Below are 72,089 nucleotides of genomic sequence, written 5' to 3' on the forward strand. Positions count from 1 at the left end.
TGCCTAAGGAATGCAGGGGGGCAGGGGGCTGGGACCTGGGCCATCAATGGCCTTTTGTGAAGGGGTCCAAGATCTGGGGTGCTCCCCGAGAGAGCTGAGTTTTCAGAGAAGACGAGCTCTAGAAAAATCTTTATCGCTTGAGGAAAAACGTAAAGATACCTTTCTTTCTTTTTACTCTGATTTTGTGTTTGTCGAGGGGCAGGGATGGGATGGGGCAGGTGGGACCGGTCTCAGAAGGACTCTGCAAAACTCCTCTGCAGACCTACTGGACTCAAGCACTTTCCATGTCTCCTGCTCTAAACAAGTATTATTATTATTATTATTATTACTGTCTATCCGAACTGGTTTGGGTTTTGTTGGAGAGTTTTTGGTGCTTGGAAGAAGACTGCTTTCGCTGTTGATACCATCCTCTCCTTCCTTGGCTGTTCCCATCACGAGGGGAGAGCTCTCGGCAGCCTGCAGGGCTCCAGGTGGTATTGTTTGAATGTAGAGGCAGAAGTTGACTGGAATCTTGGGGCTGTAGCCTTGGAAAAGTATTTCCAAAGAATAACTTCCCTGAGCTTCGTTTCCCCCATCTTTCCAGTGGGGATGATAATAATAACAGCTAGCTTCCAAGGCGTTTGCGAAGAACAAATGCGATGATGCTTGCAGCAAACTGAGCAACGTGTCTGAGTCGAGTCGGCCCCCAAAAATGTCGCTTGAGAGCGTGATGGTCGCCAGACAAGTAAAAGGCAGCTTGACCTCTCACGGTTTGTGTCGCTGATTTCTGAGCTTGGGACAGCACCAGTGCCTCTGCTTCTGTCACAGTTTTCTGCCTTTAGGAACGTGGGCAGCCCCCTGCCCCAATCAGAAGCAAAACTAAGGGTGGTGATAAAAGGAAGCCTTGCTCCCTGTCAGCCCGATCTTCCAAAAGTGGTGCTTTTCCAGCACATTTTAAGCTGACTTGAGATTGGTTATACTTACGAGGAAAAGATACAGGACGAAGCCGTGGGACCTACGTCAAAGAACACAATCACGGCAGTCGGGGGGGGGGGGCGCTTTCCTTGGTGTTTATCCCTCACCTACTCGTGCTGTGGGCCTTGCCCCCTGCCCCGCAGGCTCCCGCTGTTCTGGAACAGGCCTGGCCCTCTGCCTCCGGGCACTGGGCTCTCAGGCTGCCCTTTCCTCCCCAGGCTCTTCCTAAGGTTGGGTCATGCTTTATTTGGAACCTAGGGCTATGTAAGCCCTTCTCCCATGGTCGTAGGAAATGGGGATAAAATGAGGCAAAGGTGCTTAACGTTCTAATAAAAGTCAAGGAAACAGAACCTGTCCATAAGGGGTGCCTTTTTCTAGGTTTCTAAGTATGGTGATAGATTGTGCCGTATCTCCCCCATTCTCACCTGTTCTTCCCCTCACCTTCCCATGAGGTAGGCCTCACAGCACCTGTTAAACAGGAGGTTAGGCTCTGAGTGTATTCTGCAGCTATGCAATAAAGTTTCCATTTAGTATGTTTAATTTTTTTTTTTTGGCCTTTTTTTTTTGCCTTTTCTAGGGCCGCTCCTGCAGCATATGGAGGTTCTCAGGCTAGGGGTTGAATCGGAGCTGCAGCCGCCGGCCTATGCCAGAGCCACAGCAATGCCAGATCCGAGCTGTGTCTGCGACCTACACCACAGCTCACGGCAATGCCGGATCCTTGACCCACTGAGCGAGGCCAGGGATCGAACCCGCAACCTCATGGTTCCTAGTCGGATTCGTTAACCGTGATGGGAAGCCGTGATGGGAACCCCGTAATTTTTGTCTTCTCTATTCTGAACTATTGATTCCCCTATGAGGACACAGTGCAGGTTTTTAATCTGGTGAGTGTTCTGTTTTCTGAATACCTCCCCAAACTGGCTGTGTCATTAGAAAAAGCTGGAGGCAAAGGTTGTCAATTCAAGGGTTTGCCCTTGAGGATAATTGGATGGGTCTGGGCTAGGCCCATTTTTATCCCATCGTGGGAGATTCTGATGGAGTCAGATCACAGACCTGTGTGTAAGAACTGCTCTGTCAGTGATACACACACACACACAAGCCCACACTCCTGATTTCCAGCAGACAATAAGTCCCTCCATGGGATCAGAAGCTCAGGGCCTTCCTTTTCCACAGGAGACAGCTCTCAAGAAGATTTTTTTCTGTTTTAGGGCTGCACCTGCTGCATATGGGAGTTCCCAGGCTAGAGGTTCAATCAGAACTATAGCTCCCAGCCTACACCACAGCCACAGCAACATGGGATCTGAGGCGCATCTGCAACCTACACCACAGCTCATGGCAATGCCGCATCCTTAACCCACTGAGTGAGGGTGGGGATGGAACTCGCGTCCTTATGGATACATAGTTGAGTTCGTTACCTCTGAGCCACCACAAGAACTCCCGAGAAGATTTGGAATAAGAAGGCAAGTCTAGTCAAATTCCCAGGGATGAAACTTAACAGTGACTGATTGCTCATCATCTGTTATTTGAATGTTACGATACAGATGAACAAGAACTTGGGAGAAGACCGCTCTAGAACTTCCCTATAGCAGCCAGTGCCCCGTAGACCATAGCGTAGGCTGCTGGGCCCCGAGAAGGGCACTTATTGGTTAATAGGTATGCACTGAGCTTATAAAAGGTTTTATTAAATGGCAAAATCCTAAACATTATACAGGGTCCTATTTTGTTGTCCATATGCTGACTAAATTCCCAGATGACTTTAATGAACAAATGGCAGCCCATTAAAATTACAATAGTTTTGCAAAGAAAATAGCTCCCCAGAGAAGGGGAAGAAAACCACCAGGCTGCTACTGTGTTGACAGTCGTCCCAGGAGCTCCCTCCTCTTGCCCAAAGCTCACCCTTGGAAGAAAATCTGCTGTTCTGGAAAATCTTCACTCCCGCCTGGCCCGTCCTCCTGTGTCTGCGAGACACTGTTTGCTCTTGCTAATCAGTTCACAGCCTGGCTGACCTTGAAGCGATGGAGAAAATACTGATGTGTGTGCATTTTGCTTAATCAAGAAGACGTTTATTGTTAACCACTGGGAGAGAAGGGAGTTGTTTTTCCTGTCGGTATAGAGACCTCCGCTCGCTTTCTGAGAGGTGAGGCTGTAAAGGCAACGAGCACGTCCTGCTACGAAGTTATCAAACCGCAACCTCTTGTTTCTGTTAGACGTCACCAGAATGTCTGCTTTGCCCCAGAAAGCGCACCACCACGCAGACCAAAGGGGCAGTTTCTGACCTCCTCTCTTTTTGCCCCCGTATTTTCTGGGTGCCCATATGATGTGCTGACACGCCTGGGACCTGGGTCTCACTGACCTCCGTGCTTGTTCTTTAGGGATGGTGTCTCGAAGATTTCTTTGTAGTGCACGTCACCAGGCAAGCATCCTCCGTCCTATGATGTAGGAGGAGTTTTTGATAACACCTGCGATGATAAGCCTTCTGTTTCAGCCCCCACGTGTGATGTGTGCTAAATACAGCCCTCTAGAACCCTTGCCACATTACTGGTCTCTAAGGGGGCCTCAGCCTTCAGTTGACAAATTATGAAAGGCAACAGCACGAAAAAGATATTTATTATCCTAAATGGCCTTATAGTACGCTGTACTGTAGCATGTATCCGTGCTATCCAGCAGACCTTTCCGCGATGATGGGAGCATTTGCTATCTGTGCTACCTGTGGTGACTGAGCCCTTGAAATGTGGCTAGTATCACGGAGAAAATGAATTTTAATTTAATTTTTTAGAACTTGTTTCTAGAAAAGCTTACGCTTTACAGCAAAATTGAGAGGAAGTTACAGAGGTTTCCTGTACACCTGCTGCCCCGACTCGCGCACGGCCTCCCCATCATCACATCCCCTTCCAGAGCAGCACACTTGTTACAGCTGGTGAACCTCCACTGACCATAGCTGACATTAGGGTTCACGCCTGGTGGTGTACATTCTGCAGGTGTGGACAAGTGTATCATCAGTGTCCATCATGATAGTATCCTGCAGAGTATTTTCACTGCTCTAAGATTCCTCTGTGCGCTGCCTTCTCATCTCGCTTCCCCTGCCTACCACCCACTCGCCACAACCTCTGGCAGCCCCTTGTCTCTTTATTGCCTCCACACTCTTGCCTTTTCTAGAATCTCATAGAGTTGGAACCATACAGTTTGTAGCCTTTTCAGATCGGGTTCTTCCACTTAGTAAGAATCATTTAAGTTTCCTCCATGTCTTTTCATGGCTTGAGAGCTTAGTTCTTTTTACTGCTGAATCATATTCCACTGTCTGGATGTACCATAGTTCATCCATTTACCTTCTAAAGGAATTTGGTTGCTTCCAAATTTAGCTAATTACGAATAAAGCTTCCATCAACATCTATGTGCAGGTTTTTGCATAGACGTAAACTTTCAAATCCTTTGGGCCAAAATTAAGAAGCAAGATTGCTAGATCGTATGGCAATCTCATTTAATCTTAATGAATTACAATTGAAATTGAAATAGCCAGGAGCAGCTAGTGGCTACTGTATCAGGTAACCTGGTATACATGTTAAAGCTTTTTCCAGAAAGAATCTGAAGCAAAGTAGGATAAAATTGTAAAACTTTAAGAGAGGAAAAAAAGGATAAAGAAAAGCAAGAGTAAGGTAATGTGGAGCCAAGAATACAAGTTCGAAATATACACCAGAGAAACCTACCTCCGTAATGGACTGGCCTCGACTTGGGCTCCCTGTTTTCCAACAGAGGAACAGAGAGAAACCTTGTCAATTACCCAAACACGGATGTCCAACCCCCCAACGAGCCATTTGTTTAGGACAAGTACAATGCAGTTCTGAGATTAAGAATTCTTCCCAAGCATTCTTATTTCAACCGTGTGGTTTTCCTGCTTAAAACCCTCCAGTGGCTTCCTACTGTCTTTACTATAAATTCAAAATTCTTTTTTTTTTTTCCCCCGGGCCCCCCTGTGGCACATGGAAATTCCCGGGCCAGGAACTGAATCTGAGCCACAGCTGTGGCCTACACCACAGCTGTAGCAAAGCCAGATCCTTAACCCACCTTGCCACAGTGGGAACTCCAAACTTCACAATTCTCACCATGGGTGTCGGTCAGATTTCTTGGCTGCAAGCCAAAGACGTGAACTCTGGATGATTTAAGCATCAAAGAAAGTCACTGGAGGATATGGGGTTGGGAAGCATGGAAACCATAGGGAGGTTGCAGGAGCAGGCTCAGAAAGCAGTCAGGATCAAGGAAGGCCAGGTGGAGCCAGGACCACAGCCAACAGCTCACCAGCAGCCACGTGGTGGGGACTTGGCAGGACATTCCAGGCCACCGTGTGCATGACCACTTCCCCAGCCTCCCTCCCATGAGACGCTGGACTCTGCCCGGAAACTGTGGCCTTTATTGCCTCTGGGAACCTATTCTGAGACAATGCCAGCATCACCTGAACTCCAGGTGGATTCCCCAGGATTCGTGCTTCTTTGCATCACTCCCTGTTTACAGACTGGGGCTTGTTCATCTGACTGGCTGAGTGCAGGTCATGCACCAGCATCCTAGCAGCAAGGGAGGTGGGGTAAGCAAGTCTCTCAGTTTCAAGTTTTACCGTTTGCTATCATATGTCTCTCTCACTAAACTTCCTTTTTTTATTATTATTATTACTCAATGAATTTATTGCATTTGTAGTTATACAATGATCATCACAACACAACCCAATTTTATAGGATTTCCATCCCACAACCCCAGCGCATCCCCCCCACCTTCTGAACTGTCTCTTTTGGAAACCGTAAGTTTTTCAAAGTCTGTGTAAACTTCCTCCTGGAACCACTGGTGTCGTTCTTTTCAGGCTAAGGAAACGCCGCCAATGGCTCTGGAACATTGTGTTTTGGGGACTGTTTTGCAGTCTGATGGGGAGATCACATCACTGAGACCAACTGTGATAAAATATAGTGGCCCAGTTAAGTGTCAGAAACAAGGGGCAGGGAAAGAAGTCACTTTTTCTTCAATCCCGCATCACTCTTCACGTTGAGATTCTCAGGAAGGAAGGCTGGCAGGTTGGTACCGAAATTGACACCAGAGGCAAGCGGTTGTGGGGACCTCACCACTGAGCGCTTGAAGGATCTTAAGGATCAGTAGGTAAATTAGGGTAGAAATTCAGGGGTTCTGAGTCTAACACGGGCTCTCAGCCTGTAATATGTGTGGAGACACTGGAGTAGAGAATGGGTGTCCTGGGATAGACGGCCCACCCTGGAGATTCACTGCAGGGGCTACAAGCTCGTGGCCCCGAGGTCTGAAGTGCCGAGGGAGTGAGGAGGGCTGTGCCAACATGCAGAGCCATAGTCGGTCTTCTTGACCTTGCAGAGCTTTTCGAGGGTCCCAGATATAAACTCTGGCTAACCTAGCTAACTGTGGAATGTCTTGATGGGCCCAGATGGGCAACACGTTCTTGGATGGTTTCCTAGAATAGAAGAAGCACATCAAGGAGAAGGCACATGAGTTTGCTCTGTCGCTGTGATATCACAAGGTGACAGACTATGTTTGACAGGTGGCCAAGTGAGCACAGCATTCCACGAGCCACAAATGAAAACTGGTCTTGTGACTATGTGGTCATGGATGTTATTTCCTGTATATCTTGGAAGTGGTTAAGGTGAATGTTTTTTTTGGAGTGGGTTTTTTGTTTTTTTAGGGCCACACCTGCGGCATATGGACGTTCCCAGGCTAGGGGTTGAATTGGAGCTACAGCTGCCAGCCTATACCACAGCCACAGCGACATAAGATCCAGAATGTGTCTGACCTACACCACGGCTCATGGCAATGCCAGATCCCCAACCCACTGAGTGAGGCCAGGGATCAAACCCTCATCCTCATGGATCCTAGTTGGGTTCATTACCATTGAGCCACAACAGGAACTCCTGGCTATGGTAATTTAAAGGGAACACTTGTACACGGAGGGATGTATGTTTTTGATCCAAAGAAGGCTGGGCAAGGATGAGGAAGCTGGGTCTGTGTGTAAGTCTGCTGCTGTCTGAGGAACGCCTTCACGCTCTGGATGCCAACATTCTCTGCTTCTAAGACCACCCCCTCCACCCACCCTTCGTCTGGGTGACGTAGATCATGAGACAGATTCAGGAGAGTGACGCCAGGAACTGAAAAGCTGTCCTTCTTATGAGTGAAATCAGCTTTCTAAAGTGTAGGTAGGAGAAAATGATTTTTCCCCTCGGAGGTAACTCAACACAAAACAGAGGCAGAGTGCAGGATCCGGTGTCCATTCCGCACGAGTTCTGCTCCTAATCCTTTGCGAGGTACCGTCCGTGCAGGACACAGGGATGTGCTGGGGACACAAAACGAATACCGTAGAGACACCGGGAGCCCACAGGTCTTCCTTATAAGTAATTAACCCCAGGTCTGCATAAAGTGCTTTCAGGATTCAGAGGCGGGGTACCTGGCTGAACCCGGGGAAGTAGGAGCGGGTGAGTGAACCCGAGGGCAGAGGGAGGTGGGATGCAAGGTCCAAGACTTTAAGAAGAGTTGAGAGTTAAGACCCAGGCAGAGGGAGAGGGCTTCTAAACAGAAAGAAGAGCACCTCAAAGTGAAAGAAATCAGAGCAGCTCCAAGGCCTGGGCGGGGAAATGCGAAGCTGGGGAGGATGGAGAAGGAGGCGATGGCATCAACCGCCAAACTTTCTGAAGAAACAACCATGGCAGCGACACGTGGGGCCTCAGTCTGGTTGGAGATTTGCAAGACAACCATCCTGACAACAAACGTACTTAGAAGGGGCCGAAACACGGTGCGTGTCACACGCTTCAAGCTCATTCACACGCACGTTGGGGGAAACGGAGACTTAAATTCAAGCAATAGTGTTAATATTCTCCATCAAATGTGGGACCAGGCCAGAGAGCATTTTCTAGCATACATTTTCCCCCTTGGATTTTATCCCGTAGGATGTATAAAGCTTCGGGCTGACTGCTGAGCCACATTCTTTAAACCATAAGCAACTGACATTTTCGTCTTGCAGAAGCGGAGTATGTGTGGCTCCAATCTGAGGGGAAAGGAAGTTATTTTTATTCAGCGGCGTACCTTTGTTGGGGAGATTATAAAGCACGCTTCCAACATTAAGACGTTGCGTCCTCTTTGTATGGACAAATGTGCTCAATGGGCCCTTGTGTAAATCGGCTTTCTCGCCTGAGATGGCAAAGAAGCACTGACGTGCGAATTGAACGTAATAGGTTTGGAGACACACCCCAGCCACGTCCCTCGTGGTCTTCTAAAGACTGGCTGTCCCAGGTCCTGTCCTCTTTAACACGCTCCCAGTTATCTGGCCTCATTCGGGAATCCAGCAAGTGTTTAGGAGGCTCAGCACCAGACCACGGGCCAGTGAGCAAAGAGACAGAAACAGGTCTCTGCTCTCACAAAGCTCCAGTTCTGGTCGGAGGGTTTGACAAGAGCCAAACCAAGCGGGAGAATGTAAGACGGTGGTGTCATGCCAGGAAGGCCATCTGACAGGGCCATGGAACAGAGATTCACCCTGTGGGGAAGGGTCAGGGAAGGTGTCTGAGGAGTGACAACGGGTAGACTTGAATGCGAAGAGGTAGCCATGCAAAGATTCAGGGGGAGGGAAGAGCAAGGGGTTGTGGAAGGAATGGGATTGGCAGGGTCACCAAGTGCTGTGGGAGGACTCAGGCACTGCAGGGTTCTGAGGGTTCTGAAATCAGCCTGTCTTGCTTTGAGCCAGCTCAACCCCATGCTCCATGACTTTGTGAATGTTACTGAACCTCTCTAAACTTATTTTTTTCTCTATAAAATGGGGATGCTTTTATGAGATAAAGCTAGTAGAATGCCTAAGAGTGAGCTTAAGGAAATGTCGATCTTCTTTAATTATTCAACAAAGTTTTTATTGAGCAGCTACTACTGGTGCAGTTGCTATGGAAACCACTATGGAGGTTCCTCAAAAAATTAAAAACAGAACTACCATAGGATTCATCGATTCTACATCTGGATACAGATCCAAAGGAAAAGAACTCACTGTCTTGAAAAGACAATCTGCACCTCAGTGTTTCTTATAGCATTACTTACATTAGTCAAGCCTGGAAGCAGCCTGGATGCTCATCCATGGATGAATGGATCAAGAACACATATATAATGGAATGCTATCCAGCCATAAAAAGGAAGGAAATCTAGCCATTTGTGACAACATGGATGGACCCTGCAGGCATTATACTGAGTGAAATAAGTCAGACAGAGAAAGACAAATACCATAGGATTTCATTTAGAGGAAGTGGAATTGAAAAAAAACGGAACTCAGAGAAACAGAGAACAGACTGATTTGTCTGAGGTGGGGTTGAGGTGGGATGGGAAGTGGGTGAAGGTGGTAAAAAGGTAAAAACTTGCCTTATAAATTAACTAAGTCCTGGGGCTGTAATGCACAGCACGGTGACTCTATAGGTAACAATCCCGTACTATTATATGAAGGTTGCTCGGAGCAGATCTTCAAAGTTCTTGCCACAAGAAAAAGTTGTATAGTTATGTGATGTGGTAGATGTTAATTAAACTTACTGTGGTGATAATTTCATAACCATATATCAAAATCATTATGTTGTATATCCTGTACTAATATATGTCAATTAAGTCTCAATAAAACCAGAAATAGTGACAAACTTTAATTAAATATTTGTTTTGATCCTGGGTAGGCTTACTGTAAAGTGAGACTATATTAATTAGCCTGTCTGCAAAAAAACAAGATTCTAGAAGGGACAGTGTATGTGAAAATGAAGTTCAAGTAAATGGGAGGGGGGGCATAAAGCAAGGACTTGCAAAATTGTAGCCTAGAAGAGTGAGCAGCGCTTACTCGAGTTAACAGCATATGTTTAACTTAGGCACATGGAGGGAAAAAATAGTAATTAGTTTAACCATCTTTTTGGAGCATCTACTATTTCTAGGAATTATGCTGCTGGGTGTCTTCTGCTGCTGTCACCTTGTTTTAACGTTTGGGGAAAGATTGCCCCCTTTAGGCTGTGACCTTAGGATTGATAGGAGATATATACACAAGGGAGAGCTCTTCATTGCCACATCACAGATGGTACTTGTGACTAAATGCTGGGTTATTGTACTTCAAAACATTTATTTTCCCAACAAAGACTATTGCCTTCCTGTCCTATGTTAAGCACTACTTTAGGTACCAGAGGCAGAGAAGGAATAAACAAAGTCCTGGAGCTCATGGATTTTACAGTTTCTTGGCAAAGAGTTATCAATGACTGGCTTGATAGAGATTTCAACAAATAATCCTGAAAAGACGTAAGAAGTTCTTTTGTAACCTTTCTCTGGTACAAAGAACAGCGGGTGTTTGGAAGAAAGATTCTTCTTGGGCACTAAAGTTTTTTCCACTTTAAATCTGGAATCCTATTTTCAACAGGTGGATTGTATAGGAAATTGGAATGGCCAGAAGCCATTGGCTCATTTTCTCAACCTAGAAGAAATCCAGAGGAAGCACATTGTATATATGGAAGGAGCCTGTGTGTTGGAGTCAGAGATACCTGAGTGTGAAGGCTGCTCTTAAACCTTAGTTTCCTCCTCTGCAAAGTGGCGTAATATCTACCTGCATTTTTGTGCAAATAGAGAGAACATGAAGTTTCTAGCAGAGTACCTGATATTGGCACGCAGTGAATGCCATCTTCTAGCCCTCTCCTTCCCTACTGGCATCTCCCCCGCTTCCAAACACACATATGTGCTCAAAACAGCAAATCCCAGTAATAAGTCTGGCTCACAATGGGGATCAATGATAAAAATTTTTGTTGAGGCTACAGATTTTTTTTTTTTCTTTTTAGGGACACACCTGTGGCATATGGAAGTTCCCAGGATAGGGGTCAAACCAGAGATACAGCTGCCAGCCTAGGACACAGCCACAGAAACACGGCAGGATCCAAGCCATGTCTGCGACCTACACCACTGCTCACAGCAAAGCTGGATCCTTAACCCCGCTGGCAGGCAGTGCAGGCTATCGTCTCATTCACTCTTGGCCAATGGCAGTGTGCTGTCTCCTGAAATAAATGCAAATCAAGTATCTCTTTAGGCCCTGAACAAACAACACGTTGGATAAGTATGACGACCCAAAAACTCACAGGATGAGTTTTTCTCTAGGACACAAATGGGTAGAAAGTCAAAGAGAAAGAGGCTATTTAAGAAAAAATCACATTTTGGTTTGTTGAACAGAGAATGTTGAAAATTTGAGTAGCATTATGCTTCAAAAATCATCCCAAGAGTATATAATATGCTTTACATATACATATTTAGCCAACGAATACTTATTAACACCCAGTATTTTCAGGCCAATATTTTCTGACTTTCTATTCTAGGATCCTAGACCTCCATGTCATTGTGTATCTTGCATATTCATCCCTACTATTCTGAAAGTGTAGCTGAAATTCCTCTAACTACCAAAAAAGTCAGCGTATGAACAGAAGATGTGGGCACTTTTTTGGATTAAACTTTGAAATTTAATTAGTAAGTCTCAGGAGAGTGCAGTTGATATTATTGTCAACATAAGACAATAGGAGATCCAGAAGGACCTTGGCCAAATTTGTTCTAATTGCAGAATAGAGAGAAGAAGGCTTAGGCTTTGCCAGAGTCAACTGTTCCAAAATCCTTCAGGAAAAAAACCAGAATTCGTTCTGAACACTAATTTTGTGTGTGTGTATATATATAAAATTTATGCATATATTTCAGTTTGTAAAAATCATGTTTTAAAAAATTGCATCTATAGATTTATGTCATTAAGCTTCACTTTGCTTCATTCGATGCTCTGATTTGCATCTTACTCAGACTCTAAAGTGACAGGCAATCTTTAGAGGTTTTTCTCCATCAGCTCCTCTTCCATCTCTATATCTTACCCTTATTAGTTCCAAACCCAGAGACATCACAAGAAAATAAAATAACAGCTTGATATCTCATTAATATAGATGCAAAAATCCTCAACAAGATATAAGCAAATTGCATCCAACAAAATACAAAAAAGGTAATAATACATCAGGACCAAGTGAGGTTTATCCCAAGAATACAAGCCTGGTGGATCATTCAAATCAATGGATATAATTCACCAAATTAACAGAAGTGTGGTTCTTCTCTATGGATGCAGAAAAAACATTTGGCGAATTTAATAATCATTCAAGATAAGAAGTCCTAGCAAATTAGGAATAGAAAGAAAATTCCTCAACCTGACATGGGGCATCATGAAAAATCTATAGGTAACATTATACTTGATCGTGAGAGACTGAAAACGTTTCCCTAGAGACTGGGAGCAAACAAGGATCTGCTCTCATGAGTCTTAGTAAAATTGAAAGAAAAGACGTATATATTGGAAAAGAAGAAAGAAATCTCTCTGTTTGGAGACAACATGATTGCCTATGTAGACAATCCTGAAGAACCTGCAAACTTGCTCCTAGAAGAAGAAAGTGAGTTTAGCAAGGTTTCAGGACACGAGATCAATATATAAAGCCGATTCTATTCCTATACACTAGCAATGAGCAACTGCAGTTCATGAGAATCTGGTTTCTCTCCATGAAAGAAAGGGACTCATATTAGAGTGAATCTGGTGATGCTGAACTGGAGACAGAGATACGGACTCACATTTATTTATTTAATTAATTGACTAATCCATTAACTGATTAATTTTCTATGGCCGCACATGCAGCATATGGATGTTCCTGGGTCAGGGGCTTTATCCGAGCCACAGCTACGACCTACACCACAGCTGCAGCAACACCAAATCTTTTAACCCATTGCGCCGGGGGCTGGGGATCAAACCTGTGCCTGGAAAGAAAGAAAGGGAGAGGGGGCATAGCTAAATGATACAAGAGCCAACTTGAAGGAATTCCCAATGTCTGCAGCTGGAAAATTTGAGCAGCAAAATGAATAATGGCAGCATTGGATTATAACCCAAATGATAAAATAAATATCCATGAATTTACACTGATATAAATTCATGACTAAATCAATACAAAACATGATGGAAAAGGGAAAACAATCTTCCCCAGTGAAGACTTCCAATCACTAAAGGTAGAAGAAATGAGAAAAAAATCACGGTTAGAATACTATAGTAATAATTGTTGCAGACAAGATCCACTAAAAATAGTGGATGAAAGTTTAAAGAGAAATTTACATAGCCTCAAAGTAGTTTCCTCAAAATGTTTGTTTATTACTGTGGTGTTTTTAACATGTGTCTGCAAATTCTTCTTCTTCTTCTTTTTTTTTTTAAGGCCGCACCCACGGTATATGGAGATTCCCAGGCTAGGGGTCGAATCGGAGCTACACCTGCTGGCCTACGCCGCAGCCACAGCCACTCTATATTCGAGCCGTGTCTGTGACCTACACTACAGCTCATGGCAATGCCAGAGCCTTAACCCACTGAGACCAGGCATTGAACCTACAACCTCATGGTTCCTAGTTGGATTCGTTTCTGTTGCACCACGATGGGAATTTCTGCAAATTCTTTGATACTTCTCCCTCCAGGAACTGGAAATTTTCCTCTCCTTGAATGCACTTTGGACTTAATAAGTTGCTTCTAATGTAAAGGGAAAATTAGTAGTGCTTCCCTGAAGACACCTGACCAACACTTCCTTAAACAAGTGATCCAGATTAACACCCCCACCAGGAGAGCATGACGATGTCTTATCCACAAAACGCTGCAAAGAGCACATCACCTCTGTGGCTCTCCCTCCACAAACCTGTAACTCTGCCTAATCCTGAGAAAACATCGGACAAACTGATGGACATTCTACAAAACATCTGACCAGCTCTGCTCAAGTATGTCAAGGAAAGACTGAGGGGCCCATCCTAGACCAGAGAAGACAACCAAAGGCAATGTGATGCCCTGGATGGGATCCTGGAACAGAAAGGGGATAGTAGCAAAGAGCAGAGGAGTCCTTACTGACTTTATTAAGTCAGTACTATGCTTCGTAGCATCTCGCAAAGGCTGATATCTTGATTTTGACCATCGTACCGTGGTTGTGCAAGATACTGACATTAGGGGAAGCTGAGTGAAGAGCATACGGGAACGCCACTGTCTTTTCTACTTTTCCCAAAGTCCAAAATTATTTTGAAATAGAAAAGTTAAAAAAAAAAGAATAAAGCATTAAAAAAGAACCACAACAAAAGAATAAAGAACAGTGGGGGCTGAGAGTGAGCTAAACTCTAACCCATTAGGACAGGAAGTTAGTAGTTATTGTCTAAAATTAATAAATTAAGGCCTAGCGTTTTAAGCATTATATCTAGTGATACATGAATAACTACTTGAAGAAAAGGCTGAAAGAGTGAAAAGTGGTTGCTTCTGGGGCCCAGGACTGGGATGGAGGAGCAGTGGACCTGTGGGCCTTATTAAAAAAAACTTACCAAAAAAACCCTTGCAAAAACTGTACAAAGATTTCTCTGAATGTTAACATCTTACATAACCATTTTTAAAAATTTACTTATTTTTTTGCTTTTCAGGGCTGCACCCACAGCATATGGAAGTTCCCAGGCTAGGGATCTAAACGGAGTTGTAGCTGCCAGCCTGTGCCAGAGCCACAGCCATGCAGGATCTGAGCTGTGTCTGCGACCTACACCATGGCTCACGGCAACATGGGATCCTTAACCCACTGAGCAAGGCCAGGTATCAAACCTGCATCCTCGTGGATGCCAGTCAGATTTGTTAACCACTGAACCACGATAGGAACTCTTCATAACCACGGTACAATGATTGAAAACTAGAAAATTGACATTAATAGGCCATTACTAACCAAGTTACAGATAAACTGTTAACTACTATTAATTCATCTACAAACATCCTTTTTGTTTCCCTCATGCCCTTCATCTGGTCCAGGCGCCCATCTGCGATCACAGGGCATTTGTTACCATCTCTGCTTACCCTTCTCTAGTTTGTAATTCTTCCTCAGTCTTTCTCTGTCTTTCATCACTTTGGAAAAGTACTGGCAGGTTATTTTGTAGAATACTTCTGGATGTGAGTTTCTCTGAATTTGGGTTTGTCTGATGTTTTACGCTTTTCTGACTGTGTACACATTGCTCTTGACTTAAAATTTAAAAATGCGTAATTCAAAAAAATGTTTTCTCAGGGGACATCATACTTGCAGTCTTTTCCGAAGATAAACACACTCCTCTGCAGGAATTGATTTTGTTTGTTTGTTTGTTTTGCTTTTTAGGGCCACACCTGCAGCATATGGACGTTCCCAGCCCAGGGGTCGAATTAGAGCTGCAGCTGCCTGCCTACACCGCAGCCACAGCCATGCCAGGTCTGAGCCGCATCTGTGACCTACACCACAGCTCATGGCAATGCTGTATCCTTAACCCACTGAGCAAGGCCAGGGATCGAACCTATGTCTTCACGGATACTAGTCAGGTTTGCTACCACTGCGCCACGATGGGAACTCCAGGAATAGGTTTTTATATCTTAAGTCCTTTGCAAGGCTCTGAATGTGGGCTTTGTTTTTCCTGGTTCCATTTTTGGTGGAGGTGAAGACCCATGCTAATTTCTCGTCCCTTCTATAGGACTCCAGGTGACAGCCAAGGAATAGGTTGGCTTCCCTCAGGTTTGGGAGGAGAGCAACCGAGAGGCAGGGCCTGGATTTGACCCCTGCAGAGGTGCCTTGGGAGCTGTTGAAATGAGGGCAACCTCCTCAACAGAAGGTTCTGGCACTCCCACCCAAGGCACCCCTTCTCCCTTCCGTTGCCGGCACTTAGGGGCTGACCTCTTCAGGTCTCTGCCTGTCAAAGGCTTGCCTTTGGCCTGGTCTTCCCCTCTCACTTCCTTTAAGTAAAGGGAGAAGCAGACTGTCGGCATGTCCAAAGGTGCTCTGTGCCTTTTGAAGCTTTGAAAGACTCTGTACTGGCATAAATCAAAGGCGAGGGAGCTTATTCATTTAGCTCGTCAGAAAAATCCCACTGTCATCATGTCACATACAAGAGTTGATTCTTTTAATAGCTTTATTCTTTTCCCGTTTAGAAAGGAATTGTTCCAGGGCACTCATTCCATCCTGTATATTAGCCATTTCATTTTTCACAGAGGGGGGAAAATGCCTTTCCACACGTGATTAATACTGCTGTTGAATACCAGAAGAGCCGACCACGTGCTGGCTCCGGGCCATCCCGCAGCAATTTGCCATCTGTGATCTGGCCACGGCGAGTCACCGTGAACATCATGAACGAATCATGGCTGGTCCGTGGACCCTGTGTGAGCAGAGCACGCATCTTCCCCTGAGGTTAGAACAGGAGGATGACCTAAAGGAAGGAAAGCCACATATGCAAAGAAGACCCCCAGATTTTTGTCTTTAAGACATTCCTAGTAGATTCTTGCCAATGGGAGTTCAAAGCCCTGCCCTCTCCCCCTTAAAGGAGATCCATCTTTCTTAGAGAGATGGAGCAAATGAAAGAAGCATCCTCAGAACGGCGTTGCCTGCAGAACCAGGAGAGTGACACCCCTGTTCTCTCACAGTTTGGGATTGCGAGGGCACAGCACGCTCAGCGTGCCGCTCAGTGTAAACGCTCGGGCCGGGCGGAAATTGTGCAGTGCGTCTTAGAGTCAGTGGGCTGGATCTGAGTCCCTGTTTGCACCTTAGCATTTGTCTTTGGATGCGCGGCTTGTCCTCTCGGATGTCCCGTTTTCTCTGGGTTATTAACATCAGTGGCACAGCCTCCACGGAGCAGGGCTCGTGTACCTGCTCGCCCCCAGCACACAGTGGGTGCTCCCAGAACAGACGTTTCTGCTCTCCCTGCCCTCTTTCCTCTCCAAAGAGAACAAGGTTTCTCACGAGGATTAACCACTCAAGACAACTTTCGTGGAAGTTAGTTGAAGGGCAGATCCTTTAGGAGAACACGAAAAGCTTTATAAATTGCCTTCAACAGTCGCACCAAATCCTTCAGTCGGTTTTAAAAGAACTGTTTACCGCTGCATATGGCAGTCATTATTTGGAATAATAAACCCTCTGAGAATCTGAACATTCGTGGGCCAACAGATGGGTCAACCTGCTTCGCAATTTAACAAAGTAATTTATTTCAATCACTGGGACAGGCCACGTGAAGATTACTAATTCGGTTCACAAGCAAAAGGCGCAGACGCTACTATGGGGCTGAACTGCGTAGCCATTATGGAAATGCACACCTGTTCGGTTGGTTTTGAGACAGTCTTCATTTCCATCAGTGTTTCCTTTTCTTCCAAGGTGTGTATTAAATTGCTGTAGAGTCTTCTGCCGAAACTCATGTGCTAATTGGTTTCAGGATGAGATAAAGATCTCAGCGAAAATTTATACCATGGCGTAGGTAAAATTAAGGTCATCCAAGTCGGCTGTGGAAAGTAAAACAGGTGTATCAGAAGTATATTCTTATCATAATTGGCCAGTGTGTTTTCTTTCTTCCTGAAACCGTCTGCCCAGCATTTAAATGGGAAGGAAACGGGCCAGAATACTTGCCCCTCGTCTTCAAATCTGCTTAGACCTCCCCCCTCTTGACCCCATCTCTCTCCTTCCATCCTCACTCAGGAGCCAAAGGGAGTGAGGAGTAGCAAAGGCGGTTAGAGAGATTCTTGGAGCGATTCGTACAGTGTTCAAAAACGAGACTGGAGTTGTTAGAAAGAACTGGGGCGGCACCTCCTCTTCCCATCTCGTCCCCTGCGTCCCAACGCAGAGTTGGACAGGACTTGCGTGATAATGTCAGGAAAGGGCACAAAAGGCGGTGCCTTTGACATGGTTTGCATTTGAGAGCCGCCGTGTGTTAGGTAAGATTGCTAAGGCTATGAGATTGTTTTGTGGCAGTTTTTGAAAGGAAGACGCCTTTCTTCTATGCAGTCTTTTTCTACTTTGTTGTCTGGAGCGATCACTTCAACATAGATGACTTCCCTCCTTCTCACCAGTCCTCCCCAAATGTTTATTTCTTCAGTTGCCTTTTCTCTACCAGAGGTCAGGCTGGCTACTGGGATTCTCATGCCACGCCATCCCACAGGCAGGGGGGACAGGGTAAGGTTGCAGCAATTATGGTTCAGTGGAAAGATTGCTGCAGTTGGAGGTTAATGCAGGTTATGAGGGGACCTCTAGCCAGAGATATTAAAAGACACTGATTTTTAAGTCTCCCTGTATGTTAGGACAGTGAGTAAGTAGTTCAGTAGGATGCAAAATTGTGGTGTCCTTTTAAAGTTTATATTTATTAAATTTCCAACACCCACGCAAAGTCAAGGGCTGCATTCACAAACTCAGAGGCAATGCTAAAAGTCTCAGTGTGAGAAAGTGCACAAATACAAGGCCTGGGTCATGCGGTCGTCTGTCCCCCTGCCTCCCCGCCCCCCGTCCCGCAACAGCTCTGCACGGCCAGCTCCCTGTGCATGTGCCATTCAATGTCCTGCTTCCCAGTCCCTCCTCTTCCTCTCCTAAGCACTCCAAGCTCAAAATGTCTAAAACCGAATTTCTTTACCTTTCCCTCATTCACCGAATAAGTCCTCTCCCTTCCAGAGTCCCCGTTCCTGCCCTCACCCCGAGCCCTCCTCCCGGGTCATCTCTCCTTAATAGCTGATCAGTTATCAAAAGCTGTGGGCTTTTCGCCTTATGCCCAAACTCCTCCTGCCCTGTTCCTCCTCCCTGTCCACTGCCTCAGGCAGGGCCCCGGCACCTGCATTGTCATCAGGGCTCGCGGGGGCCTCTTCTCTTCCAGTCTCTCCCACACACACCACATCCCCGTCCCCCTGGCAGACGGATCCTCCTGGTACCAGACCTTCCCCAGTTCCCCGGTGGCCAGAGAATTAAACGGAAACGTGCCAGCCTGAGAATCACAGCCCTTTCTAGAATTGTCCCAACCTCCCTTTCCATCCCCGTCTCTCGTCCCTCCCTTCCTATACTTTAAGCACCAGAGAAGCAAGACTGCTAGCTAGTCCTCAAATGCATCTTTGCCTTTTCTCCTCTGAGGATGCGGTTTGCTCCTTTACATATGCTGTTCCTCTGCCTGCAGGGCCATCCCTGAAATTCTGCTTGGTTGAAATTCTATCCTTCCTTTAAAGTCCACTTCAAATGCTTCAGGAAATCTCTCCCCCCCCCCCCCGCCCCGCCGCTCCCCCTGTGAGCCAGATGCCTGCTTCTCTCCTTTGAATGCTAGTAGCTCTTTGATTCTTTTACTGTCTTAGGAAATTTATCTTTTTCGAACTTGCACTCAATTCAGTTCCACTCTGCAAATGCTTAGCAAGCACCTGTTAGGAGCCAGAGTCTGGGGTGGGTGTTAGGGATAAACGAGATATTGAGGGTCTGTTTCCTCACAGAGTGTATCATCCAAGGGAGGGGCCTACAGGCAAACATGCAATTATCCTAAGATGATGAAGTGGGGTCGTATTTGATGGTGGCTCAGAGAAGAGCTGCCCACATAAGTTGGGCAGAAGAAGAAGGCACAAGGTGGGAAAGAAAGAACTCTCAGGGACCCTCGGTTATTTCTATTTTAATTCACCTTTTCAAGGTGGACCTGCTCTTTAGGGAAACTGGCTCCCATCTCTGCATCACCACCATAGGTCTGAGTATCGCACCTGCACATCAGCACTTAAATAACGAGAAGGGCTTTTTTGCAAAGAGTACCTGAGTCCTAAGTTTGCATGAAGGGCTCTTGTGGGGAAATGACAGTCTTAGAAGAAAAGGAGAATAGAAAGAGGAGTTCCTGTCGTGGCTCGGTGGAAACAAATCTGACTGGCATCCATGAGGTTGTGGGTTCGATCCCTGGTCTCACTCAGTGGGTTAAGGATCCAGCGTTGCCATGAGCTGTGGTGTAAGTCACAGACACAGCTTGGCTCTGGCATTACTGTGGCTGTGGTATAGGCCAGCGGCTATAGCTCCGATTCAACCCCTAGCCTGGGAACCTCCATATGCTGGGGTGTGGCCCTAAAAAGACACACACACGCACACACGCACACAAAATAGAATGAAATCAAAAAGGACTTTTGACCCTAAAGCTTGTACACTTTTCCAGAGCTGGAATCAGTTAATGTGCACCTCCTGTCTCCATCATTGGTCCTGTTTCACATTTTCACAAATAAAGCCTTCGGAGCTGAGATCAGGAAAGACTGTCTCAGGGCAGTGGCTTTCCTTCCCTGTTAGTCCCGAATCCCCAGGCCCTTCAGGAAAGTGCTTTACACAGAGCCCACAAGGGGGACTGGGTGAGTGAATAATGAACTCTGAGCATGCTGGAATTTGGAAAGAAGTTTTAATCTTGTAACGTATGGACTGGGATCTACGGACTGGCTCGCTGTTGGCCAAACCCTTTCCTTGGCCTCCCTGGGACCAGCCTGCAGTTCCCCCTACCCTGTGGCTGGTTTGCTCACGGGACATAAGTGGGCCTACTGGGCATCACTTCATCTCCATCCTTTTTCTCCTTGCTGCAGAGCTCCCTGTGGAAGAGGCAGAGTCAGCAATGGAAGCAGTTTGGGTCTGGATGTGGAAGCTGCCTGCCCACTCGGCACACCCACGTTGGACGATTAGGTGAGCAGACAACAAACTTTCCCTATGTTAAGCCACTGCGATGTGGGGTTTATTTGTTAGAGTAGCTGGCAGAACCCTACGAATACAATCCACTTTACACTGTGCATAGAAAAGTGAGGACGAAGAAGCCAAACATCCCTAATGGGCTCTCTCTGAAAGCAGACCTGCCTTTCGGTGGCGTCGCTGCTTTGTCTCTGGGTGCCTGCAGTGGGCCTTTGGAAGCTGTTGCTTTGAGATTCGTTCAGCAGTATGTTTCAAGTTGTTCTGCCTTAAATTAAAAAATCAGTAGTTTGAATGTGGATGCAAATTCTTAATAGCCTTAGCAACTGACGAAAAATTTCCAGATGTTTCACAAAGCACTAAAATATTGTACATTGTTTTCTTTTTCAATGGGAAATTATTCACAGCGCCATAAAAAGTTGTTTTTTCAGTAAACAGATTATGTTTCAGTCTGCGGTGTGAACACTTAAATGGAACGATGCAATATGCCACTTTTTAAAAGAGGGTTTTAAACATGTCAGTACAAACCTTTCAGGCCTCTGTCCCATAAATTCAACTTTTTAAAATGAAATCAACCTGAGCCCTGTGAAAGCTCTAGTACTACTATGTCAAAACCAGTGAAATTTGCCTGTTTATTGCCACCTATGGAATGTGGCAAAGAAACATTCTTTTCACATGGGACAATTTCTTCAACTTTACACCAAGTGAAATTTAATTGCTTTCACTTCCTGGAATCATTAGGCGTTAGTCCTGCAGGAGAGGGAGCCCAGAGGAGATGCTGAAAAATAAGTCTGTGTTTAATATATTTCTCCTTGGAATTGTATTCTCCTTCCCTTTACCGCGGTGATGCAGCAAGTTTCAGCCTGGGCAGCCACTTTACAAACAGGAGGGAAATTTTAGAGGAAGAAGAAATAACAGGTATCCTATTGGGAAAAGAACACATCAGAGGTAAATTGTCCTTGAAAGCCATGATTAGTCATGCCTTGATCATTACTATCAAACTATTGGAGTATCCCCCTCTTCCAAGTTCATTTTTGGTGTGTTATTGTCTTCATAAAAAGGAGTAAGGGCAGGAGTTCCCGTCGTGGCTCAGTGGTTAACGAATCCGACTAGGAACCATGAGGTTGGGAGTTCGATCCCTGGCCTTGCTCAGTGGGTTAAGGATCCAGCGTTGCCGTGAGCTGTGGTGTAGGTTGCAGACGCGGCTCAGATCCCGCGTTGCTGTGGCTCTGGCCTAGGCCGGTGGCTACAGCTGATTCAACCCCTAGCCTGGGAACCTCCATATGCTGAAGGAGCGGCCCAAGAAATGGCAAGAAAAAGACAAAAGAAGGAGTAAGGGCAGTATTAGGTAAATGAAAAGATGCCTAGCAGTCCTTTTCCTGGGCTGTGTGGTGTCACGTCCAGGAAAATCAGTACAAAACAAGTACCGGGCAATCATTTTATTCACATGACAGCAGGTTGTGACATTTTTCAAAGGGATTCAGGGATCCTTTCATATTCAACTATACATTATATATTAAAGGTCCTTACAGAGTATTTGAATGAAGTTTATGGTAATTACAGAGGGGATGAGAGAGTGTTAAAATCACTGCCAGAAATGAAGATGAGTGGCCTCTGCAGGGCAAGGTAAGACCCAGGGAAATGGGAGCTCTTGGGCCCCTCCCTTCCCCATGAGACTCTTTTATTTGCTCCAACAGAGGGTGCGAGCATGGGGTGTTAAGAAGAACTGGAATAGGTGTGGATGCTGTACAGAGCTGCCCAGGAAAGGTGGGCAGCAGTTCAGTGCACCTGAGTCTGGGGGTTCCCAGGGCAGAGCCCTCCTGGTAGATCAGAGCGGGCCCAGCTTCTCTGCTTCCCGTGCCACTCGATGCTTCTGGATTTATACACACTGTAAAGCAAGGTCCACCAGTGTGACATGTTATAAATGTTCTTCTCTGTTCTGGACCCCAAACCCATGGTAACCTGCAAAATGTTCCCCGAAGTCATGAGACTGGACACTGTCAGTCACTGGGGAGGCTTGAAGACCCTTCGCTCTTCAGGGGACACCAAGGATGGAATATTGAGTTGGAAAATGTACAAAGGAAGGAGAGTGTGGCTTGTTCTCGGGATGGATATGAAAGGGGAGAGACAATTAAGTGAGAGCAGCCATTTCCTTATAGGCAGGAAATTCCATTTGTACATGTTTGTTTCACAAGTTCAATAGAGTTGGATTCTGAGCTTCCTATATAAATTTTGGCTTTTTTTTTTCCCAAAACATTGGAAACTATTTTTTCCTAATGGATGACTGTAACTCTGGGTGTGTGTGTGTGTATTTAAAGGATGAAGAATATAGTTACTTCCTACTAAAGAATTTTAAGATGTGGCTCATTTTGGTGCAGAAGCCCAAACTGATTAAAATTTCTGTTTCACTGTTTGAGGATCCGACTTCCAATTTACTTCGAAGGCATATTTTTCAAGATGGGAGGATAGGAGCTATTTCGTGTAACTGTTCATTAGCTTGATTTCAATCTTGTAAATGTTTAGGCCAGTGGTTTGGGGGCCTCCCCCTGCACTGCTGAGGCCACACGACCATTAGGGGAGGGCCTGCCCTCCTATGTCTGCAATCAACCTAAAAGTCCTCAGCCTCTTCACTTCCCTTCCTTACATCCAGCAGGTTGTCAAGAATCCCCCCCTCTGCACACACACCTCCTAGATATTCATCCCACCAACTTTCACCCCAGTGTAAGGACTTCCTGGCACAAGGAGGCAGTGCTTTCCGAGGGCCTATTTATAGGTTCTCTTGCAGGCTCTTGGACGGCCATGCCAGCCAAGTGGACTCAATCTCTGCTTTTATGAGGCGTAGCAGGGAGACAGATATAAAACATGGACCACCTCATGGCTAATTATGTACCGTGTGGTCAGTGTGACAGAGTAGGAGGACAGTCGGAGTGTGTTTGAGGCAAAACTGGGTGGAGTTTCTTTGAAGACTGACTCTTACGCCGAAACTCAGAGGTTAAGTAGGATTTGCTTAAAACACAAACAAAGATCATTTTGGGCAGCGCCTTAGTTCAGGAAGGCTAGGGATACGGCGTGTATGGGAGAGGAGGCCGGAGCTGGTGATGGGTTGGGGCTGGGGCTATTCATGTAGGCAGGTAGCAGAGAGCAGTGCAAAGTTGGTACCCATTATTAAGGCAAGAAGATTGAAATAGGTGTTAGCTAATTAAACATTGTTTGCAAAGATCTTAACCTGTCCATTCGTGGTGGGGGATTCCCAAACCTTTTTTTTTTTTCTTTCACCTGAGCTTACACTGCTTTTGATGGGTCTGCAAGCAAAGCCTTGTGGGTCATGGTGAGACTGTATATCATGTCCCGAGAGCAATGGGAAGCCATCAGAGGGTTTTAAATAGAGGAGTGCCTTATATTTATCAAGTGCACTTGACCCAGTAGAACGAGGAGTAGCTCCTAATGTTGAGAACTTGGATGAAGTTTGGTGAAGAGCATTATAATGATTATGTGTTTGAAATAAGTCATGACAAGTAAGTTTTAGAAACTGTTTAAAGGAGGAAGAGCCTAGTTAAACATGAATTAGATCTTCTTAATTACTATTCAATCTAATAGCACATAACTATACTAAAAGAGAAATGAGCCCAGTAATAGTTCTTATGATCATTTTGAATGAGTTAATTTTTGCAGTAATTGCACTGCTAAAAAAAATTGTACTCTTGGAAGAAACTCATGGTGAGAGAAGCAGAAGCTGACATATCAGTCTTTGATATGGAAGTACAGTAGGCAGACATGAACTTTCCCAGATTAGAAACAAATGTGTATTGGAAGTTGAAATATAAAGCATTTCTCCATTTATCTTCTTGACTAAAGGGAGAAAAAAGCATCGTACACATTGTAGATCATTTGAGTTTTAGGCCGATGATTTGAAAAACATTTTTATCATAATTCAGTGGCTCTTTCTGAATATCCAGATGTTAATGATGGTTCCCCGCTATGTGATTAGGAATGAATCTGCCAAGAAAAAAATGAAACCTTTTCTCTTGGGGGAAGTTGAGTTACTTCTGTTATTTTCCCAGGCTTCCTGGGGAAGGCTATCAACATAGGAATAAATGATGGGAACGGGAGTCTGGCTGGTCACCACGGAATTATCAGCCTTGTTTTCTGAGTTCAACCTTCATTATTTACACACTCAGCTTGAGATACGATAAATGTAGTAACTTTGCAATGATTTTATTCCTTGAAATCCACCAGCCTATAGATTTTGAAGTTGAAAATTCTATGCTGTTTGGATAAAACTTTCTGTGGTCAATGGTTGTGAAAGTCATGACTCTTGCCTAAACTAAGAAATAATACGATTAACAACTGGGGATTCCCCCGTTTAGTTTACATTTTTCTTGGGAGAATAATATCATTCTTTGATAGAAACATTTAAGAATTGCAATGCTCTCTTAGAGATGCCCAAGAACCAGCTTGGATAATTTTTGTCTTATTGCTCTATGCCACCTACTTTTAATTTTCTTTAGTATTGAAGGTCCCATTCTAGGGTTGTCTTTGGTCTAGAATCCCTTTTAGAATAATTACATTCAAGCATTAGCTTTAAAATACTCTACTTGGTCTTTATTTATTTTTATAATCCTCATTTATAGAATTATAAAAATAAAGACCAAGTAGAGTATTTTAGGAGCTGAAGCATTTCTGGTATAATAGCTAAAAAATAAAGAGACATCTGCAACAAGTTATTTCTTTTTTTCCTTTTTATTTTTTTATTTTTTTGCTCTTGAGGGGCTGCACCTGCAGCATATGGAGGTTCCCAGGCTAGGGGTCGAATTGGAGCTATAGCTGCCGGCCTATGCCACGGCCACAGCTACACAGGATCCAAACCATGTTTGCAACCTACACTGCAGCTCATGGCAATGCTGGATCCTTAACCCACTGATTGAGGCCAGGGATTGAACCCCCATCCTCATGGATACTAGTCAGATTTGCTTCTGCTGCATTGCAAGGGGAACTCCTACAATGACCTCCTTCTATACATCACTCTTTTTTTCAGTCAACAAGCATTTATCGAGGGTGTCTTTAGTGATTTGCTCTGAAATCAGAGCTTTCAAAAACAGAAACTTATCATCTGAGAAATGGGAAGGTTATTACTCTTTCAGCAGCAGCAGTTATTGGACATTTAATAGGTATAGCATTTTGCAAAGGAGCAGGAAGTTAAAAACAGCAGTAACAACAACAAACTTACTTCATATACGTATACACAGAGATGAAGCAGCAGAGGCTCACTAGAATTAATTAACTGCCCAACACACACAACAACCAGTGACAAAGCCAGGACACCATCTCAGGAAATCTGCTCTAGAGCCATCTTTTCAGGCCTTTTTCAGTGGGAACCCTCTAGATCAGATGCCCTCAAAACATGCTTCATGGATTGCTTTCTGGGACCCACAAGATTAAAATTTTTTCATGTTAATAGTAAGATGGTACCTGCCTTTTTTCACTGGCTGATATTTACACCAAAGGTGCAAAAACAATGGCGGGGAAGCCTACAGCCTCCTTAGCAAGAATCAAGGAGCTGGCATCAAACTGTACCAGTGGCCGCTGTGTTCTTCACTGCACATACTTTCAGGGGTGAAAGCCAGTTTCGCTTAAGAAGTCCTTAGTGAATGAGCAAAAAAATTATTACTTTTACTACACCTTGACCTTTAAGCACACATCTTTTGAATATTCTGAGACAAACTGGGACATGCATGGAAAGTCCTTCTCCTGCACACTGGAGCACAGTGGTCGTCTTGAAGAAAAGCTCAAGACTTTGTGATAGTTTGAGTTGTCAGCTGAATAGTTAATACTTTCATGAAGCCACATTTTCACTTGAAAATATAATAGACATACTAGGATATTTAGTGTTGGCATATTTAGTATATCTTTTTATAAGAACAAATAAGTTAAGCTTACTGTGTCAAGGAAATGACTGAAAATGTTTAAGGCTAATAGTAAATCTGAGCTTTCAAGAGAAATTAGAATTTTGGAAAAATTATATTCATCACTACCAGCTCAATAGCTTCAGAATACCTCAAGACTTTTCTGATGGTATCAGAGGTATTAGTAACATGTAACTTTTTAAAACTGTAAACTCAAATGTGCCAACATTTGGAAGAGTGTATAACTTAGTGAATCCATTATTTCCCCAATAACCTATGTTTGATGTTAAAAAAACATCATGCGTGGGTAAAACAGTCATTCAAGTAGAAAATGGATTTTAATGTAACAGAGTAGCTAAAGTTAAGTTGCATAGTTTCATATTCCACTACATAACAAACCATAAGAAACTATTACTTGTTGGGTTTTGATGTGGTATGAAAGAAGACCCACAATTATCTGATAAAGTTACCAAAATACTCCTTATGTTTCTAACACTTAACCATGAAGCTGGATATTCTTTATATACTTGAATCAAAACAACATGTACTTCTCTTTTTTGTCTTTTTTAGGGCAGCACTGTGGCATATGGAAGTTCACAGGCTAGGGGTTGAATTGGAGCTACGGCTGCTGGCCTGTGCCACAGCAACTTGGGATCCAAGCCACATCTGTGACCTACAGATCCTGACCCACCGAGCGAGGCTGGGGATCAAACCTGTATCCTCATGGAGGTTTCATTTCTGCTGCATAGGAACACTCGTAACTATTTTTAAGTGTACCACTCAGTAGTGTTAAATACATTCCCATTTGTGCAACCAATCTCTAGAACTCTTTTCATCTTGCATAAATGAAACTCTATACCCATTAAACAACAACCCCCATTCTTCTCTTCCTCCCCAGGGCCTGGCAACCACCATTCTACTTTCTTGATGAATTTAACTACTTTAGGTACCATATATAAGTGGAACTATATAGTACTTATTTTTTATGACTAGCTTATTTCACTTGGTAAACTTTGTCTCAGGAGGGAAATATGGTCATTTTAATAAAAAATTTTATTTATATTAGCCTGTGTTTATTATTGTCATTTTTATGAACAATAAAGACTTTAAAGTTCTAATACAATAAATACAGATAGATCTAACCCACAAAACTTTTTGGGATTCTCAATAATTTTTCAGCATATTAAGGGGCCCTGAAACCAAAAGTTTGAAAGCCACTCTTCTAGATACCTTGTATCACTGCATGCTCATCACTCTGTATGGTTCAGAGAGGTTGAGTGATTTCTCAACATTCTACAGCTAAGAAGTGCCACCTCTTCCTGAAGCTTCCCTAACAGAATTAAGTGCTTTCTCTTCTGTCCTGCTTAAAGCTTCATAAAAATCTCTATTGTGCCGCTAACTGCATTATGATACTTTTTAATTCTAATGTTTTCCTTCCTATCCTAGGATGACTATCATAGCAGGGTAATACTCATTTTTGTATACATATTAATTTCTTATCTTTATTAACTCAGTATTATAAGGGAATGATTAATGAAATCCAGATGGCAGCCAACAAACATTGAAAGTTACAGATCAACTCATGGTGTAAGTGCATAATGTCTAATTTTAAGGGTTTCTGGAATGAATGTTTTTAATAGCTATTATATGGTTTAATGTGTTTGGGAAGAAACGACTTACATATTGAACTTGTCATTTCACAGATTTTATTGTTTAGTATGAACATCAAGTTAAATGTTAAGTAAATAATATTGTAATGAACACATTGGAAAGGCAAAAAACTGTGATGGTGGTACTTCAAGGCTGAAATTTTGAAAGCTTTATTTTAGTTCCAAATTGCATTTCCTCTGACAAGTGAATTTTCCTGTTATCCTCCTTTTGTACGTCTGCTGATAAGAAGACTACTGCTTGAGAGTCCTTGAAACTTCCATTATATGTGCAAGTATGAATTAATATAGCATATAAGAATTACATGAGACTTGAAAGCCAGTGCTAATGTATCCTAATAATTATTTTTTTAAACCTCACCTTTTCTTGACAATGACTTTATTTCTCACTTGTTGAAAACATGGTTTAAAAGTCTTTCTCAGAGTTCCCATCGTGGCTCAGTGGTTAACGAATCCAACTAGGAACCATGAAGTTGTGGGTTCGGTCCCTGCCCTTGCTCAGTGGGTTAACGATCCGGCATTGCCAAGAGCTGAGGTGTAGGTTGCAGACGCGGCTCGGATCCCGCGTTGCTGTGGCTCTGGCGTAGGCCTGTGGCTACAGCTCCGATTCAACCCCTAGCCTGGGAACATCCATATGCCTCAAGAGTGGCCCTAGAAAAGACAAAAAGACAAAAAAAAAGAAAGAAAAGTCTTAGTGAATGTTCTCACTTTCTCTAAAGACATGGAGCCATTGAGGAAACCTCTTGAACTTGATTAAGAACAGTCTGTGTTAAAGACCACAACTCTTGGAATGACGCATTAAACCTTCATACTCTCCATATTTTATTAGTAATAAATATCGTTAATAAATATAGATGTTGCCATGATAAAGCAACCTTCAGTGCTATAAATGTTGCTTTCCTATGACTATGATTTAGATATTTATTTAATACAATTTTTGGTTTTGTTTTTATCTATAGCAATGGCATGTGGAAGTTCTTGGGCCAGGGACTGAACCTAGGCCACAGCAATGACAATGCCAGATCCTTAACCCAGTGAACCACCAGGGAACTCCAGATTTGGGTATTTATTGATCTAGGACTATTGCTAGCCTGAAATTACTAGTGTTAGGGGTCTAAATCAGGCAGGATCTCAGAAGATCTTAATCTCCGTAGGTAAGAGTGTCTGGGAAATGTGCCTTTTGTGGGACTCCATGGAGTAAGCATTTGGTCTTCTGCATACTTGGTCCCGACTTACCTCCTCCATGCGGACCACTCTGGTCACAGGCTGAGACTTCTAACTAGAATGACAGGCCAGACATTAGTTCCTGCAGCATTCAGACCAGTTGCAGGTCTCCTCTCTACGTGACCCCGAAGAGTCTGGGGGAAATGCAGTATGAATAGTGTCAACCTCCTGGAAACCTGGTCCAGGGATCAGAATTTTTGGGAAGAGATTTGGCTTGATTTTCTTTTTTTAATTTTTATTTATTTATTTAATTACTCAAATGAATTTATCACATCTGTAGTTGTATAATGATCGTAACAATCTGATTGCACAGGATTTCCGTCCCACAACCCAAGCACATCCCCCCACCCCCCAAACTGTCTCCTCTGGAGACCATAAGTTTTTCAATGTCTGTGAGTCAGCATCTGTTCTGCAAAGAAGTTCCGTCTGTCCTTTTTTCAGATTCCACATGTAAATGACAGCATTTGATGTTGGTGTCATTGTATGGCTGACTTCACTTAGCATGATAATTTCTAGGTCCATCCATATTGCTAAAAATGCTGGTATTTCATTCCTTTTGATGGCTGAGTAATATTCCATTGTGTATATGTACCACATCTTCTTTATCCGCTCTTCTGTCGATGGACATTTAGGTTGTTTCCATGTCTTGGCTATTGCAAATAGTGCCGCAATGAACATTGGAGTACATGTCTTTGCGAGTTGTGGTTTTCTCTGGATAGATGCCCAGGAGTGGGATTACTGGATCAAATGGTAGTTCTATTTTCAGTTTTCTGAGGAATCTCCACACCGTTTTCAACAGTGGTTGCACTAATTTACAATCCCACCAATAGTGTACTAGTGTTCATTTTTCTCCACAGCCTCTCCAGCACTTATTGTTTGTAGACTTTTTGATGATGGCCATTCTGGCTGGAGTAAGGTAGTACCTCAGTGGTTTTGATTTGCATTTCTCTAATAATGAGTGATGTTGAACATCTCTTCAAGTGTTTCTCGGCCCTCTGTATGTCTTCTTGGGGAACTGTCTGTTTAGATCTTCTGCCCATTTTTGGATGGGGTTGTTTGTTTTTTTGCTATGGAGCTGCAGAAGGTGTTCATCAATGTTGGGGATTAATCCCTTGTCAGTCGATTCACTTGCAAAGATTTTCTCCCATCCTGTGGGTTGTCTTTTCGTTTTGTTTAGGGTTTTCTTTGCTGTGCAGAAACTTTTAAGTTTGATTAGGTCCCATTTGTTTATTTTTGTTTTTACTGTCATTGCTCTAAGAGGTGGATCTGAGAAGATGTTGCTGTCATTTATGCCAGAGAGTGTTTGGCCTATGTTTTCCTCTAGGAGTTGGATAATGTCTGGTCTTATATCTACGTCTTTAATCCATTTGGAGTTTATTTTTGTGTATGGTGTTAGGGAGTGTTCTAATTTCATTTTTTTCCCTGTGGCTGTCCAGTTTTCCCAGCACCATGTATTGAACAAGCTGTCCTTTCTCCATTGTATATTCTTTCCTCCTTTGTCATAGATTAGTTGGCTGTAGGTGCGTGGGTTTAATTGTGGGCTTTCTCTCCTGTTCCACTGATCTAGATTTCTGTCTTTGGGCCAGTACCATGCGGTTTTGATGATTGTTGCTTTGTCGTATAGTCTGAAGTCCGGGAGCCTGATTTCTCCAGCTCCATTTTTCTTTTTCAGGATGTCTTTGGCTATTCTGGGTCTTTTGTGCTTCCAAACAAACTTTAAAATATTTTGTTGGAGTTCTGTGAAAAATGTCCTTGGTGATTTGATAGGGATTGCATTGAATCTGTAGATTGCCTTAGGTAGTATAGTCATTTTGATAATATTAACTCTTCCAATTCATGAGCATGGTATTATCTTTCCATCTATTTGTGTCATCTTTGATTTCTTTCATCACTGACTTATAGTTTTCAGAGTACAGGTCTTTTGTCTCTTTAGATAGGTTTACTACTAGGTATTTTATTCTTTTGGATGCGATGGTAAATGGGATGCCTCCCTAATTTCTCTTTCTGCTCTTTCATTGTTAGTGTATAGAAATGCTATTGATTTCTGTGTATTGATTTTGTATCCTGCAACTTTGCCAAATTCATGGATGAGCTCTAACAGTTTTCTGGTAGAGTCTTCAGGATTCTCTAAGTATAGTATCATGTCATCTGCAAACAGGGATAGTTTTACTTCTTCCTTTCCAGTTTGGATTCCTTTTATTTCTTTTCCTTCTCTGATTGCTGTGGCGAGGACTTCCAGAACTATGTTGAAGAGTAGTGGCGAGAGCGGACATCCTTGTCTTGTTCCTGATCTCAGCAGGAATTCTTTCAGCTTTTCACCATTGAGAATGATGTTTGCTGTGGGTTTGTCATATATGGCCTTTATTATTTGAAGTAGGTTCCTGCTATGCCCACTTTCTGAAGGGTTTTTATCAGAAATGGGTGTTGGATTTTGTCAAAGGCTTTTTCCGTGTCTATTGAGAGGATCATATGGATTTTATTCTTCAGTTTGTTAAACTATAAGTCAGTTCATCAGCTCCACTGATGGATTTGCCGATATTGAAGAATCCTTGCATCCCTGGAATAAATCCCAGTTGATCATGATGTACAATCCTTTTAATGTATTGTTGGATGTGGTTTGCAAGTATTTTGTTGAGGATTTTTGCATTGATGTTCATTAGCGAAATTGGCCTGTAGTTTTCCATTTTTTGTGGTATCTTTGTCTGGTTTTGGTATCAGGGTGATGGTGGCCTCATAGAATGAGTTTGGGAGTATCCCTTCCTCTGCAATTTTTTGAAATAGTTTCAGAAGGATAGGTGTTAGCTCTTCTCTAAATGTTTGGTAGAATTTGCCTATGAAGCCATCTGGTCCTGGACTTTTGTTTGTTGGAAGTTTTTAATCACAGTTTCAATTTCAGTTCTTGTGATGGGTCCATTCATCTTTTCTCTTTCATCTTGGTTTAGTCTTGGAAGATTGTACTTTTCTAAGAATTTGTCCATTTCTTCTAGGTTTTCCTTTTGATTGGCATATAGTTGCGTATAGTAGTCTCTTATGATCCTTTGTATTTCTGTGATGTCCGTTGTTACTTCTCCTTTTTCATTTCTAATTTTATTGATTTGAGTCCTCTCTCTTTGGTTGCTAAGCCTGGCTAGGGGTTTATCAATTTTGTGGATCTTTTCAAAGAACCGGCTTTTCGTTTCATTGATCTTTTCTATGGTTTTCTTTGTTTCTATTTCATTGATTTCTGCTGTGATCTTTATGATTTCTTTCCTTCTACTAACTTTAGGTGTTGTCTGTTCTCTCTCAAGCTGCTTTAGATGTAAAGTTAGCTTGTTTATTTGCACTTTTTCTTGTTTCCTGAGGTGGGCTTGTATTGCTATAAACTTTCCTCTTAGAATGGCTTTTGCTGCATCCCATAGGTTTTGGAGTGTTGTATCTTCATTGTCATTTGCTTCTAGGTATTTTTTAAATTTCCTCTTTGATTTCTTCAGTGATCCATTGGTTGTTTAGTAGCATGTTGTTTAGTCTCCACATGTTTGCGTTTTTTGCAGGTTTTTTCTTGTTGTTGATTTCCGGTTGTATAGCATTGTGGTTGGAAAAGATGCTTGATATGATTTCAATTTTCTTAAAGTTACTGAGGTTGGATTTGTAGCCCAGGATGTGATCAGTCTTAGAGAATGTTCCATGGGCACGTGAGAAGAATGTGTATTCTGTTGCTTTTGGATGGAACGTCCTATAAATATCTATTAAGTCCATCTGGTTTAATGCTTCATTCAGGGCCTGTGTTTCCTTGTTGATTTTCTGTCTGGTTGATCTGTCCATTGTTGTAATTGGGTGTTAACATCCCCACTATTATTGTGTTATTGTTGCTTTGTCCTTTTAAGCTTGTTAACAGTTGCCTTATATATTGTGGTGAACCTATGTTGGGTGCATAGATATTTAAAATTGTTATATCTTCTTGGATTGATCCTTTGATCATTATGTAATGACGTTCTTTGTCCCTTAAGATACTCTTCATTTTAAAGTCTATTTTGTCTGATATGAGTATTGCTACTCTGCTTTCTTTTGATCCCCATTTGCGTGAAATATTTTCTTCCATCCTCTCACTTTCAATTTGTGTCTCTAGAAGTGAAGTGGGTCTCTCGAAGACAACATATGTATGGATTTTGTTTTTGTATCCATTCAGCCAGTCTATGTCTTTTGGTTGGGGCATTTAGTCCATTAACATTTAAGGTAATTATTGATATGTATGTTCTTCTTGCCATTTTATTAATTGCTTTGGATTTGTTTTTGTTGCTCTTTTTTCTTCCCTTCTTCTCTTGTTCTCTCCTCTTCTGGTTTGATGGTCATCTTTAGTGTTGTATTTGAGTTGATTTTTCTTTGTGTATCAATTGTAGATTTTTGCTTTGCAGTTATTCTGAAATTTTGATATAAGAGTCTATATGTATACAAGATGTTTTAAGTTGTTGTTCTCTTAATTGCAAGTTCATCTCCAGTGTCCTGCATTTGTACCCACCTCTTCTCTTGATTTCTGATTTTGGTGGTATAATTGTGCGTGGATGATTTCATATCTTTACTGTATATATACCTTTACAGGTGAGCCTTGTTATTTGTGGAATTTTGGTTTCCTGTTGCTGTCTTCTCTTTTCTTTCTAGAGAAGTTCCTTTAGTATTTGTTGTAAGGCTGGTTTAGCATTGCTGAATTCTCTCAGCTTTTGCTTATCTGTGAAGGTTTTGGTTTCTCCTTCAAATCTGAATGAGAGCCTTGCTGGGTAGAGTATTCTTGGTTGGAGGATTTTTTCCTTTCATCACGTTAAGTATATCATGCCACTCCCTTCTGGCCTGCAGAGTTATTGGGGTTCCCTTGTATGTTACTTGTTTCTTTTCCCTAGCTGCTTTTAAGATTGTCTCTTTGGCTTTAATTTTGGTCAGTTTGATTAGTATGTGTCTCGGGGTGTTCCTCCTTGGGTTTATTTTGTATGGTACTCGTTGTGCTTCCTGGATTTGAGTGAGTGGTTCCTTTCCCACGTTAGGAAAGTTTTCAGTATTATCTCTTGGAATATTTTTTCTGTCTCCTTCTCTCTCTCTTCTCCTCCTGGCACCCCTATAATATGGATGTCGGTGTGGTTAACATTGTCCCAGAGTTCCCTGAGACTCTTCATTTGTTTTCAATCTTTTTTCTCTTTTCTGTTCTGCATCCATAATTTCCACTAATCTGTCCTCCACCTCGCTTATTCGTTCTTCTGCCTCCTGTATTCTGCTGTTAGCTGCTTCTAGTGAATTTTTTATTTCAGTTATTGTATTTTGCATCTCTTCTTGTTTCAGTTTGATATCTTGTATCTCTTTGCTAGTGTTTCCTGTAAGTTATCCATCTTTGCCTCCAGTTTGTTTCCAATGTCTTGCATCATCTTTAGCATCAACAATCTAAAATCTTTTTCCTGGAGGCTGAGAATCTCATCACTTAGCTGATTTTCTGGGTTTTTTTCTTTCTCCCTCATCTGAGTTATAGTTCTCTGTCTTTTCATTTTTATAGGTTTTTTGGTGTGGTAACCTTTTTACAGACAGTAGAGTTGTAGCCTCTCTTACTTCTGGTGTCTGCCCCCTTGTGGCTGAAGTCGGTATGGGGGGCTTGCTGTAGGCTTCCTGATGGGAGGGGCTAATGCCTGCCCACTGGTAGGTGTAGCTGATTCTAATCCCTCTGGTGGGTGGGGCTTAGTCTCTGGCTGGAATTAGAGGCAGCTGTGTACCTGAGGGGTCTTTAGGTAGCCTCTTTACTGAGGGGCAGGTCTGTGATCCCACCTGGGTTGTTGTTTGCCCTGGGGCTTCTCAGCAGCTGACTGATGGGTGTGGCCAGATTTTCCCAAAATGGCCACCTCTGGAGTAAGGCACACTGCTGAATATTCCTGAGATCTTTGCTTTCAATGTCCTTCCCTCACAGCATGGCTTGATTTTCTGTATCTAACTAATTGTGATTAATTTTGAAAATTAAAGATTGAATGGAAAGAGAATCAAAGACAAAACTATTTAACACACTTTTTTCATAGTTGAAGAAACAGAGAACTAGAGGCCAAGTGACTGGCCCAAGCTGACCATGAATTGATGGCAGAGCTAAAACTCGGGCCTTTTACTGGTAGTTTAGTTTTTTTGTTAATGGCGAATGTTTACGACACTTCTTGGAGTGCAGCTCTAGAGCATATAGTGAAGTGGGATCAACCCCACCCCAAGTCATTCTCTCTCTCTCTCACACGCACACACAGTATTCAAGTGTCAGTTCTAACTCTCAGCAGCTGTGTGACTTTGCTTGATCACTTATGGATGCTAAATTCCTCTGCTGGCTGTTGCATGGATTCCCTGAGACTATGTTATGTAGAAGCGCACTGTGAGGTGTAAAACACCATTCTCATGTAATGTAGTGCTTGCAACAGAGGATTTTATTTTATTATTATTATTATTATTTTTTGTCTTTTTGCTATTTCCCTGGGCCGCTTCCGCAGCACGTGGAGGCTCCCAGGCTAGGGGTCCAATAGGAGCTGTAGCCACCGGCCTACGCCAGAGCCACAGCAACGCAGGATCCGAGCCGCGTCTGCAACCTACACCACAGCTCACGGCAACGCCAGATCGTCAACCCACTGAGCAAGCGCAGGGACCGAACCCGCAACCTCATGGTTCCTAGTCGGATTCGTTAACCACTGCGCCATGACGGGAACTCCGCAACGGAGGATTTTAAAGAGAAGCTCTGACATGTTTTAGTTCATTCAGTTTTGCATACAGATACAAGAAATTTCACGGGGTTGTGAATCCTGCTGTCTGCTCTCCTTTGCATAACTCACAACGCTGTAATTACAATTTCATTATAGCCAAAATGTAGGCCTCTCCCTTTCTCATCTTTGGAAGCCTTGTAAGCCAAATTCTCAACTTCACGCCTTTCTGGAGGTCCCCTTGGACCTTCAGTTAAATGTTATTTCAAAGCTAGCCTAAAAAAGAGTTTAAAGACCGACATGTTTAAGAAAAATATACTTTTTGCTTTCGGCCTGTTCTTTCATTCTGCACTATTTGGCAAGCTTGTTTCACTGGCTAGGGCTGTGGGCTGTGGGTTAGAGAATGGGCTGGGTTTTGATCCTGGTCTGCTCTGTGTCCCTTTGGATCTGTGTAAAATAAGAAGGTTGGCTCAGAGGACCACTTAGTCCTGTCTTAGCTAGCTCTGGCTGCCAGAACAAAATACCATAGACTAGGTGGCTTAAACAACAGATATGTTATTTTCTTACAGTTCTGGAAGATAAACATCTGAGATGTGGGTGCCAGCATGCCTGGGTTCTGGTTGGAGCTTTCTTCTTGGCTTGCAGATAGCTGCTTTCCCACTGTTGTCCTCACACGGCAGGGAGAGACAGCAGTTTGAAGAGAGAGTTTTTGTTTTGTTCTGTGACTTCACTTTTTATTTTCTACATGATTTAAAAGATAAAGGCATACAAAATAATTATAAATCTATGTTATAGGGCACAAAATATATAACGATATAATCTGTGACATTAATAACATAAGAGAACAGAGTTTTACAGGAATAGGGACTTCGTATGCTATTGAAGTTAAGCTGGTATCTATTCAAACAAGAATGTTATAAACCTAAGATGAGTATAATTCCCTTAAATATACACAAAGGGAAATGAGAAGAGAATCAAAATGGTTCATTACCAAAAAATCAACTTAACACTAAAGAAGAGAGTAATGGAGAAAATGAGAGACAAAAAGGTAAAAGTTATAAAGAAAAATAACAAAATGGCATAAGTCCTTCCTTATACTAATTGCTTTAAATGTAAATGGATCAGACTCTCCAAAGAAAAGGCTTGGACCTTGCCAAGCAGATGGGGCTAATGGTTTGGTCCTGTGGACTTAGGTGCACCTGCTCTGAAGGGGCTCTTTAATCAATGGTCAGTTATTAAACATCTCTATTGAATGGCTGTTGTGGGGAAACAAAGATGAATAGATCTCTCTCCACAGAGCTCACATTCCAGCTGAAGAGGCAAATGTGAATAACTGCAATTAAAAAATACTGTAGGAGTTCTTGTTGTGGCTCAGTGGGTTAACAACCTGGAATAATGTCTGTGAGGATACAGGTACAATCCATGGCCTTGCTCCAGTGGGTTAAGGATCTGGCATTGCTGCAAGCTGTAGCATAGGTTGCAGATGTGGCTTGGATCCTGTGTTGCCATGGCTGTGGTGCAGGCCAGCAGCTGTAGCTCTGATTCAACCCCTAGCCTGGGAAATTCCATATGCTTCATGTGTCTGTAAAAAGAAAAAAACAGATGCTATTATAGGAGCTCCCTCTTTTTCAAGGCTGTATTATAGTCCATTGAATATATATACCACATTTTCTTTATTCTACTTATCGATGAAATTTGCAGTAACACGGATGACTCTGGAAGACATTATACTAAATAGAACAAGTCAGTCATAGAAGGACAAATACTGTGTGACTCTCTATATGAGGTATTTAAAATGGTCAAACTGACAGAAGCAGAGGACGGAATGTAGCTGCCAGGGGCTGGGGAGAGGTGAAGATGGGGAGTTGTTCAGTGAGTATAAAATGTCAATTATGAGATAAACACCATCTGGGATCAGAAGATGTGTGATACATACACCCATATATATATATATGACACATATACCTCTTTAAACATAAATGGAAACATACCACATACTGTTTCTATGCCTCATTTGTTTCACCTAGAAACTTATCTGCCTCTGATTTCATATGTGCTCATATAGAGCTTCCTTAGTCATTATAGCATCGTATTATTAATTAATGGGTGTGCCTATTGTGGTAGCCCCTGCTGATGGATAGTTAGATTGCTTTTAAACTCTCACTGCTATAATAATGGTGCAATAATATGTAGCATACATTATTACATTTGAGTAAAATACTTGTAAAGGGTAATATGTTTGGAAAAGTGACATTGCTGTATCAACTTGTATATTCATTGAAACTCAGGTAAATATTCCGAAGTTGCTTTTTATGAAGGTCATACCTCTTTCCACTCATACCAGAAATGTATGAGGGTGCCACTCTTACCAACACATTCTGTTTTAAAACTTCTTGGTGTTTTCTAAACTGATTGGTGAAAAAACCTTTTCTCAGAATAGTTATAATTTGTGTTTCCCTGTTATCCTGAAAGAGGCTGAACATCTTAAAAGAGCACTTAAGGAGTTCTCTTGTGGTACAATGGGTTAAGGATCCAGCATTGTCACTGCAGTGGCTTGGGTTGCTGCTGTGGTGCAGGTTGGATCCCCTGGCCCAGAAACTTCCACATTCCACAGGCATGGACAAAAAAACAAACAAAAAGAGCACATTTAATAATCATGTACCATCCCATCCTTTTTGGAATAGGGAGGACAGACGGGAATAATACTTCAGAAGCAAAGGCCTCGACTGGCTGAAAGATAATTGTAATAGTCTTTGAGGAGAAGCACGTGTCTTTTCCCTTTTCATCTTTGCTGGTGCACGAAGCTCACTATTCATGTGTGTCTGGTTGAATTTGTATCACTTTGGTGTAAAAGGGGGAACCTTTTTCATATCCGCCTTTCAAACTTTGATGTTTCCCTTTCAAGGGTTTGAAAGTGCTTTCCTGAAAAATTCAGTTCAAAGAATTCAAGTTTCATTTCTCATTATAATATTACAATTCGAACGACCCATTAAACAATAATACCATTACTGCCGTGACTTTTTGGGTTGTCTTTTCAAAATCATGGTATATCTGTGAGGAAGGTGTCAGAACCACATTGATCTCAGAGTATGGGGAGGAAACAGTCTGTGAAATGCTTGGACTCCAAAGCTTGAAGAAAGTTTCTCAAGAGCCTACATCTGCTATCAAATTTTTCATATTGCATCAGCCAGTATTAAATGTCAGTGAGTTACCTCTTTGGTGCATTAACCTTAACTCTAGGACTTTTACCAGAGGAGTTCTGATTGCTGTAGTCCATGGGGAACAGTAGTATTATAATCTACATTACATCCAGCATTGAAAATTTTATTAGAATGAGGCATGATATATCAAGATCTCTAAAAAAAGAATCATTTTTGCAATATGACTTTGTACCCATTACAACTTTCTATAAACACAGATCTATGCATCCAACAAAGAGCATCCAACATGAAGCTTTTTGTACACTCAGATATTTCAAGTTTTAGGATGAAAGTGTTAGTGGCAATAAAGTCTATATTTACGTTGCTTGTTCTGTCCCCTTAGGAGTGGAAAAATATCTGTTTTTAGCCGCCAAATTCATGCTAGAAGCCATGTAAAAAAAGATTATGGATCCAATCTTCCCTTCCTTCCTCTTTGCCTCTTTCCTTTTCATCATGGATTAAGCAGCTACCACATGCCAATCCCTGGGATAGCGTCCAAAGTGTATGTAATTGTGCTTATAAGTATCACTATACGTTTTCTCAGTGTTTGTATGCAAATTTTTTTTTTCTGAAAATCTTTTTTGTCAGCAATGAACACCATGAAAGTAGTTGACTTTGCAGCCCAGAACTAGTGGTAAAACACCACTTTATTGTGCAAAAATTTCCCTTTCATACAAGGTCCAGAGTACTGGACGTCCTATCACTAGGGTTCTTCTCCATTTGGTTTGAAGTATTACCCAAAGAGTTCCTGTTTAAATGTAGATATACAACTTGGAATAAATAACACACTTACATGTTGGGATTAAAAAAATTAGATCATTAACCTTGAGCTAGCAGAGAACGGTCTCCTGAGGAAAGAGAAAACCCAAGTGGATGATGTTCGATATGGGACAGGGTGGAATGGAACGTGGGATATCGATGGGGATTTGTGAGGAAGCATGAGGCCAGGATACAACTGACCTGGGTGGGTGAGCGCAGCTGCTCCACTGTCTCTGGATACTAAGAAACCTGGTGTTGCCAGGGCCACAGTCTCTTCTCTGGGTATCTCTGCCCTTCTGTCTTAGGTGGTGACTGGTCTTTGTTGACTGAGCTCCCTGCTGTTTGCAGGATGAGGACCAAGCTCACCCTGGTCTCTGCTCCTCTGCTGACCCTCAGCCAGGGGAAATTACTTGTTGTTCCCCAAGGCCTGATGCACTTCTTCCCATGCCTTTGCTCCCTCTGCTACTTGGGTTGAGGATGGTCTTCCTGATAAATGCTGACTTATTTCTCAAGGTCCAATTCAGAAATATCCTCTTCCTTGAAGACTTCTGTGCCTCTGCTATCTTTACATCCTGATCCCTCAAGTTGAGTGTACACCCCCTCCTTTGGGCACTCACTGAATTTCTACATCACTTCTAGCATAGCACCTAGAACTCTGCAGCACTTACTGGTTTCCCTATCCAGCCCCTTACTAGATTCCAAGCACCCTGAGGGCAAAGGGCCATGTCAACCACATTTCAGGATCCCTAGCTTCTCTTCCAGTGCCTGGTAGATAGTATAAGCTTTTGACTAAATAAGTAACAAATCTCTGAATGTCTTAGAGAGGTGACCTGGTAAAGTATAGATGAATTTATAGATTAGGGAAGTTGGGTTTTGCTTCCCCCAAACTTCATTTGATCAGATATTTCTTCAGCATGTAATACTTGGGTCACTGTAATTTAACCACAGGTCCATTTGCTGACAGCTTCATGTACTATCTAATTTTCAACACAAATTGAGAGGTGTATATTAATATCCCTCTTAATTGGATCAGGAAATTGAGTCTCAGCAAGATTAAGAAATTAGTTCAGAGTTCCATAGCTACTATTCAAGATTCAAAACCAAGGCTATCTAACTCCAAAGCACTACCTTTTTCTGAACTGCTGCTTTATGCTAGGGATCAAGAGGATGCAAAGTTGCCATAAGCATCACAGTCTAATGGCCAAGGAGAAGCATGTGCCCTCAACTCTGTCTAATCCCAGGCATTGGATAACTGCTACTACAAAGGCACAAACAAAAAGATTTATAATCAAACCCTTGCATATACTCAGAGTTTTACCCTCATAATACATAAATAATTAACCTCTCTTTTTCACATATAGTATAAACAGAGATGAAAATAGATTCATCGCAACTTCAAGAGCACACATTAGGTTGGATGCACATTACGATACTTTAGTTTCACTCAGTGAATCAAATTCTAGCTAATGATCACTGAACTAGGGTCTTGCCCAGCTCCGGGAGTGTCTGTGAGTGTGATATAGTCTAAGTTTCACATTTGCTTGAATTACTGGCCTTGGCATTATGGATTTAAATATGGCGTAGACGGACAAGGTCATGGTGGTGGATTGGAGTATCCGTGTTAATTTAGAAGTTGTGTGAGGTTGAATCTGAACCATGTCATCCTGGAACCCATCAGAAAAATGATGTGTACATACTAATGAATAAATAGGATGATTCGTGTGGAAAAGGCACTAATAGTGGATGGGAATGCAGCCAAGTGAACACATGAGGACAAAAAGTTTGGAAAACTCCAGGAATGGTTATTTGGGGCAAAGAGTGGGAAAACATATGGCTACTCAGACTAGACCACCCAGGCTGGGTTGGATGATGTGCTAATCGCCGTGGTGTGGATGTTTGCCCAGCCAACTTCCACCTCTTGCTCTCCTTGTAAAAGGTCTTGGGTGGGGGAGGCTCAAGACAGAGGGGGCAGAGAAATGCTTCATTGGGGTCATAACTGATGCTGACTTGTTCCCAGTCAAGATAACTTTCTGAGAAACTGTTCTAGGAGGTAATCTGGGCTTTTAGTTTATCCTTGAGAGATCTGAGGGGTTAGCTGGAAAGAGGGACCAAAGGAAGTAAAACTACATTCTTATGAGGTGGCAGAAAACCCAAAATAAAACTGGCTTTAAAGACTGTAATACAGAGTTCCTGTTGTGGCTCAGCAGTAATGAATCTGACTAGTGTGTATGAGGACGCAGGTTTGATCCCGGGACTTACTCAGTGGGTTAAGGATCCGGCATTGCCGTGAACTGTGGTGTAGGTTGCAGATGTGGCTCGGATTCCATGTTGCTGCGGCTATGGTGTAGGCCGGCGGCTGTGGCTCCCACCCCTAGCCGGAGAACTTCCATATGCCACTGTAAAAAGACAAAAAAGACTATTACTATTTCATATGAAAGAAATCCAGATGTGTCAATCTGGGACCTGATATCTCAGTCTACAATGTCAGGGACCCAGTCTCCTTCTAAGCATGTAACTTACATCCTATGACCCAAGGTGGCTGCTCAAGCTCCTAACATCTCATCCTTATTCCATAAGCAGAGAAGAGAAAAAGGGTAAGAAGAGCATGCTTCCTTTAAGCACAGTTCCTAGGTGCTACCCACAGCACTACCTGTAATTACACACCTATCTGCAAGGAAAGCTGAGAACTATAGTTTTACTCAGAGTAGCTACATGTCCAGCCAAAAATTAGAAGTTCTTTTCTTAAAGAAAAAGGGGAGAAATCATTTTGCAGGATTATGTCCATCTTCAACACCCTAAAGCAGACGGGAGGAACGGCTTGAAGTTCTGTGAGTCGTTAGGGCTGAGGTCTCGGGGTTGGCACTCCAGGTCTGCACCTTGCGCATTGCCATGAGCTGCTGTACACTTGGGGGCTGAAGAGAATGCGAAGAGGGTAGAGAGGGCTTGCTTCCCAAGGCATGGCACATACCAAGCAGCTGGACCCTGGGCAGACCCACCATGTGCATCAGCGACATCACGCAACGCATGCACCTCATAACAGCAGTTCTGCAAACCATAGATGGCGTGACTCAAAAGATGGGGTTCTGAAATACGTTTGTGCAAAGCTGAGCCACAGACATTAAGCCGGCTTCTTTATGGGAAGAAGTCTCCAGACCTTTAGTGTGGACTATGAGTACCATGGAATTCCAAGAGGAGAACAAGGCACGTGGCACTTCCCCTGCCCACAGCACATCTCCAGGTCCTGGGACCTCACCTCGTGGACTTCTCAGAGCTAGGCAGAACAAGGGACTCTGCAGCTGAATCTCTTGATGCCATTTCTGACAGCTGAGGGACACCAGATTGGTGTACAGGTGCCGCAAAGAACAGAAGATGCTAAGGCTCACATTGAAAAGGGAGGAAGGAAATTATTTATCATCTGGATGAGGCAGCAAAAGCATGAGGGTTAAAGTGGAAACTCCCAGATAAAATGGTATGGAAAGAACTCTGACTGATCCGTCTTCCAGGACGGCAGAGAGCGAGGACTTAATTGTTCCCACGTCAACAAAGATCAGTAACGTGTTCACACCGGCGGGCGCGGGCTCACCCTCTCTGTAACCCACAGGCCAAGCGCACGGGAACAGTCTCCTAGGAATGCCAGAGGACCACCAGCCACATCCTTCCACAAGCTGTAGCTATTCTGGACAAAGGACTCATCATCAGCACTACTTGCAAGCTGAAATATAGTCCTCCAGATAGACATAGGATCATCTTTCCCTTAGATTTAAAATTTGCTTTTAGGTAAAGCTTTTCCTTTCCCCCAAAAGGCATGGCGAAAATGAACGTCACAGCGAAAATGACGGACGGTGGTGCTGATGTTCGTATGGGATGGAGCAGGGTGACTGGCAGTGACCTTCCCCTTTTCTCTGCATGGGCTTCTCCAGCTTTCCGCAGTAGAGAAGCAGGGCTTTTTCTGTGCAAACCCGGCCTTTGATGGGGGGAAGGACAGAGAAGGAGGAAGACGGAAGCGGGGCATGAAAATGTTTTTCCCTTGCAGCACACACCCCTCCTCCTTCACCCTCCATTCTTACTCCAGACTCCACTTTTGCTGAAACCTGCTCCTTTGACTCAAGGCCCCTTGTCCCCTTCCATCTTGGAGGGCTCCCACTATGTACCTCATCTTGACCAGAGAGACCAGAGCTTGCCGACTGGCTTTTATAAATGTTGGGAGTGCACAGCCATGGCTTTGTGAGACTGGACCCCTCAGGGGCGCCTCGGTCATGGTCCAGGCTGGGCACGGGGGCATGTGCCAGGCTGTGACTGAGGAGCAGGTGGAGACTGGCCGGGGGTGCCAGTTCCTGTGTGTATAAACTTTCCCGGTTATTTAAAGCTTCTTAAAGCTGCCCTTGATGATTATTTCAACCTGATTGTACAGCATGAGTATGTTCAAGGGGGCACTAGAGGTACAGGCAAAGTCATTCATTCTCCCTTCCCTCTGCCCATCACACTGATCTGGCCACTTTGTGCAGCTTTGTGGGACAGAAAATTCCTCAGTCTTGTTTGTTTTCGTGTCCATTGGAATTTAAACTAGAGAGCAATTTTAAGTTCTGAGAGAGTCTCTACTTTCCATATTTGAAGATTTGTCCTGCAGCATGTATTTCCAGAATGACTTGGTATGACCTAAGCAATGCTGCCAGCTCTGCCCTGGTGACACTGGTCTATGCACAAGCACGTCTCACTTGGGAGGATCCTTGGCCCCAAAGCTGTGGGAAAGTAGCAGAGGGAAAGAGAAGAGACTCCGTGAACACGGAACCTAAGCCTCGGTGGCTCTCTGCTGGATGCACAAGCCCCGCTTACGGATAAAGAGGAGGGGACAAGAGGAATTGTGAGTGGCTTTCAACGTCTGTGCCAAAGGGCAGATGCACCTACACACCCGAAGGGTGAGAAGAAAACGAAAAACAACTCACGCACATCAAGAGGATGAAGAAGACCAGGAACCTCCGGCCAGCGCGGCGTATGTACATCCTGGACCCTAAACCTGAGAAGCTGCCACTGAGAGCTGGTGCGTGCGTCACTTCATCTCTCGGAGTCGCCTCGTCCACACGTGGCTAAACACGTCAACACTTCAGACCACATCCTTCCCGATTTCAGAATTTTTCCAAACAGAGTGGGTAGTAAAACCTGAAATCTTGGATGCAAGAAGAAAACTTGTGTGGACTGACCAAGCAAAATGTTCACTGCCTGAGGCTGCCGAGCAGGGACACAATATAGGCATTTATAGGCCAGGCCTTCTGGAATCCTCGTTGAGAAGTGCTGAATGGAGGCTCCTGAGCAGGCTGCCTACCTTCCGTCCCTACCCCGAGTTGCTCCCTCTTTCAAACGTTACACATCCACGGCGACAGAAAGAGAGCTTCCTTCTTTCCCCAGGTGGGAAAACTAGTCTCAAGTTTTGTGATCTGTATGAAGCGGCGGCGGCGGGGAGGGGTGTATTTTTTAATTTTTATTTTTTACTCTCATTAAGTATTTTGGAATAGATCAACATTCACTTCCCACCTGCCTAACCTGCCTCTACCCCTTTCCTCGCCTTCTTCTCAGTGGCATTGAATTTTTAGGTCTGGAAATCTTTCAAAACCCATGAAGAACTAACTTCCACAAGCCACCTGGTTTTCCATCATAAATGTCACATTGTAAACAAAGTACGTGGCACTCTCCCACACAACACACTTAAGAGATGTAAATACAGGGTCTTTCAGTTAAATCATCAGCGTGAATAAATACACCATCGAATGTTTTACACATGTGCATCTTTAAATTATAAACATGCACATCTGTTTAAGTTGTGTATATGCAAAGTTCACACACAAGTAAAGGTTGGTGACATTTTTTCTACCCAAACTGGACAGAAAAATTAGGCATAATCCAAAGAACAATATAGATTTCCAACATATATTTTTATATAAAATGAAATTATTCATCTGACTTGGCATTTGCATTCGCCTCTTTCAGGAGCAATACTCTGAAAGGATGGTTTTATTATTTACACTGTGCCTGCTAGAACCTGCTAAGGCTAATTGACTGTGAGGGATTAAGATAAAGCCAGACCTGTGACAGAAGTTCAGACCTCACCCTTGTCTGGAGTAGCTCTGTGAAGCAGCAGGGATGCAGCAGTAAAATGAGGTAAGGGGTGATTCAGTGACACCAGAGGCTGCCTGTGCCTATAAATATTGGTACATCTGAACAGGCTCCTGAGACCTGCCAGTCACACTGTCATTCGCAAGGTGGCTGGGGGTACTGGCAGAGGCCAACTTTCTGTCAGGCAGCTCAGTACGTAAGCTCAGAACCCGGGGGTAGAAGGAAGATGTTTTAGTTCTCACATCTATTCCTTTAAAGTTGACACATTTTGTGGGTGCCAGTTTCTATCATACTGCAAAATAATTAGCACTGAACAGTAACCCCCCCCCCCTTGTTTTTTTTGGTCTTTTTTCTAGGGCCGCACCCGCAGCACATGGAGGTTCCCAGGCTAGGGTCTAATCGGAGCTATAGCCACCAGCCTACGCCAGAACCACAGCAACGCCAGATCTGAGCCGTGTCTGAGACCTACACCACAGCTCATGGCAATGCCGGATCCTTAACCCACTGAGCAAGGCCAGGGATCAAACCCGAAACAGCATGGTTCCTAGTTGGATTCATTAACCACTGAGCCGTGACAGGAACTCCTACACTTTTAAAATGAAGTGAGTCAGGATTTGGTTCCTGTTCTAAACAAACAACAATTACAACCACAAACACACGGGTAATGGGAGCCCCAAGTGCAAAACGACCACGTGCAAGAGGGAAGCGATGTTATGGATCTTGATCTTTTGTTCCAAGTGTCCAAACCCTCAGGGTTAACACTCGCGGACCCGAGGCCCAGGCACGCTGGATCTCTCTCTCACTCTTCAGTCGAGGGAGAAAGTCGGGCCAGTGTGCATTATCTCAGACTTACGGGATGTCCCGTGGGGGGGGCCGTGTACTGACATCTTGGTCTGTAAGATCCAGAGCAGCTGCAATTTGCTCAAAGTGCTGGTTAATGACAGAGCCAGGTCTAGAATCTAGGTCTAGTCCAGTAATCTTTTTTTTTTTAGGGCGCACCCCAGACATATGGAAGTTCCCAGCCTCGGGGTCGAATTGCAGCTGCAGCCACAGCAACAAGGAATCTGAGCACATCTGCCACCTTCACCATGGCTCACAGCAACACCAGATCCTGAACCCACTGAGTGAGGCCAGGGATTGTACCCGTGTCCTTGTGGATAGTAGTCAGGTTCATTACCACTGAACCACAACGGGAACTCCTTTTTTCTAAATTAATAGTTTTTTGGGAGTAGTTTTTATTTCTTTATTTGTTTTTGCCTTTTAGGGCCACACCTGTGGTGTATGGAGGTTCCCAGGCTAGGGGTTGAATCAGAGCTGCAGCTGCCAGCCTACACCATAGCCATAGCAACGCCAGCTCTGAGCCGCCTCTGCGACCTACACTACCGCTCACGGCAATGCGGGATCCTTAACCCAATGAGCAAGGCCAGGGATCGAACCCACATCTTCCTGGATACTAGTTGGATTCATTTCCGCTGCACCACAACAGGAACTCCCGGAGTAGTTTTAGATTTAGAGAAAAAAATTGAGTGAAAAGTGCAGAGTCCCATATGCATTCTCTTCTATCCACCCCAATTTGCCCCATTTTTTTTTTTTACCATCTTGCATTAGTGTGGTACATTTGTTGCAATTAATGAGTCAAAATTGATATATTATTATTAACTAATGTCCACAGTTTATATTACAGTTCACCCTTTATGTGGTACATTCTACGGGTTTTGACAAATGTAAACTAATGTGTAGCGACCATTACGGTATCACACAGAATAGTTTCACTGCCCTAAATTTCTTTTGGGCTCTACCTACTCAGTCCTCCTTCCCTGTCTCCAAACCCCTGGAAAACATGGACCTCTTTCTGTCTCCATAGTTTTACCTTTCCCAGGATCTCATATAGTTGGAGTCATCCAGTATGTCACCTTTTTAGATTGGTTTCTTTCACTTAGCAATATGCATTCAAGGCTCCTCCATGTCTTTTGGTGCCTTAATAGTTCATTTCTTTTTATTGCTGAATAATATTCTATTGACTGAATGTTCCACAGTTTGTTTATCCATTTCCTTACTGAAGGACATCTTGGCTGCTTGCAAGTTTTGGCAGTTATGAAGAAAGCTGTCCTGAGAGTAACCTTTTTACTAAAGCAAATTTCTTCCATGGCTCAACACCAAATGTCAAGACTTTGCAAGATCTAAAACCAATTGCATCTGGCAATGTCTGAGCCCAATCAGAGCCTTCCAGGAGTACTTGCCCCTTGCAAACTCTGTACTTCTGAGAGGCCCCTCTATTCTATCTCTGAACCACCCTGACTATAACATACCCATTCCAGCATGTTTTTTTATTCCCACCTCTTTATTCTACTCAGGATGTTCTTCTCCCTCCAGTCTGATAACCTGAATCTTGGTCACCCTTCCAGTCCCCTTTGCATCATGCCTCTCAGTGAACGATCCCCTTGAAATGGAGAAAAGGGCAGTCAGGCAGATGTGGTTTAGATCCTGGCTCTTCTATTGTTATAGCTCTGTGCCCTTAGTCAAGTTACTTCCTGCACTTCAGTTATCCGATCTGTAAAATGGGTTGAACACTATTAACATTTCAGCCTCCGTATAAAGTGCTGGGAATGCTACCTGACACCTCAGTAAATGATGAGGGCCTCCTCCTGCGCCTTCTCATCATTGTCCTCATGACTCCTGTGTCTGTGGAATCCTGTGACAGCTAACCATTTGTGACTGTGGGTATGGGCAACATCCCTAAACACCCATTTTTGCTGGGGCTGCAGCAGGGTACTCTTGCTGGGCACCCAAATATTCCTGAAAGGGGAAGAGGATGTCAGCCTCAGCGGGGATGTCTGGGAGTTTATGGCTAGCGTGCTCTTATGCTTTTCTCTCCATCGCTCATGCTGAGGATCCCACTGGACGATAAGCCAGCCCCTCCAGCCCCTCCTGTTGGTTTCCTATCCCCAATTCAGGCTAAATCTGGGGAAGGAGACTGAGATGAGAGCCTAGCTTTGAACCCATGATGATGGAAGTTTCATTAAGATTAAGAAAGTTATAACGAGTAGGAAGATTAGAACAACAAATAACATACTTGAGTGGATTCCTACCAATCTATGGTTATCTGAGGGTACTATGCGTAGAAATAGTGCAGTGTTATTTATGTACATATTTCAGTGACTTGTGGGACACTGTACCTCCAGGAAATCATTGAGCCTGCTGTGCAGGCCACATAACTGGTCATAAGCTTTATATTCTGGATCAGCAAACCTTTTCTGTAAAGGACCAGACAGTAAATATTTTAGGCTTTGGAGGCCACAGAGTCTGTTACAACTACTCTGCTACCATATTGCAAAAGCAGCTACGGAAAACTTGTAAACAAAAGGGCATAGCTGGGGTGCCCTGAAATAAAATTTCCTCTAGTTTTCATGTCACAAAATACTATTTTTTTAAAAATAAACCATTTAAAAATGTAGAAACCAGTTGCAGCTAGTTAGCTACACGCAAACAGCGGGCAGCCCTATCAGACTGTATTTTGCTGACTCCTGCTTTGTAACATCACAAAAAACTGACCTAATCAGACTTGATAGGAATCAAGCTCAGTTGCTTGGTAAGGTGAGGTGGAGATGATGAAAGAGGAATTTGGAAGCCATCTGTCTCACTGCTTTCAACATGACCCTAAAGCTCAAATTAAGTTAATCACATCAGTACAGTATTTTTCAACCTCAGCACTATTGAGATTTGGACCAGGCAATTTTTTTTTTGTCTTTTTGCCACTTCTTGGGCCACAGCATGTGGAGGTTCCCAGGCTAGGGGTCCAATCGGAGCTGTAGCCGCCAGCCTACGCCAGAGCCACAGCAATGTGGCATCCGAGCCGTGCCTGCAACCTACACCACAGGTCATGGCAACGCTGGACCCTTGACCCACTGAGCGAGGCCAGGGATTGAACCTGCAACCTCATGTTCCTAGTTGGATTCATTAACCACTGTGCCAAGACGGGAACTCCCCCAGACAATGTTTTGTGTGGCGGTGTGCCCTGCGCCTTGTAGGATGTTTAGCGGCATCACTGACTTCCATGCACTGGATACCAGAGGCACCTCTCTTCTACCCGAGTTGCGACAACCAAAAGCATCTTCAGACATGGACAGTGCCTGCTGGGGGCCAAGTCAACTCCAGTTGAGAACCACTGAATTAGTGAAACAGCCAGAATAACAGGAAATTCAGTGAACTCTTGGCAACCAATCAAAGAGACAGAGGAGAAGAGTGCGTGCGTGCGTGCGTGCGTGTGTGTGTGTGTGTTGATAGGGCAGTCTTCCCGAGATTTCCATGGAAGAAGGCGAATAATAATTTGTCTTCTCAAGGACAAAAATGTAATCACAAATAATGCTCCCCCCTGGGAGTTCCTGTCATGGCTATGTGATTAATGAATCCGACTAGGAACCATGAGGTTGCGGGTTCGATCCCTGGCCTCACTCAATGGGTTATGGATCTGGTGTTGCCGTGAGCTGTGGTGTAGGTTGCAGACATGGCTCTGGTTCTGTGTTGCTGTGGCTGTGGCGTAGGCCAGGGGCTACAGCTCTGATCAGACCCTTAACCTGGGAACCTCCACACACTGCGGGTGCGGCCCTAAAAAGACAAAAAGACAAAACAAAACAAATAATGCTTCCTCTGAAGGGGCACAACCTCTGGACTGATGACCCTGTGGTCCCACCCTTAGCAGTGCTCTTCTCAATATCAGGTAATCAAGTCAGGCTCCAGAGCAAGCAAAAACAACTCTAGGCTTTTGATAAGGCCTTTTTTGCATGATCACCCTTTAAACGGCAATTACAAAGGGCTTCTGTTTTTAGTGGGGAAAAATATTTCCTCCTTTCAGTGGAAAAGGAACACCAGCAAGAACGGCATCAGTCTGTTTTTGGGCCAGGAGGAAAAAAAAAAGGTAAAAGAAAGTAGAAAAAAAAAGAAAGGACTTTCCTAGGAGGGGGCCAGGAGTGTTTAAATTCGAAGGAAAGTTTGCATGAACGGATTTAACCTGGGCTTCCACTTAGGAAATGCTGACCCGCGAGCTGCTAAGGTGTGGAGAGTGGCTGCTGCTCAGGGTCTGGCTCCTGGCGTATTATCGAGAGGTAGCTGTGACAGAGGTGTATGAAGAACTTGCCATTTAAACAAACAAGCAAACCGACCAAAAAAAAAGCTCAGGCCAACTGAAACATCTGATGTGGCTTTTTGCCTATGGAACACCATCCTGTATTGGTTCTTTGTCAGTTCTGGGGAAACTGACATTGGAGCATTTGTTTTGCCACTGAAACACATAGATGTTTTGATGGCACTGCCTTTTGCTTTTCTGTCGGGGTAGCTACGGCTGGGGACAAAAGTCAAGATCTACCTATTTGTCAAGGGCCTCCTCAACTCTCCACCTGCCATCCGAAATTCAAAAGAAAACCCAAATAATTCAAAAGCCCTTTGACACTGTAGAGGAAGTTAATTGAAGTTACCCGAGTGGATTACTGCTCTTCCTTCACTCATTCGCCACAAATCAGTTTGTTTTTATTTGCCTCAAAACTCCCATTAAGTAAAATTTGTCTTGTAGTACACAGATCATTTCCCGTGACCAAAACACAGATCTGTCTCCTTCTCCTAGTAAAGAATCTGAGCTATGTTTCTTTCCAACAAATCCCTATTCCCCAACCCATATTATATATTTCACCATGTTTTGTCTGCTTGTCTTCTGATTCCAGCTGTGTCATTTTTGTTATGCTTTTGTGTCTCAGGACCAACATTGTAGGGTAGCAGCAAGGCAAAGATGCCTCCGATATACTATTAACCCAAACTCAGTTGTTATGAGCCAGCATCCTAACCAATGACATACACCCCTCCCTGTTGACAGAGGCATTTTTCCTTCTAATGCATATTTTAGTCTTGATTGACCATCAACCATATGGCACAACTGTCCTGTGGGTAAGTTTATTATTAACAGCTCACAGCTGGAGTTACAATAACTACACATGGCTGTGACATTGCACTAATTGACCAAGACACGTCTGAGAACAAGATGCAGAAAGTGGCCCTTGCAAATTACTTCAAGCAGAAGTGGAGAGCTTAGTGGGGAACACCAGTTTCAGATTAGAGGTTTCTATGCTATAACCAAGTTGGTCTGGGGAGAGAAGTTGGCCAGAGGAGAGGGGAAAGAGGAGGTACATGACTCATGCAAAGGCTTTCTTCTGAGTCTCTGTCAGGTCTTTATTCAAATGAATTATTTTAAACAGATTCCTGTTAATGAGAAAAAAGCAACAGCACTTACCATGGCTTTAATCCTGAATTTTTAAGTGCTTAGACAATTAAGTCACTAAATCCACTGGGCACCTTCTGTCCGTAATTCCCTGTCTAATCCTGCTGTCACAGGCAAGGCTGGGCAAGGTTTGAGAACAGCGTGTGCTGTCTTAGCTCTATCACTTAGCATCAGGATGGAGGAAGCTGAGTTTGGAGGGAACCTGGGTGTTGTCTGCACCAGGGGATTGGGTGATGAGGGGCAGGGACACTGGCCAGGGGTTGTTCAGGAGTTAACAGGCTACCATCAGATGCTCTGGGGAAAGGCTCCTGGAAATTCTGGAATGTGAATAGGCTGTCTGTGCATCTTTCAGTAAATTTCTTTCTCAGATGTTTCCAGCCAGTGCGACTCAATTGAGAAATGACTGGGGGAGAAAGGGAGAAAGCCAGTGAGCTCAGTGTCTTATAAATCAGTGGTGCTGAGCTGAACTGGAGCTGTCAAACTGTGGAAAAACCTGCTGCCGTGCAAGCTTGTGAGTCTTCAAAAACAAAACCTAACCCCTGCCTTGCTCTCTAGGTGGGAGAGGGCTTAATTCAAGTTCACAGAGGAGTGAGGAGTGCAAGAAGAAATATGGTTTGCTAAGAAAATAAAGAATCAACTCAAGGTAGTACATATGCAACATGTCCCAATTGCAATCTTGGCTCAGGAACAGAATTACAAGTGGGGTCATGAAAAATAGCTAAGACCTGTCATTAGTAAATCCTGGCAAGAGGTCCAATAATACTCTCTGCTCCAAAGGCAAACTAGCCAAATAATCCTATAGTCTACCATCAGCATCATCCACATTTTATAGATGAGGAAACCGAGGCACAGAAAAGGTTAAGCACCTTGCCTGAGGCCATGAAGAAGAGCTAGGATTTGAATCTGCAGAGTCTGGCACCCGAAACCACGCTCCCAACCACAGTGGTACTGGTCTCTCTTTACAGACATCACAGACCCCGGGTTGTAATCCCCGCTCCAGGCAGTAGGCAGGTCTCATCCTGACAATTCACATTCCAAGAAAGTCCTGCTCTCCATTCTGTCCCTCAGATGTATCTGGATGCTGGGCTTGTGCCCGTGCGGCTTAATCGCTCCATACCCATACACATCTGAGATTATGGTAATGCTCTGCTTTTTTCTCCAAGTATTTACACCAGTTGCTGAAAAGCAGCTTTAACTTGGAAGCACAGGCTTTAGAAGGCTCCAGTAGGGTTTCCAATGGCAACTGTAAGTCTGCCAGACTGCACTGTCCCCGACGTGTGGAGGCGTGAGGGTCAACCCCTTGTGCGCCAGGCCTGACGTTCAGTTACTGTTGCTGGGGAAACCATAATTGAATTTCCTGAACTATACACAGTGCGATAGAACGTTGAATAACCATATTTATTTGCCTTCTAGGCTCTACGGCATCTGTTGTTCAGCTCACAAAGCTTCCATTGACTGAAAGAGGGGTTTGTTGATCCAGAAAGCTGTGATGGGCACATGAGGCAGTGGGAGCTCGAGGACGCCTGGGTAGGGCTGAGATTTCTCATCCAGTTCAGCGGTCACCAGCCAAATGGCCTGGCACAGGAAAAGCGAGGATATGGCTTGCGACCCTGGCGTGAAATTGACCCTTCTCGTCCCTGATACACTCACTTGTCCACTTCGGGGAAGAACGAGGCGGTGTAGGAAAGAGGTCATATGGAAAAGGAGAGGTAGCAGGAAGGAGGCAGAAGGGCTGGGAAGGGAGAGACAAGTGGTAGAAGAAGGTCGCAAGGCCAAGGGCACAGGAAGGTTGGGGGCAGGGTGTGGCTTGGGAGATGGCTACACAGGTGAAGGAGACACATTCCAGCCTTCAAGGTGTTAACTGCCCAGTTGGGGCCCTGGATACTTAAACATATTATAAAAAGTTTACAAGCAAAGAACTGGAGGAATTAGAGGAAGGCTCTCTCAGCTCTGATGAGCAGGTTGGGAAAAGACCTGTGTATTTGGTGGTATTTAGGATGGATCTCTAAAGATGAGTAAGATTTCAACGGGTGATCAGCTTCTTGAACTCAGGGAACAGCACAAGTGACAATACAGGTAAGGAGGGTACAAAAACCTCCAATGGACGCTGGGGATTCCCTGCCACCCCAGCCACCAGCTTCCCCAATTCTCATTGCTATCATCAAATTAGCAAATTAATGAGTGATTTCCCTGGAGCAGAGGAACATGGAGTAAAGGAGGGAAATGCGTAAGAGAGTGAGTTTGTTTTGAACTTGAGGACACAGAGGTCCAGAGCCCTCCCTTCAGACAGGGTGATGAGTCTGAGGGCCACAGGGTTTTGCAGTGTGAACTCAAGTCTGGGAGTGTCTTCAATTAGAAATTAGTTTCTGTGTGATCCCATTGTGGCACAGCAGAAATGAATCCGACTAGGAACCATGAGGTTGAGGGTTCGATCCCTGGCCTCGCTCGGTGGGTTAAGGATCTGGCGTTGCCGTGAGCTGTGGTGTAGGTTGCAGATGCGGCTCGGATCTGGTGCTCTGATTCTACCCCTAGCCTGGGAACTTCCACATGCTACTTAGTGTAGCCCTAAAAAAACAAAAAAGCAAAAAAAAAAAAAAGGTATTAGTTTCTGGTTGTGGCACTGAAGCTCTGACCATCTGGTACAGAGTGATTTTCTTCCCTGACCCTGGCTCCAATTTGGTGTTTCAATAACCAAGGCACCAAGAGTCACAGCTCCAGGACCCCAGGGCACCTCCTTCTGATTTCCCTTTGTATTCACCATCAGACTTGCCAAACAGCCTGGTCTGTTCACTTTGCTGGAGAAAGCAATTTAGAAATATTTTCTTTCAAAACAGGTGAAAAGAAATGACTGTTTTTCTATTGTAAAGCTTTTTGAAAGGAACATTTCGAGCATTTATAGAAAGCAGAGAGCGTGGTATGTGAACCCTCAAGCGCCCATCATTCATCCAGCTGTAACATCTTGTCATCGCATCTCTTCTCAAGCACAACTTCCCCAGCTTCTCCCCAGCCCATCACCCCATCCCCTGGATTATTTTCAAGAAAATCCCAGACATCCTATCATTTCATCTAGAAATACTTTAGTACTATCTCAGTAAGGAAGGGACTTTTAAAAATACGCCACTACAATGCCAGTATCACACCTAAAAATAACAATTCCTTAACAGAATCACATTTGGGGGTCAGTGTTAAAACTTCCCCAGCTGACTCATAAATGTTTACTTACTAATAAGCAGGACAAAGCCTCTCCACTGATTTTGGCTATTGTGTCTCTTAAGACTCTCTTGTAATCTGTAGCTTCCCCCTCGCCTTTTCTCCTGGCAGTTTGTTGAAGAAACAGGGTTATTTTTGCTGTAGAGCTTGTCACATTCTGGATTTTCAACTCCTAATAAAATAATAAATCTAGGCAATCATAATCAGTGGCTATGAACCCACTGGGTGAAAGGCCAACAGGAAACTTTACAATAAATGAAAAGGCTGATGGGACCCGATGCCACTGGTCTGTCCTAACATCTCAGAATAACCTGATGTTTATTTATATCACCTCCTACGATGAATTCCTACCAAAAAATTCTACTGGGTCTCATTGAGCTCCCAGCTCTAACTAACAGTGCATAGAAAATACAAGGGACAAAAGAACATGAAAAACCAAATTATAGGCTTTTTTGTTATATTTTGATGTAGCAAACATTTATTTTAAATTTATTTGATTACTCTGCTATTGTCAGGTATTATACCGTGATGTTTTCCCTAATGGTTACTGAGGTATAGGGTATATTTATGCCTTTAAATGGACTCCGATTTCTCTCACAGCTGGGTTTTGTCTGATCTGGGTAGGCTTTAATCTACTACTAATAATCAAACGAGACTTCCCAGTAGCCTCTGTGATCTTCCTCCACTCTAGTCCTATCTCACAAGGATTTTTCATTTTGCTGTGGATTGAGGAAACAAATGCTAACTTTTTCAGAAATAAAAGAAAGTGAGAGAATTCTGAGTGAGAGAATCTGTGTATTAGTAAATATACAAATACCAGTGAGAGGATTTTTGCAATAATCATTGATTTTTTTCAATTTTTTTCTCCCTAATTCTTGATTACATTTTGGATAGCTGCAGCATCTGGATAAATGAGATATAACCCTGTGTTCTTACACTTATCACATTACTTAGAAAGTTTGGTGACCGCACCCATCAATAAGCCATAGTGCGTACAGGAAAAATGGCACAGCTTCAAGTTGGAAAAAGCCAGGACTGCACACAAACATGATAGCTGGACAGGAATGTCACCTGGATTAGGTCATTAGGATAAGCTCATGTGACAGCCTTACTGTTGACATTCTCTTCTCAAAACACCTTCTTCCCTCGGATTCCAAGGCCTAACACTCTCCGCATTTGCTTCTGCTTCTGAGACTTCTCCTCAGTCTTTTTCCTGGCCCATCTTCCTCCTCCCAGCTGCTATAGATTGGAAAACCTCAAGGCTTGATCCACCTCCCTCTTCTCCTTCACACTCTACATCCTTCCTCTGTGATCTCGTCCAGCCTTATGGTTTTAATTATTATCAATACGTTGATGACTCTTAAATTTATATCTCCAGGACAGACGCTCCTCAGAGCTCCCAATCATAAATCCAGTTTCCTCGTCAGCATCTCAACTTGGCCATCTCACGGTACTGCAGACTGCATGTCCAAAAACTGAACTCATGGCTTCTCCCTCAACCTCATTCCTCCTCCAGCATCCCCTCAATAAATAGCACTGCCGTGGAGAGATGAGTGAGCCAGACACTTGGCAGTTCTCCCTGACACCTCCTTCTCCCTCACTGCCATGTTCTTTGGATCAGAAAGGGTTGCTGATTCTCATTTCCAACCCTCTCCATGTCTCTTCACCTTCCCAGCTGCCACTGTGGTCCAAGTTCTCACAATCCGACACCTGGATGCGCCCCAGAGCCATCTATTCTCCCCAAGACTACTTTCTGTTCAATCCATTCTGCATTCAATCCATTCTGCAGCCAGTATTCTTTAAACACACACACAACTCTGTATCTGTATAACTGTATCATCTTCCCAGTGCCTTTAGGATAGACACCAAACCATGGCTTATAAGAATTATAATGTTACTGTCCTGTACCTCCTTCACCAGCCTCATTTCACAATCCTCTTCCCTTTGTTCTCTGGGATCTAGCAATACTGGTTCATAGGAGTTTGGACCTCAGGACCTTTGCACATGCAATCGCCTCTGGTAGGACTGCCCTCTTCTCTTCTCTTAACTAGCTAGTTCTGATGTGTCTTTTTGAATCCAACTCTTTTAAAATGTCTCCATTGGCTGCTGGTATATCTTCTTCTTTTTTTTTTTTGTTGTTGTTGTTGTTGTTGTTGTTGCTATTTCTTGGGCCACTCCCGCGGCATATGGAGGTTCCCAGGCTAGGAGTCGAATCGGAGCTGTAGCCGCCGGCCTACACCAGAGCCACAGCAACGCGGGATCCGAGCTGCGTCTGCAACCTACACCACAGCTCACGGTAACGCCGGATCTTTAACCCACTGAGCAAGGGCAGGGACCGAACCCGCAACCTCATGGTTCCTAGTCGGATTCGTTAACCACTGCGCCACGACGGGAACTCCTGGTATATCTTCTTAATGCCGTGTTCATAGTCCCTCTTCTTTATGATCAAAACAACTCTTCAGCTGAGGAAACTGAGGCCTGGAAATGTTATATAACTTGCTTGGGAATCATACATCCAGGTAGTGGCTGTGCTGAAACACACACTGGACTAACCTCACTTTAATAATTACAGCTAGATCTATTGTCAAGTATTAAAGCTCTGTGTCAAGTTTTGGTCTCTAAATGATGTGCAGAAGCTGGAAAGAGTTGAGAGAAGAGGGACACACTAGTTAAAGGGAAGGTAAGTAAGACCTTTGAAGGAAGGTTAAAGGAGATGGGATTGTTTAGTCTAGGATGTTGTAGGAACATGGAAAGAAAAGGAGATTTAAAGTTTTCAAGTTTGGCAAGGTTATTACAGTGGAGAGGGCAGTAAAAATATTTTTTTTTGAATGACCAGGGTACAAAAAACTATTTCTCATCCTTAGGGGTGAGAATTTTTAACTGGAGAGGGTTTGGTTTGACAAAAGAAAAGGTGATTAAAAATTTGAGTAAAATATAGATAGTCCTGCAAGTCTTTAGGTAGAAGTGGTTAAAGGCAGGGTCAGCAACTATCTAAGTTACCTGGTGGTTTCAGCGTTGACAGGAAGGAAGCTGGGCCAACGGACTTCTTGAGGTTGTTTGGAATGAATGAAGGAAAGAATGAAAGTGAAAAGGAGCCTTGCCATTGGTCACAGGCTAGATGGTGCTTCCACCCCTGCCTGGTGTGGAAGGGAAATACCGAGCGGTGTGCATCCCCGAGGTCTCCTCAGCTGACCATGCGCAGTTGGCCTTATCTGGTTCCCAGGTGTTTCCATTTATCTCTGATAAACTGTCAGCCAAGAGTCAGCTTTGGGGCGGGAGGTGGGGGAATGAGTGGAGGGGAGGGTAATACCCCAGATGTTTTCCGAGAAGATGGGAGAAAGTTATTCCTCAGTATTAATGTATTTCGTCATCCTCTCTGCTTGCAGATGTTAAATTTGGGAGCACTTCCAGGTTCCCTTTTCTCTCTTAAAATAAAATCGGTTGGGTGTTTAAAACACCAGGGCCCAATTATCCCCAGGGGTGTATCTCTTTTGCATATGGATGAAGCTTGGGGAGTTTAAAAGGATTCTAAGTTTTACTGGCTGTATTTCTTCCCATATAACCAGGGCTTTCTTCTTTGGAAATCAGAAAAACGATAATAAGCAGAGGTGGCATTTACTGAATGCCTACTATGTGCCATATAAAGTCAAAGCTCCATGACAACACCACCAGGGCTAGATGAAATTCCATTCTACAGATGGGGAAGTCATCTTGAAATTGTTATTTCCCCAAGTTCACAAAACTACCATGTAGCAGAACCTGTTCAAACCCAGGACTGTGTATGACTTCAAATAATAAATGCAACCTTTTAAGAGCTTTTTTATGGGCCATTCATTAAAGCTTATGGAGTAGGTCCATTTTGCAGGCGAGGAAACCAAGGCATAGAGACATCCAGTAGCCTGCCCCAGCTCACACAGCTAGTGAATGGCAGAGGAGAGAGCCAGGCAAACAGCTAGGCTATGACCCTGTGCTGGTTTTTACCCTCTTTCTACAATCTATAGAGAGCTGGAGTTGGCTGGATGCATTTTTTTTTTTTTCTCAACGTAGCAGATCTGAGCTTTCAAGGTAGAAATTTCTTTGGCCTGTGTCATCTTATCTCTCTGTTAATCTGTTGTTTGAGCAGCTGCAGGCTCCCCACCCTATGAGAGCCTTTGCATGCTAAGCCATTGGCTACAGGTGGCAAGGTTGTGGCTTCAGTTCAAGTCTCTCCCCCAGAGCTGGATGTTCCAGAAAGGACACTTTGTTCCACGGGGCTGTCTCTCTGGCGCAAGCTTTGATCAGGGAGCGGATGGACCTCACTGTGGAGCTGAAGCTGTCTCCCTACTGTTTACGTGAGTGTCCTTCCAGGACTCTGTCTGCTTTTGGGGTGGGAGTGCCCTGCCAAAAACTCCAGCTCTCCATGCTGCTATGCAGCCAACACGCCTCCTGCCTTTTCGATGATTTCCCTGTCCTGGATAGAGAGCGGTGTCTCATAACAGTTTGGAGACTACAAAAGTTTCCCTGGCAGGATGAATGATGGACTCGACAGCATGTTCTTGCCTTTTGGAGTTGCCCTCCAATTTTTCCAGTCTTGATTCTGTAAATCATTTCAGCTTGTGCAAATACTGGGCTTTGAGCACAGATGATCTCAAAGGTGAGGGTTGTTTGAAACTCCATTTAAGTATCTATCCTGCTTTCAACAGATTAACGTAGCTTGAATTTGTGAATAAGAATTTTCTTCTGTGCGTGCCAATGCGCAGGTAGTTCTGGGGTCTTTGAGAAGAAGTAGAATATGCTTCCACTCCAGGAAGCTTTGGAAAAAGGGATTTGTCTGTGTATTGACAACTCATTTATCATCAAAGCATTTAAGGTCCTACTCTATGCAAGTGCTCACGGGCAGGAAGTGGGTAGATGGGGTATGAAGTGGGGAAAACTGTGAAGTGTTTTGAAAGAGATGTGTAAGACTGAAAATGTTATTTATAATACCCTCTTGCCTTCTGTCTTTTCAAGAAGATGGAAATCTACTGTGGTTAATGTTAAATAACTCACAGAGTTGGAAGAGTATTTTGGGTAACTACTTGATGTATTTTTTGTTGTAGTTATGTTAATTTGCCCTTACTCCAAGAAAGAAAGAGATCTGGTTGAGGGCAGACTGTGATAGAGAAGGTCCAACAACCGCAAGTTGGTAAATGTTTCATCAGAGGAAGTGTCTTTGACGTCTCTGCTCTTCTTCAACTTGTTGACAAAACAGTTGCCCACACGCAGTGACCATATGCTTTTGAAATGAACATTCGTGAATGCTGAATGTCAGGGATTATCTTGCTGGTTTTTGGAGTGAGGACAGAAGTGCCTACCTTTTAAGAGTTCTTAGAGTAGAAGACCTAACTTGCTTTTCAGAGTTTACATGCAATTCAGTGTGACCCAATGAGTTTAACAAAAATGTAACGAAACATCTGTTTAAACTTAAAAAATTTTTTTTAAGATGGGAAACTCTTTCCATCAAGGTAATGGAGTTTTATAAGTTGTTTAGTAAAGTGATAATGATGAAAGCCTATCACAAGGTGATAGAAACTGATAGCTTGGGAGGAGAAAAGAGGATTATAAAATTCTCACAGGAGTCTCTCCTTTTCACAGATCAGCAAACAGGGGCTTAGAGTGTGAGTAAATATTTCCAAAGTACAACAGTCGGTGGTGAGCTTGTGAAGGAATCATGGCTTTCAAACTCTGAGACTAATGCTTCTTCAGTTCACCAGGCTATGTCACCTGCTACCTGAGAGCAGTCATTGTGGAAGCCTTCCCATCTGCCTCTTGGTAAGGACTCTGAGGACCAAGACAAAGCTGTCCCCTGACCAAGGACATTATGTCACATCTAGAAGGGAAGTCAACTGGGTCTTGAATTAGGCTACCAGGACTGGAACTCCAGCTCCGCTGCTCACCAGCCGTGTGACTCAGCACACATTTATGAGACTTTTTGTGTCTGTTTCCTAATCCTTAAAAAAGGGGCTAACACTCAAGCCCAACTCACAGGGTTTTGTGAATATTAAAGGAAGTAGAAAATGTTTGCTCAGTGCCAAAAAAAAGTCAATATGTGTATACATTTTCTCATTCTATTTGGAGCTAATATTATATTTAGTTACTAATTTCTTTAGCGTAAAACCACCCAGAATGAAACACAGACGTTCTTATGAAAAAGGCAAGAGTGAATACCTGTGAGCATGAGTATTCATATACCAAAGAAGAGTTTTCATACCATACTTGTAACATACCAAAGAAGACGTGGATAATCCAAGAGAACATCATGAAATGGCTCATCATATTTGCTTTTCAAACAAATGGAGATTCAGAATTAAGAAATGAGACAAGAACAAAGATGAAAAATTATACTCAATTGCTGTGAAGTCCAGTTCTCTATTAGTAACTAGCTATCCCAGAGTTAACGAAGGAGAAGGAACCAGACTAACGCAACCCGTCTTTGTTACAGTTGATTCCATTACTCCCATTACCACTAGTATTTTTTTTTAAAGGGGATTTTTTTAACAAGACTCAATTCTATTAAAAATTGGGTGTCATTTGGCCTTAAAAATAAGCTATGAAATGCCCTCCCCCAAGCCAGAAAAAAAATTAGCCATCTCATAAGAGTATTCTTTTAAAAAGTTAAATAAGTTTCTTACTGATTAATTTTTTATGAACATTTAAAATTTTCCATTATGTAAAGGTCTAAAGTCTTTTGCCAAGAGCAATGAGAATTATGGGAAGAAAAAAAAAAAAAACCTCAACAACACACACCTTGGTATAAATTCCATTCATTTCTATGCAATCAAAACACATACGAGCTGTCCTTGTACCAACAGAAAGCATACTGATGGAGCGAAACCATCCTGGGTAGGTCAAAACAGGACCTTTTCCGAACAACTCAGACAATTCAAAACTTCTTGACACTGAAGCTTGTTTTTCTCTCTGATGTTCCTTTGAGGGGTTCAGCCTCTGACTCTACTCCCTCCGCAAGCCCTGCACCTCAGGGGTATGGTATTCAGCATTTCACCTTCGGGGGTGATCTCACCGTTCCTGGTTCAGGGGACGGAGGGAGGGATTAATGAAAATATAGGTCAGCCCTTCCCCATCTCCGCTGGGGCCATGTTGTCTTGGTTTTGATCATTTCCCCCAAATTAAGATTTCTGCATAAAACCCCCACGTCTGTGTCTGGCTGGCAGTTTTATGGCTGACCAAATTGTGCACTGGCCGAGGTTCTGGTTGGCTGAATGTTGACACAGGCTGTTAATCAGATGGGGCGGGGGGATGATGTGGGGGCTGCCTGTGAGCTGGAGCAGCCCTGTTTTGCTGTCGTGTGCAGGGGCCTGCACTTTGTTACTACAAATTACATAATGACACGTTACATTTCAAAGTGTATTTTTACTTCAGGGAAAATTAAACCAATAAACAAACAACCCTGGTGGAAAAAAAGAAAAAAAAAAAAGATCCCTGGTTTCCAGATCTTCCTCTTCGAAAAGGTTCTTAATTAAAGTGTAGCTATAAACAAATCTTTGTTTTATTGAAAAGAGAGCAACTGCATATAAAAGCTATTTTTAAAAATTAGCATTTGAACGTTTGGTGGACTAGGGTCTGGCCCGTATTATGTGTTTTATGATCTGTTCAAAATAAAAAGGCAAGCTTGTGCAGTGATGGTAGATTTTCAATTTTTGATTTTGCTAATCCCTTTCAAATGTTGCTCCTGAGCTGCTTGAAAGGAGTATGTAAACACAGGAATTATCTGAATTTGTCCAGGTACTAGTTCAAGCAACACTGCTTCGTGTAAGTATGAAGTGGCTGAGTCTGGATTTTGATCATTGTAGAAAATCAGGTCTCTTCCGAATACTATCCATATTTAAGCAACTTTAAAACTGTTTTTTTTTTTAAAAAAAACTCAACCACTCTAAATCAACTTCCAAACTTTTCACTGCATACCCAAGTGCAATATTAATTCTTTTCTGTTAGCTATGGAAATTAAGTATATGTTCAGGATCCAAGGTTATAATGATAGGCCTTTGGGGTCTCTATTATTCAATTATGCATGTATGTACTTGCTCAAACTTTTTTTCAGGATAAACTACGTTATCAAAAAAGAATGTATCCTCACTCTCTTTCCCCAGCTAAGAGGAATATTGAAAATAAGGACACTTATTAAACTGCATTTTATTTTATTAAAAATAATTTTTTTCTTTTGTTTTACGGGCACACCTGTGGCATAGGGAGGTTCCCAGGCTAGGGGTCGAATTGGAGCTGTAGCGGCCGGCCTACACCATAGCCACAGCAATGCCAGATCCAAGCCATGTCTGTGACCTACAGCACAGCTCACGGCAATGCCGGATCCTTAACCCACTGAGCGAGGCCAGGGATCAAACCTACATCTTCATGACTCCTAGTCAGATTTGTTTCTGCTGCACCACAATGGGAACTCCTAAACTGCATTTTAAGTGAATTATTTTACCAAATCAATCCTGCCCCAGATCTGCTGTTATCAGAACCATTTGGTCTGGAATTCACTGGGTTTGTTCAGGTGTTTGATTGCTATTAGGAATAGCAGCAGCTGAGTAACTGGCTGGATGAAAGATTGCTCCTCTTATATTTTAGAAACATCCCATGGTGCTTACATTCCTTAGGCAAAATTATGATGTGACTTCAGATAATTTATCAGTACAATCCACAAAATGAAAAATAGCAAGAGCAATTGAAATAGACTGTCTACGTCTTCCTGTTCAGCTTATTTATTTTTAAATTCAGGATGTTTAAAAAGAGACCTTTTCCCTTTAAATCTTAGAAACAAATAATGGGGTTCTGAGCCTCACAGTTAAAATTGCAGATTTTGCAAAGACTGAAAAACTTTTTCTTTTTTTTTTTTTTAGGGCTGCACCCCTATGGAGGTTCCCAGGCTAGGGGTCTAATCGGAGCTACAGCTGCCAGCCTACACCACGGCTACAGCAACATCAGAACCAAGCCGAGTCTGTGACCTACACCACAGCTCGAGGCCACACCAGATCCTTAACCCACTGAGCAAGACCGGAGATCGAACCTGCAACCTCGTGGTTCCTAGTCAGATTCGCTTCCACTGCGCCACAAAGGGAACTCCCCAAAGACAGAAAAACTTTAAGAAGAAAGTATAGCAAAATAAAGAACAGACATATAGTATAGATGTTTTCGGTCTAAAACGGGACTATTTTAGGCAACATAATTTGGTTCTAGTCATGCAAATGCATCAGACACCCCTATTTATCTTGTGGCAAAGAATGCTCTCCTCTCTCTCATCTCAGATTCTTTACAGTTCTGTTTGAATAATGAATTTAGATTACTTATTACTTATGAAAGTACTCAACCCTGACCCAACTGACCATTGTCTTTTCAGGTGGTTTTGACTTCGGGCATCTTAATGTAAGGACTGCTGTCTGGGACATTCTGATGGGGCTTGAACTTGACTTTAGAGGAAATAAAAAGGACCAGATTTTTCACCATTGTCTATACTTGCTTTCACTAACACCAAATAAACAACAGTCCAAAGAGTCAGATATTAACTCAAGGCTTTCATTCTAAGAGTGACTCATCCAACAAGAAAGGCGATTTTGAGCCAAGCTATACTCTGGGAATTGCCTAATAGGCCAACAAGATATGCTGGTGAATGGATAAGCTGTCTTCATCTTGCTTTTTTGCCTGGCTAGCATTTGAAGTGCGAGATGGGGGAAAAGAGACATCATAGCTTGTTGAATAAATTAGCGAAAACGGGTAAAATAATAATAATGCTTTTCCCTCTCATTTTTTTGATTGGATGGTCTCAGTTTACCTGGGTTGACAACTTCTCTCTTCTGCCTGCTTTGCTTTCCATGTCATGGTTTGTGTTAAGGCTCCAGGGAAGTCTACCCTCAGCATCGCAGTGTCTTTGCACAAATCCAGACAAGGAAAGAGGGAGGCTTAGGCAGAAGGAAAGGTAAAAGTTCAGTTCTCAGACGGCAGTTCACATTTAGAAAACAGAATGAGAAAGAGTGGTGGCAGCCATCTCACAACTTCCTTCACCTTCAACTTGGAGTTCAACTCAATCTGTATCTGCAACTATTTCTATCAATCTGTCGTCTATCTCTATTTATCTCTATCTATCATCTATCTTTTTAATCTATTCCTTTCTCACCCTCCCTCCTTCCTTCTTTTTCTTCCTTCTTTACTTCCTTTTCAGAAGTAAAACTTGTACTAATGCAGGCATCTGAAATTAAACATAAAAGCTAGTACTAAGGAGTGGAGTTTTTCTCCCTGTTTGGCTTTAACTCTCTCTCCTGATACTTGCCCTTCATGTAACATATGTCAGAGAACCTCTTTGAAAATGTTTCTGTTTAATAGGACCCAGGGAAATAAAAGTCCTTAAAAAAGATAAAATGAAGCTTTCTGATATGGCTTGGTAGATAGTATCTGTGGATGTCCATTTTCATATACATGCAAATCTGCCAAAAATGCTAGCTGGAATGTTGAATAAAATATACATGTATGAAACTCATTTGTGTGTTTTTAAATGTTGTTTAAAATTTTCAAGTATTAATACATATTTTTATATATGTATATATGTATGAATGTGGATCATATTGGCATACAACCTGCAAAGTAAAAGTTTACTTGAAAGCTTAATTGGCTTTGCAATGCAACAGACTAATCGAGAAACATTTTATATACTGTATATATGTCTGTGTGTGGCATGCAAATGTGCTATTTCAATTATTTTCCTGATTGAATGAACAGCTTACAGTTTCAGTATTTTATATTCTCTCAAAAATGTGAAACTAGTTTTGAAACTGTTGGTTTAAATGGGCATTATTAAGTCTTTATCAGTTCTGAGCATTTCAGCCTTTTGCATCCAGAAATTTCTCAATCTGACAGAATAAGAAATGCATTTACATGGCCTAAGCTCTTAAATTGTCCCTTTCAATTAATGCCCCATCATGGAGCAATCTGGAAACCATTACTCAGTAACTCTTCATTATAATTGCTTGCAGCTGAGTATCCAGCCCTTGGTAATATAAGAATAAAAGAAAACTCAGTTAGTAACAAGTGCAATTGATTCCATTCAGAATTCCCCTGGTGCTTTGCCATGTTTGGCCTGCATGAGAGGAAACACGAGGTCCCCCCCTCCTTTTTTTTCCTTTTGGGGCCAGGAAATGAATTGGCAGACATAAGATGGTTTGTGTGGTGCTTGCCTTCGTTTTTCAGCTGGTCCTGGTTAAAAATGAGACGGTGGGGCTCCTGCTTTCCCCCCATGGGCTCCTTTTTTTTTTTTTTTTTTGGAGGGCTTTTCTGGTAATAGATAAGACTACAAAACTTCAATTTGCTGCAAACTAACGGCATCCAGAAACTGTCACTTTCCGCGGCCACAGCCAATCCTGGGACTGACTTCGGCTAAGGAGTGGGTTTTGGAATTTGATTCACTCCCACCTCGATCCTGCCTCTATGAGAACAAAGTCCCCGGTGCATTTTGTACAGGTGGAGAGTGTTTACGAGTTTGGACGCTATCAATCACCAACTCCAGAAATGTAAAGATCTAAATTATGATAGATGAAAACGTGAAAACGCAAGGTGGTAAACCACCCCCCTTCCTTCCTGTCAATCAGAAACTTGGCTCTTGAAAAAAGGTGGGGGAAAGGTTCTTATCACTCCTTCCCCGAGGAGACCATGACGGTTGGCGGCGCTGATGCCCAGCGCCGGTGTCCAGTGCCTGCGTTTCCCTGGACTCTGAGCACCAGAGGCCATGGTGACAGTCAATTCAACGACATTCTGCCCCGCTTCTGCCCGACAGACGGCTGAGGCCAGGTGACAAGCATGCACTAAGTACTTCATGAATTTAAAATGTGTAAATCATAAAAACAAACTTTTATTATAAAAAGAACTGATGCTCAGTAGAGAAAGTTGAACCCAATAAAATGAACTGCTCTACGTAATTTCCATTCTTTGCTTTCAGAATAATAGGGGGAAAACCCCCCTCTGTGAATGTAGTTGACATTTCCTTTTGATTAGTTACAGAAAGAAAATTGTAAAATTTCCCACGACTTAGGAAAATTGCTGTTAATATTTTAGAGTAACTTTTTTTTTGTATTTTTCTATGCATTTATAACTTTTTTACACTGACGTGATTGTTCTGTTTTTTTTTTTTTTTAACCCTTTGGCAAACTTTAGAAACACTGCTATTAGGTTATTACTAATAACATGTTTTGATAGCCCACACTGGGAAAGCACTTCCCTAATGACAACAAGGGGAGCAGCTGAAGGAGGAACAGTCCCCCTGACCTCTGGAGAGGCCAGGATCTTCAGGGAACAGGCGCTGACTGAATAGCGCCTGGTGTCACAGGCTGTGCTGGAACCTGAATTCTGACTTTCCCAGACGCTCAACCTCTACGGTGATTAAAAGGAACTACAAGCAAGCCTTAAGACAGAACATTTTCCCGTTAAGAAATAAATGAAAGTGAACACTTAGAAGCAAGTTTCAGGAGGGCAGGAAGAATTGGCTTGTTTTCGTGTGTTTCTGTTTTCACATTCTCCTATCAAAGAGATCCACGAGGAGCAACTGAGTTATCTTGAATTTAAACTGATTAAAAATAATCTCTCTAGGAGTATGTTCAATTTTTCTCTACCTTCATTTCTTTAGATATAAAGAAATGCAGCCATTAAAACCTGCATTGTCAGAAATATAGCCACTGTTTTGTAATAACATTATTATTATTATTATTATTTTTTGTCTTTTTAGGGCTGCACTTGAGGCACATGGAGGTTCCCAGGCTAGGGGTCAAATCAGAGCTATAGCCGCTGGCCTACACCACAGCCACAGCAACACCAGATCGGAGCGGCGTCTGTGACCTATACCACAGCTCACGGCAATGCCGGATCCTTAACCCACTGAGTGAGGCCAGGGATCGAACCTGCATCCTCATGGATGCTAGTCGAGTTCATTAATCACTGAGCCAGGCCGGGAATGCCTGTAATAACTTTAAATGAAGTATAATCTATAATAATATGGAATTACAATATTGTGAAACTAATATAATATTGTAAGTCAATTATACTTCAATAAAAAAATAAATAAAACCTAGATTATTAAATGATTTAACTAGAATTTTCTTAAATGTGATAATGAGATAGTTGGTATCCAATGACCTTGTCCAGTGACTGAACTCAGGACAATTACTGGTTCCCAACCTATGGGGTGGTGGTGGGATGGGGGTAAATTATTTCCCAATAAATATCTTGGCCAGTAGCTTAGTTAGGCTCCTATGTTTGGACTAATCCATCCCTGAAGTCTAATCTTTATATGCTGGTCTGGCTCAGGGCTTTGGCAAAAGGACTTATTGCTACTTGTACATCTACCGACTGTCCCTGTTGAAAGTCTTGTCCATTTTTCATGGGAACTGATCATGGATGGGTCCTGTTCCTGCATGAGCCCAACAGGCCTGTCTGCTCCATTCTCTAGACTGTTTACGGGACTTTGGCTTTGTTTCAGGTTTTCAGCACCTTATCAAATCCTTTCTCCCTTTCCCCTGAGGATGTATTGAAGCAATTCTCCCTTTCCTATCAATCAACAGATCTTTTTTGAGGTCTAATTGGGTGGAATCCTCCACCCTCGTCTAAGGCTGTTGATTAGTAATGTTTGTGGCTTTTCCAATAACCACAATCTTGATTATTTATGACCCTACCCCCCAATTATGGGAAAATACACATAGTACAAAATGTTAATTTTAACCATTTTTAAGTATATATATATATATATATATATATAGTTCAGTGCCATTAAGTATATTCACATTGCTTAATAATTTTTTAAGATCTCTTTTAGAAGATCAATCAAGATGATGGAATAAGAGGATATGGAGCTCACTCTCCTTCATAAACACATCAAAAATACATCTACGTGTGGGACAATTCTTGCTGAAAACCAACTGGAAACTGGTAGAAGGACTCCTGAACAACTGAGGCTGTAAGGAAATTACACCTGTAATTAGGTAGGAAGGGAAGAAAAGTTAACTGGGTCAGGGCCTGGGCCCCTGGGATAGAATTCAGAAGAAAATGGAGAATTAAAGGGTGGAGACCCCCCACTCCCCACAAAGGAGTGAGTGGTGAGAGCCACAGTTTGGGCCCCTTAGTCCTAGGTTCCTATGTGTGGTAGATGAGCCACCTTGGCAGGTGGGAGGGCTGGTAGAACTAATAGGAGGGTGATGGGAAACCTGGATTTCACCTGCGAGGAGTCTATGGGCTCTGGCTTGCCCCTGAGGCAGGGCTGAGAGAGCATGTTCTAGAGAGGGCTGCCAGGTTTCCTGCAGCTGCCTCTATGTGCACCCCAGTCCCAGCTGAGCCAGTGCCTCAGCCCTACTTACCCCATGACACAGCATGGCACTGTATCTAGGGCTTCCATGACTAGGGAGAAAACTCTACTGGGGGATGCAAAGGTGACCTTGTTCTGGGATGGAGTGTATTTGGGGCACATGGTGATATCTATTCATGATTTAAAAAAACAAACTCTCACCAAGGTGTACAGAGGGCATATCTCTACATAATAAAGGCCAAACTCACCTACTCAACTGTGAAAAGCTGAAAGCCTTTCCTATAAATCCAGCAACAAGGATGCCCACTCTCACCACTTTTATTTAACATAGTATTGGAAGTCTTAGCCACATCAATCAGAGAAGAAAAAGAAATAAAAGGCATCAGGTTGGAAGGGAAAAAGGAGAACTGTCACTATTTGCAGATGACATGATACTGTATATACAAAACCCTAGAGTCTCCACCAAAAAACTATTAGAACTAGTAAATGAATTCAGTAAAGTTGTAGGATACAAGCTTAATATACAGAAATCTGTTGCTTTTTATACACTAATAATGAATCATCAGAAAGAGAAAGTTTAAAAAAAATCCCATTTGGGAGTTCCCATTGTGGCGCAGTGGAAATGAATCCGACTAGGAACCATAAGGTTGCAGGTTCAATCCCCAGCCTCGCTCAGTGGGTTAAGGATCTGGCATTGCCGTGAGCTATGGTATAGGTCACAGACGTGGCTCAGATCTGGTGTTGCTGTGGCTCTGGCTTAGGCTGGCAGCTATAGCTCCAATTAGACCCCTAGCCTGGGAACCTGCATATACTGTGGGTGCAGCCCTAAAAAAGAAAAAAGACAAAAAAAAAAAAACCATAAAAAATCCCATTTAAAATCACACCAAAAACAAGCAAACCACCCCAAAATCCCACCAAAAATAAACAAAAAACCAAAAACCCTAGGAATAAACAATCTAGGAGGTGAAAGACATATACTCTGAAAACTATAAAACATTGATAAAGGAAATTTAAAATAATACAAAGAAATGGAAGACATTCTGTGCCCTTGCATTGTAAGAATTAATATTGTTAAAATGGCCATACTACCCAAAGCGGTCTATAGATTTAATAAAATCCTTATCAAAATACCCATGACATTTTTCACACTGCTAGAACAAATAGTCTTAAAATTCATATGGAATCACAAAGGACACCAAATTGCCAAAGCAATCTTGAGGAAAAAAACAACAAAACTGGAGGTATCACCATCCCAGACTTTAGACTATACTACAAAGTTACAGTAATCAAAAAAGCATGGTACTGGCATAAAAACAGATTCACAGATCAATGGAACAGAACAAAGAGCCTAGAAATAAACTCATACACCTATAGTCAATTAACCTGTGACAAAGGAGGCAAGAATATACAATGGAGAAAAGACAATCTCTTCAAAAGTAGTGCTGGGAAAACGGGACAGCTACATGTGAAACAATGAGATTAGAACATTTCCTCACATGTATATAAAAAGAAACTCAAAATAGATTAAAGACCTAATATAAGGCCTGAAATCATAAAATTCCTAGAAGAGAGCATAAGCAGAACACACTTTGATATAAATCATAGCAATATATTTTTTTTTTGGATTCATCTTCTAAGGCAAAAGAAAAGTAAAAATAAACAAGTGGCAATTAGTCAAAGGCTTTTGTACAGCAAAGGAAACCATCAACAAAATGAAAAGAAAATTTACAGAATGGGAGAAAATATTCGCAAATGATATTACCAACAAGGAGTTAACATACAAACTATACAAACAGCTCATACAACTCAATATAAAAAAAAAACAACATCCAAATAAACTAATCAAAAATAGGCAGAAGACCTAAATAGACATTTTTCCAAAGAAGACAGACAGATGGCCAACAGGCACATGAAGATGCTCGACATCACTAATTATTAGAGAAATGAAAACCAAAACTACGAGACATTTCCTCACACCTGTCAGAATGGCTATCATCAAAAAGGCTACAAAAAACAAACGTTGGTGAGAAAGTGGCAAAAAGGGAACACTTGAACGGTGATGGTGGGAATGTAAACTGGGGCAGCCACTATGCAGAGCACTATGGAGGCTCCTGAAAAACTAAAAATAGAACTACTATGTGACTCAGCAATTCCATTTTGGGGTATATACCCAGGAAAAAATGAAAACACTAATTCAAAAAGATACATGTACCCCAAAGTTTACAGCAGCACTCTTTACAGTAGCTAAGACATGGAAGAAATCTAAATGTCCATTGACAGATTAATGGATAAAGATGTGGTACCTATATACAATGGAATATTACTCAGCC

General features: G+C 43.0%; 1 long non-coding RNA gene across 1 annotated transcript; it reads right to left on the reverse strand.

The window, feature by feature from the left end:
- Positions 1 to 15,904: 15,904 nt before the first annotated feature.
- On the reverse strand, positions 15,905 to 36,639 carry LOC125117532 (uncharacterized). Its single transcript, XR_007132645.1, has 2 exons — positions 36,471 to 36,639; positions 15,905 to 17,275 (listed from the first exon to the last, which is right to left on the reverse strand). It is a non-coding gene; the product is annotated as an uncharacterized LOC125117532 (long non-coding RNA).
- Between the last annotated feature and the right edge of the window lie 35,450 nt (positions 36,640 to 72,089).

The sequence above is a fragment of the Phacochoerus africanus genome, chromosome 16 (genome assembly GCF_016906955.1).
Source record: "Phacochoerus africanus isolate WHEZ1 chromosome 16, ROS_Pafr_v1, whole genome shotgun sequence".
NCBI classification, from domain to species: Eukaryota; Metazoa; Chordata; class Mammalia; order Artiodactyla; family Suidae; genus Phacochoerus; species Phacochoerus africanus.